Genomic DNA, 69239 nt, shown 5'->3' with positions numbered 1-69239 from the left:
GTACTTAAGTCACTGGATTTTTTAAATCTCTTCTAGCCTATAAAAAGTCTTAACAAGAGACCCTGACACATGACTGGTAAAAGTAAAACCAATTAAAAAAATAAAAAATACTTTTAGATCTTCTGACCCATGGCCTGCTTATGTTTTGTTACTGTGACAAACTCAGGACACATTTCATGAGTTGAGTAATTGTTCAACGTGTATCTGCACAATTTCAAAATAAAATTTACTTCAAAATTAAAACAGAGCATAATCAGACCAAGTCCAAAAATCAGAAATGTATGTAACATCCTGTAGCACAAAAACAATGATGAACAGGACAGAGAGATGCAGCCAACGGACGTCTGTGTGGAGAAATGTACGACCATAAACAGGCACATAAAATTCATTCATGAATCACACTGAAACAAGCAGGTGCTGTTTGACAGAACAACCTTGGGGCAGACGCACATGTTCAAGTTGCATAAGGTGTCAATGTGATTCAATGTTTTCTGCGCGCTTAAGTATTCCTAAGACGGTTCAACAAAGGTAACTTAATACATGTTTTCAAGAAACATCCTTTAATAAGATTACATCTCTTGAGCGCTCCTTCAAGTTTTAAGGAATTCCTTAAAGTCAGCTTATGCTGCACAAATGTCTTCAGCAATAAAAAAAAAAGACAACAACTTAAGGTACATCTACCTTTAAAGGCAACTTAGATACAGTCATGGTAGAGTTTTATTTCACTGAATAACACCATAAGTGTGTGCCAAGAATAGTGTTTTGTTCGCAAAAAAAATCCTAGGGATACTCTTGGCATACTTTACATAACCTCTGCAAAACTACTGTGAGATGTTTCTTCCAACAATCTAATTAAAATGCCTTCGTAATGAAATAATAGCACTGCAAGAGAAACCTTAAAGATAAAAAAAACTTTCTATGCAACTAGGCAGTTTTGAGCCTCTGCCTCATCTGTCTCCCCATCAGTCCGGTGATATGAGTAAGACTGTGCCTGTGTGAGTCTGTGCAAACTGTGAGTCTCGGCTGAATGAATAGAGTATGTATTATTGACCGTGTTTAGGCTTCAGGCCAATTTTGGACTGTGCGTGAGTCTAAGTAATTAGCAATGAGGTTATTAATATGAGCTACATTAACTAGCCAGCCAACTTTTTTTGTTTTACATCAGGCCTACGAAAAAAATCAGTTCTACTTGTTGAAAATAAATTGTCATCGCTCGTAGTTTTATACAAAATAGGGCTGGATCTGCTGTCTCCGTTAGTCTCAGTCTCTGTAACGGGTTGCCTCCGGTGATGTTCACCCATCAGATTTTCTTCCGGACGTTAAAAGCCACAGAGTTTCCGTAGAGCAGCCGGTCCCGCTCCCGTACCTCCTCCTGCAGCTTGGCCTCTGCCACCCGGAGCTGGCGGATGGTCGCCTTCATCTCCTTCATCTTCACCTCCATCAGCGCGATGATGTCCCGCTGCTCGTTCAGTTTCCGCAGCAGCTCGGCGGACGTGGTGCCGGTGGTCAGCGAGTACGAGTGGTCCAGCGGGCTGCTGGTCACACTCACGTACTGCACGGGCGGCTGGTGCAAGGTGGATGCGGTTTCGACAGACGAGTCGTCGGCGGTCAGCTCGTCGACGCTACCTATCGGCGCGGTGTAACAAGTCCCCTCTGACTGGGCGGGCAGCCGCGCCGTGCCCAGGTACTCTCCGTTTTGGCCTATCTGAACCACGGTGATGCTGTCGTCGCTAGCCTCGCCGCCGGCATTGCCCTCGGCTCCTTCCGCCGTGCTGCCCAGCACGCTGGTGATGACAATCCCGGAGGTCGCGGCGGCGGCGGGGGCAGGTACCGCGGCGGACACTTTCCTGCCTCTACCCCTCCGACTCCTGCGCTCGTTGACCCCCCGCAGGGGAAAGAGGGACGGGACTCGGATGCTGTAAGTCTTCCTCCCGCCGGCGAAATGCACGCTGCAGACTCTGTGTCCCGTGGTGGGCTGGAAGGTGCTGAAGCAGCCGCTGACCCCGGCCCGGGAGATGTTCCTCAGCCACAGCTCCCTCAGCGTGGTGTCTTTGGGAAATGTGTAGAAGCGCAGGTCCCGGTCCCGGTGGGAGTTGTTGTAGCAGCCAGGCACACAGCAGGTGAAGCCGGGCATGTTTGCTTCAACGCCGAGGCTAAACGCGCTGTCTTCCGGTGAAGTTTAGGTTAATTTATTGTTGTTTCTTTATTCTATACGTTGTTATAAAGCTCAGTGGCCTGCAAGCGGAACTACACGTCCCACAACGCTAACAACTTCCTGTTTATTTTTACCAAAAGTGAGCCGCTCTTCTTCGTGCGACGACTCAATCCACCCGATTGTATCCGGACTCGAAGCGCACGGAGCTCGTAGTCACGCTGAATCTGTGGCTGATATTTTATTTTCGGTGGTAAAAGTCTTGTTTTGTTCTTCGCGGTGTTAACAAGCCAACCGCTCTCCACGGAGAACTAAAAGTCCCATAATTCCTTGCGCTTCCTCGGTCCGTTAGTGGACTACCGCCCCCTGCAGGTCAGTCTGAGGTAACGCAGGTCTGTGCTCAGCTTTAAAAAGATAGATAGATAGATAGATAGATAGATAGATAGAAATACTTTATTGATTCCCGGGGGGAAATTCTGGTGCTCTAATCTGAAAGTCTAAAAGTGCCCTACTGTGTCCAAATCTGTAATAAAGTGTTGAAATAAAGGCACACAAAACAATGTCAGCGTTTAGAAAAACATTTACCTCATAGGTAATTTGAAGTGTTTAATAATGTAGAACAATGTAAAATAGTCATAAGTTTTCAGGGGAAATGATTTACAATTATATGTTGACATAAATGCAGATATTAATTTTACATACAAAATAAAACAATTAAACTATAACTAGACTATAACTCACTGACCCACAACTGAACCAAGTGCAGATTACAGTCAGATTCACTGATGCATTCTTAAACTAGGCATCATTTTATGCTGCTGAAAGAGTGCATGAAGTACAAATAGGAAGTCCTCTGAGCTTTAAAACTTATATTATTAAAGAATAAATCCCAAAATAAACAATTTAAGTTAAAAAAAAAAAAAAAAAGAGAGAGAAAAATCTGTATTTAGGCTAACTGAATTAAACAAGGTCCAAGGAACTGCCATGGAAAACATAATATATGCTTCATGCAACCCAGCACTATAAGTTTTGGGCTGTTTTTTGCCTCACTAGTCTTCTTAAAAGTAGGCTATAATTGGTATTCACGGAGGCCAGGGAATGGAAAGCAATAACTAAATCAATCAGTCAATCAATCAATGACTATTTGCCTATAATCAGGTCTTCCTGATCTTATGGCAAGAAGATTTATGAAACTGGGACCAGTTCTTAATGACGAGATCTGACAAGAAGTGATACATTAACAAATGTCATTAGTATTAGTATAAGTGTAAATAATAAATACGCTATCTATAATATAAATTCCAGAGCTTGCATTAGTCTTCTGTCATAAAATGACAGGAAACAACATGTTAGGGCAACAGTTTAGTCAGGTGCACCTGTCTAACCTCACCTCACCTCACATCACCTCACATCACATCACCTGCCGTTCAATGTATCTGTGATTCAGTAAATAACAAAGTAATTTACAGTGAATATTTAACAACCATAGAAACGCAATGGACGTGCTACAATTCCGTGCGTGTTTAGCAGTAGTACCACTAGCAGTAGTAGTAATAGTAGTAGTATTATGCTATGGTATAACTTGTACTGTATCATACAGTAAATTCAACAGGAGCCGCCCCGTTTAAATCTATTTTTCACTTCATGATATCAAAAAACCACCAAAAACTTGTGGAAATATCCTAAACTAAAAACAAAAACTGTAAATGAGGTTGCTTAGGATGTCTGTAGTGTAGATGCTAGCGCATTGAATCATGGGAAAACGCGCTGCTCCATCACATAATTCACTCATACTAGTTAGTTAGCTACATAAGCTCATCTAAATTATTCTTTGATTATTGACCTATTATCTGTAAAATAACATGTTTCACATGAATAAACGCGTTTTGACTTGTACGTTCGCAGGACGAAGCCGTATGTCCCTTCAGTTGGCCCTCTGCTCCGGTGACCCATCTCCAGCCTCCTGTAGGGTCTCTGGTCTGCCCGCAGTCCTGTCGCTGCTCCCGGAGTTACCATTAGCAACTGGGCAGCGCCCGGCTGAGTACAGCAACCACTGTCGGTGCTGTCCTGGAGAATACAGCAGGTATCTATTGTTATCTTTCACCGTGGGCTGTTTTATTATACCGAATTTAAAGACCGTTTGATAGATTAACTTTAGATATTAACTCTGTAAAGTACCAATGTTTATGGGGCGCTTTTTGAGTTCGTTTGGCAGCTGTCTGGCCGGCTAGCTAAACGTGCTAGCTAACGTTATCACTATCCTAGTCTAGCTAGCTTGGTGTCTCTGAACCTCAGCTATCTGGATCATATAACTCTGCCTTTGTAAGTTAAAGCAGTGGCCACTTTGTGCTGGTTTGTTGTACCTTCAAAATGATGGCTAATGCCCAATTGCTAATCTCGACAGCGACAATTTCGTGTGACATGGCTTTGTTATCTGACCAGCAGCAGCACAGCACAGCACGGCTGCGATACTTCCTAGTGGTGTCTGAGTGTGAGAGAGTGATGTCTTCACTGCTGTCAGCCTCGTAAATATGTACTTGTTTGAAACCTCAGTCCCGAGGTGATGCAATGCGGTAAAAGGGAGAGCTGATATGTTAAAGGTTACACTGGTACTGCAGGTGCACAGGCACACACACGCCTTTATCAGTCTGTTGCTGTACGGTCACGGCTGCAGGCAGATATGTGAGGCACAGTGTCAGCTCCTGCCAGCTCATCCCAAATTCCTCCTCTAAAATAAATAATACTGTGGGCAGGTGTTCCCACCACACAAGATAGCTGTAGCTCAACAGGAATCACTGAATCGACTGAAGTCCAGGTACACAGATTAGGAAATCCCCAAAGGTAAATGGAGAGTAGGGAGAGCCTCATGTGAACTGAGCTACACACTATTTCATTTTTAACTCACTGAGCAAGTAGCACACTCATTATTAAGGATATTCAATGTTAATAGGTAGATTGTTGCTAATCTCAGCTGTTGTGTGTGCAATTTTTGGTGCATAAATGCCACTAAATAAGTGTTTAACCTGCATAAGGTTAAACGCAGAGGCATACATTGCACTTGCTTTAGAAGGTAGAGATGACGTTGACTTCTTGTGGGTGTGGAACATCTGAGGAACGGCATGTTAACAATGTAGCAGGACACAATGTAAGTTGCTGTCCGACGGCTGATAAGAAAACTAGTTTAGACCTCCATGGGGCATGTTTGTCCTGTTTGCTGGCAGAGCTAGTTGATAATATACTGCAGATATTGTGTGGAAATGGCATGAAACATGTGTGATATTGGATTTTGTCACCTAGCTTCATTAGTCTGGTCTTTTATTTTTACAGGTACAGTAAGCTCTGTTTGATTTCCAAACAAGGGAGTCATAGGCTGTTGTGAGGCTGGACATGGTTAATACGTAAGTTCACAGTGAGAGGCACGGCCATGTTGCCAGGAGTCGGGGTCTTTGGCACGGGGAGCACAGCCCGGGTGCTGGTCCCGTTGTTGAAAGCTGAAGGCTTTGAGGTTCATGCACTCTGGGGGCAGAGTGAAGAGGAAGCATGCAGCTTGGCAAAGGAGCTTGGCATCCCGTTTCACACCAGCCGATCAGACGACGTCCTGCTGCACCAAGATGTCGACCTTGTTTGCGTCTATATTCCACCCTCAATGACGAGGCAGATTGCTGTCAAAGCACTGGGTAAGAGGTCAAAAAGACACATTCACTTTTCCACTTTTCCAGTTTCCACTTATATTGTGTTAACATCTGAGTCATGTAAACTACCAGTGTGACCTGACCTGACCAGGCGTGGCAGCTTGGCTCTGGAAGAGATGCAACATATTTGGCTGTAATGATATCTTCAGAAAGCATGTATATACTGAAAATGTCTTCTGTAATGTGTTTCTCAAGGTTTATTCTTGAGATACAGTTAATGGTGATCATACTCATGACCACAGGAGAAGTAGTCATTTTAGGGGGAAAAAACCTAAAACATCACTCACAGACCAAAACTTGAAATTGCACTCATTTCACATCTTTTAGCAACACACAGAAGCAAACATGATCAACACTAAGTTGTATCAGAGAACAGATGTGTAAAGTTAACTTACTGTATCTGATGGCATTCCTGAGTGTTGACCTCAGCTTCCTGTTTTAGTTGCAATTTCCTGCAACCCCACCAAAGGACTTATCCACAACACTACTTCCGAAGCGTACTGAAGGCTGCAGATCTCCATCTATATAAAAACTATGCACGTCCTCTGTGCTATCATATGTGGTTGCAGGAGAATGTTGACTTTTTGTTTATTCATACCAAACTCGAGGAACAGGGCAGTAATACCATCTAAGGAAATCAACTCCATATTGTCCCCGAGCACTGAGCCACTGAGTCCACACCACACCTACAAATCTTGTCTAACATAATCCATTGCTAATACAAATGCAGTCTAATACAGCAGCCCTTGCATTAAATGCCACATATGTTTTGTTGAAACTGATTTAGAGTAGCACTGAAACAATGCTTTGGTCATTACTGGAAGTTGCTAGTTGGTTAATGGTGCTGTTGAGTTGTATTGCCTAAGTCAGAGCTCAAACATTTCATTGTCATTAATATAAATGGAGATACCAGCTGAGTGTACATACAGGAAAACATGCATCATGTGTAAAAATGTTAATAAAGGCTTGGACCCCTCACCTGCAACATAACATTAGATTATTTCAAGGAAGGAAACATATTTTTAACCTTTTTTCATTGCTGTTGTTGCAACAACCAAAAATCATAAAGGGATTTTATGTTGCTCTGGGAGATTTTCAAGATTATATCTTTGAAATTTCACGCTCTAGTTTTGTTCTTGTCTTGACCTCAGCGATCAGTGAACGTAGTTTTATCTGAATAATAAAAACTCCTTCCTCTCTTTCTGCAGGTATTGGTAAGAATGTTGTGTGTGAGAAAGCTGCAACTGCTGTGGATTCATTCAAGATGGTGACTGCAGCCAGATACTACCCCCAGCTGCTCAGCATTATGGGTAACACACTGCGCTTCCTGCCAGCTTTTGTTGCAATGCGCCAGCTGCTGGTGGAGGGATACGTTGGCGAAATGCAGGTGTGTGACGTACGAGTCTATGGCCCCAGCCTCCTGGATCAGTCGTACGGCTGGACGTGTGAGGAGCTGATGGGAGGAGGTGGCCTGCACACCGTTGGCTCTGCTATCATTGACCTTTTAAGTTACCTAACCGGTGCACGAGCACACCGTGTACATGGCTTACTGCGGACCTTTGTGCAACAAAATGGTTTGATCCGAGGCATCCGCCGCGTCACCAGCGATGATTTTTGTTTCTTCCAGATGTTGATGGGTGGAATTGGCTCTAGCCATGGTGGTGTGTGTTGCACTGTGACCCTGAACTTCAACATGCCAGGGTCTTATGTGCACGAGGTTATGGTAGTTGGATCCACTGGGAGACTGGTTGCCAGGGGGGCAGATCTGTATGGTCAACGCAATGGGAGTACAGGTGAGGAGCTGTTGCTAGGCGACAGTGGATGGGTGGGACCAGAGGTGAAAGAGATGCCCCTGCCTCACCTGCGCGGGCTGAGCTCCATGGTAAAGGCACTGAGACAGTCTTTTCAGGCTCACGAGGAGCGCAGGTCATGGGCACGAGGACCGGTTGCCACAGCACCAACATTTGAGGATGGTCTGTACGTGCAGACGGTGGTCGAGGCGGTGAAGCGGTCCAGCTGTAGCGGAGAATGGGAGTGTGTTGAGATAATGAGTCAGGAGCCAGATCCAAATCACAACCTGTGTGAGGCTCTGCAGAGAAATAAGAACTAAATATATTTATACAACCCAGTGCAACTTCTACATGTGTCTGACAAAACTGGGCTCTGAATGTTTCCTTTTGATTCAGCTGCTGAGGCAGTTTACATCACCCATGACTACTTTTTGCATTTTCACATTTTGAGCAGAATATTTTGTTTAAGAAAGCATAACTGTGCCATGGAACGTTGTAACCTCACAGTTGTGATTTGTTTGTACACTAAATTTGTTAAACACAGCTCCATTATTCTGATTCTCAACAACAAATATTGGCAGTTTATTTAGTTAAAGTGTGTCAAAAACCTAGCTGTGCCTTGTTGACACGTTTATTACCTGTACCATGCTGAAAAGTAAACAGTATTTATTCTCACAGAAGCTTGAAGCAATGACAAATGTTCTGCTGAATAATTTTGATATACATCACATGCCAGTAAGGCATCACCCCAATGTCAAATATTGGTCAAGAGCAGAATTAGAGAAAGACAACCTTTCAGTGGATGATGGACCACTGCCATTATCCTCACTTTAAGCAGCCTGTCTGGATATATCTACTTTAAGAAAAATGCAAGATTACAGATAATCCCAGGTCAAATAGACTTACACCATATCCTCCTGATTGGACAAGGGCACAATTCTCCCTAAGGTGTGCCATAACAGTGACGAAAATTTCCTCTTTTGGCCATTTTTTTAGCAACTTTGAAGTCAGACCATCAGCGGTTGGCAGTCAGTGTCAGAGATCAGGATACACCAATAAATGGCTGACAAGGCATCAGCACCAAGTCGTTAAATTAGCACACAAACATTAACTTTCCCCTAACTACCCAGCTTTGGGTCACGGCCACTACAAGGTTTTTGTACTTTATCAGTCAGTAGATTATCACTTGTTGAACAGTCGGGTCCTGCATATGTTGTCTAACATTTGAATTTAGTAATCTGGCTCAGATTATAACCAGTTGTAATTGTTCTGTCCACCAGAGGAAACATTTAATATCTATTGTACATAACATGTAGATGGTGATGCATTTTGGTGTTAATTTATTCCCAATTTGAGTAGCACCTTAGTCTGAAAGTAAGTGTTTACCTCAGACACGAATGTGAATATCAAAGTTTGAGGATGATTTGACTAATAAAATACTTTCTCTGTTTGCACTCTAGTGAAGGCAGAATTCAAATGATGCTTAACTTTTTCAAACTAAGAATAATGGAGCTGTGCAGAGTTTTTTTTTTTTTAATTATTTTTGTAACTCGTAATAATAAGCAACATTAATACAATATCGAGTAGAAGAGATTGTAAAAGGAGCTTGTAGGTTGTTATGTTATGACATGCAATAGCATACATAAAATACCAGGGATTGAGTAAAATAAGCTATGTAGAAAAGAGTAATAGAAAGTCTAATTTGTAGCATTGCCCCTCAAAATGCCCAAATCTTAAAGTGATACTTCATCTTCAAACTTTCTCCTGAATATTAGTTGCACCCTGTGGCCTATACGTTTGCAGTTTCCTTCTTCACAGACAGCAGCTAGTGAGCTCGAATTCATGAATATCAGTCGTATTCTCCGTAGGTTCAGTCATAATCTCATCAAAATATTCTACCTTTGAATAAGTACACAGTTTCAAGGAGGGTGATGCTGCGCTTTGGGTGAATGCTGACTGTTTAGAGTAAATAGAACATATGGAAGGACGGAGGCATTAAACCTCAGACAGGGATTTAAAGCGACAGGGGTTTGATGTCCGTTTTCCACTGCGGCAATTTATCTTATACCAATAGTAATCCATTTAACCACTGAAACTGACTGTGAGAAAGGAAATGACCAACTTTTGACAGCCACCTATCAGGGTTTGTCCTCAGAAATCAGACACCTCTTCTCTTATTGTGAAACTGACAGTTTTAGATACAAGGCCTGAGGGTGTTTGACAACTAAATTAGTTTAAAATGTGTGTAAAAGCTTTGTTTACATGTGTTAACCATTGAAATAATTGTATGTGTTTTTAACAAAATTTTGTTGAATGCAATCGATGCATTTAAAGTTATTACAAATGTTTAAATGGAGAGAGTGGGGACACCAACCGCCTCTTTATCATTCACCCTGAAAGCTTACTGATCTTTTCATCGAGTAGAACCACTGGATTTGACATGCGAGAGTACAGAGGTGTGCCTCTCTAGCGTGCTCAGACCAAGAGAAGGAAGTGTTTACAGTTGTTGTAGTCACTCACTGCATTTCAGTACTGCTGAATATCCTAAATAATATTGGGCCTCGCCGCTCCTAATGCTGAGACAGGTGATGTTGAAGCAGTGTGCTGGTTTGATTTGATTGGTCTGATGCCTTCTTAGACCCGTGCACATAACGAACACATGACACGCTTACCTCACGCTATCCCAACAGTGCTTTACAAAAACAATACATCAAGTTTACATTGAGTGTCTTTAGAAAACACATCACATTTACCTGCAGCATGTCCCCTAACCCACCACTATTAAGATACATTCCAACCGAGTTTTCACCTTTGTCTTAACAGTTGTTTTTGTTTTGTTGTTTGCACTGAGAACTGATAAAAATGCCACATTTTTAATATGCAGTGTGATGCTTGTACCAGCCAGCTGAATGAATTTAACATTTGTCTGTATAAGGAAGACGTTTTGTATTTATTTATGTCTTGGTGTGGAGAAGGTTTCCCATCGTTTATTCTGTTCAGTGTTTGTGTTTTCATCCTGTGAATTTCTGTTTAAAGCTGTAATATTTATCTTGTTTAGATTTAGAGTTGTTTTAATTGATAATTCTGCTTTTTGAGCACAATGTGTTGCATTTAACTTGGGGAAACTGTGCTGTTCATCTGCCTGACAGATAGTTCCTTTAATAAATACAGTTGTATTCATCCAGTGTGTTTGGTCTGATTTCAGTTGCACTACGCTAATCTTTACCTATTGGAACTGGATCCGCAGTGGGCCAGTAGGGTATCTGAAGGACAGGGGTGATGTGATCACCGGAGCAGAGGTTGGATGAACTGGAGTTAATTTAGGACTTTGGATGATGAGCTATGAAGAATGCTGCTGCTGTAGTCAGATCTGGGTGTGATGAAGCTGTAGAGAGAGAGAGCACCTGCTGAATAACAGAAGTCAAACATTAAAAAGAATATGTGAACAGGTATTGAGGTAAGACATCCAGCCCTGCTTCCATCAAATGAACATTTGCTTTAAAATATCAGTCAGGTTTGTGTCATCATGGCTAGAGTTTCACCTTCTATTTGGAAATAGTTTAGATATTTCTCACTGTAAATTTTCTTTATAATCACACCGGACCAAGTAAATATCAAGGCAAACCATCATCTGGTTGAAGACTATTTAACTAAAGTGAAAAAAAATATATTATCTCAGCAACCATTATTGCCTAATATAAGTTGTGAAGTAAATTGATATTTATATAAACATTTTTCTCATTTAGTGGTTCTGCTATGTCCAAGATATCTCTTTTCTCCCCTCACAGGTGGTTTCAAAGTTTCCAGAGCGTCTGAAGTAGAAAAGTGTGTGTTTAGGAGAGAGTGGGAGCTGATTGAAGCTCTGAGGAGAGCGCAGAGGGAACTGCTGGAGAAGCTGCGTGCAGTGAATGCCAGGGAGGGAAAAGCAGCTGGAGGAAGCCAAAGACTTGGTTAGACAGAAAGAAGAGCTGCAGAGGGAGAAACAGAAAGGAAAGAGAAGTTGTTTACCAGAGGACAGCAGGCCAACACGGCAGCAGGACTCAGAGACTTTTATGGATGCTGTCATCACTGACTTCAGGTTTTCTGTAAATAAGTTTAATCTAGGAGGAACTTCTTTCTATCTTCAACCTGCTTTCACTCATGGCAGCAAATAACTGGTTTCTCTCATTTTCCAAGTCTGAACTACAGGATCATGCCAGCAGCACAAATTACCGTCAGGTGTCTTAGGTTTGGTAATGGCAGTAAAATGTATATGTGATATTTTGAAGAAAATAAAATTTCTACACTCTTTTTATATTAAATCGATACATCACTAGCATTTCAGTCCTTCAGGGCTCTAATTGGAGAGTTAATAATTTATAACAGAGTGGTTTTTATTTGGTCCTGTTTTCTTCTGGAGCTGCAAAATGCTTGTAAGTGCCCGAGGTAGCAGTGAGGTTGGATTTATCACAATAAAACCTTGTTGCATTTATTACAGGACAAACCTGAGTTAGGGCACTATTTTACACCACTAGGAGAAAGGAATGTTTGTTTTTTTGAACTGGGTGTATTGACTCCCTCACAGGGAGTAGAGCTGAGTTGAAGAAGGTAGGATGGATGGAGGGTCTAGGGGATGGATGAAGGATGATGGGTGAGGGTTGAGAGATCCTAAATTCAGAGGGGGGACAGAGAGAGAGAGAGAGTTTGGGTGGGAGGGATGTGAAAACTGAGGGGGAAGAAACACACACACACACACACACACTATATATATATATATATATATATATATATATATATATATATATAGTGTGTGTGTGTGTATATATATGTATATCATCTTTATATATGGACTAAATTTCCACTTCCACCTTCACTAAGTACAAAAACGTAACACGCATGCGCAGAGTGTGGGTTGTGATACCCAGAGGACGATTCCTCAGGTAGTGCCTATGTGGTGCCACAACAAGCCCCACCAACAACATATCGGCATGAGTGAGGTCATGTTGCAGACGGTAAACGGACAGGATTAAGTCGTACTTGGTGTTACGTTTATTTCATTTAAAGAGGAGGAGGCAGCGTGTCGTCTTCATGGCCCATCGTATCCTCTGAAGCGGCGCTGCCTGACAGGCTGAACCCAGGGAGGAGCTGTCCCTCTGTCTGGTGTCGGAAGATGGCTGACAGCGGAGCCGTGGCACTGAGGAGGTGCGACTCCAGCTCGGTGTCTTCTGTGAGTATGGAGACCATCTCCGGCCTGACGGAGCTGGAGGACCTGGAGAGAGTTTACCAGCAGCTCTGCGAGGAGGAGGTTCGTGTTAAAACACCGTTAATGGCGGCTCAGTTAGTCAGACTGACGGGTACCGCCTTCATCCACGTCAACTTCCGGTGTTGCTGGTTCAAAACAGCACTGAGAGAAAGACCTGCACTTTATTAAAATACGTCTAAATGAACCTAAAACAACTAAGCTAATGACTTGTCTTTACAGGTTAGACTAGAGCTAATGTTTACTGACTTTTAGACATGGCGGAAATAAACGACAATTCAGGGGCCATTTGATTAAAGTAAATAGTAATGGTGTGTCTATGGTGGGCTTTTATTCAAGCTTTGTACCACAACCAAAGTAACTAATGAAGTATTGTTCAGATATTCTGAAAAGGTGACTCGATAGAGTAAATGACATATGCATCAAGACCCCAAAACCCTGTGTGTGTGGTCCCATAATGACTGAAGGTGATTCAACTCTCCTAAACTATTTATATGCCACATTTTTTTAATATATGACGCTTTTCCCCTTCTTAACAAAATGACTATCTACATGCAAAGATAATCAATACATGTATTTGGTTTCTTTAATTTATGTATGCTTTGATATGAGGTGGGAATGTGAAAATGTATTGAGGTCGTAGCGTGTTCTACATAATGTGTTTTGTGTATAATTTATATACAGGACACATCATGTGCATGTGTTATACATGTAAGATGCTGAAATCAAAATGAAATGTTCTCTTCTCTAATACAGAAAGATGTGGAAGCTGAGCTGGACAGACTGGTGGGGCAGGAGGGGACCATTCACTCTAAGATGCAGGCACTGCAGAGGATGGGGTACAGCTTGTGAAAATTGGTTCAGTTGTAATTGTCATCATTTATTTGAGCTCCAACCAACACGGTGTGTGTTCTGTAAGCATGTCTCTCTGTGCTCTACAGGCCCAACCTGCAGTTGATCGGAGGAGACGCCAGTCAGCTGTCGGGCATGATCACATTTACCTGCAGCCTGGCTGAAAACGTCAGCCGCAAAGTCAGACAGCTAGACCTGGCAAAGGTAAACACACACACACACGTGTTACATCTAACAGGAGTGTAGACACAATGTCACAAACGGCCCTAAAAAGCACATGCTTTATAAACTCTTGTTGTCAGTTTGTGAAAGTTTGTAAATAAACCAATTTATATTTTCTATTTATTGAAAGATGTGCCGTCGCATAATGATCTATATCTGATTTTATTTTTGTAGACACGGCTGTATAACGTCATCCAGCGTGCTGACGACATCCTCGATCTGAAGTTCTGCACAGACGGCGTGCAGACAGCTCTACGCAACGAAGATTTTGAACAGGCTGCTGCCCACATCCATCGATACCTCTCTCTGGACCAGTCAGTTATTGAGCTGAGCAGGCAGGGGGAAGAAAGTACGAAACCTATTGTTCTCAGTCATGGTGCATGGCTCAGTATGCACTCTTACACTGCTGTGAAAAAGTACTCTTATTAGATCTTATTTTTGCACTGTACTTTTCTCACTGCGCTGTAAGCAGAAATATATATCAGCTGTAAGATAGATACAGTATATGTGGCTTTATAGGCTTGCACTGTAACATTGCCAATTCTTCCCGTCTGCGCAGGCAGCGCTGTGGATGCCAGTCTGATAATGCTGCAGGAGGCAGAGCAGAAACTGAAGGTCATCGTTGCGGAGAAGCTGGATCAAGCTGTGGCAGCAGTCGACCTCGCGCAAGTGGAGAGGTTCTTCAAAATCTTCCCTCTGTTGGGCCTCCACCAACAGGGCCTCGCCCGCTTTGGCCAGTATCTCTGCAGCCAGGTCTGTTTTGTTTTTCTAGGCCCTGTTTGTATCCTGAGCCATCTGAATAGATCTCATGAACTTAAATTAACTTTGGTGGAAAGATAAGCCATGGGTCAGTTAACATTTGGTATGTTTACTGTGCAGATAGGGATTTTAGACGTCTGTTACAGTGTGTCAGGATCTGGACCCAGATGATTTTCTTTTTAAATAACAGATTTAGAGATTTGTGCATCCGTGGTTACGGTACACACTTGCTGATTCTGATTACTCACTCTAATAGAACATTTGTGTTTGTTAATATTTGTTGTTTGTTGCTTTAAATTCTATGAAGCGAACGGTCTGATCGTGATGTTACACGCATTGTATATGGTATAAGAGTGTCAGCTAAATGCTTACATTAGAAAAACATTCACACTCTGTAAGTGTGTCAGGAGTTAACCTGTTGTTATATGATTGTCAGAAACAGCCATTGGCTGATTTTTCTGTCTTTCTCACACACGTCATATTCACTCAGCTTGCTTCCAAAGCTGAGGAGAACCTGGTCTTGGCTACAGGAGGAGATCTGGGCGAGAAGAGATCATTGTTGGTATTTGCAGACACTCTGACGCTGCTGCTGGAAGGTGAGAAAACAGCTGTGTGTGTGTGTGTGTGTGTGTGTGTGTGTACATTTTCCTTTCCTGTGTGCTTGGAGTGGACTCCACTATTGTGTTGGTTGCTGTGTTTGCAGGTATTGCTCGTGTAGTTGAGACTCATCAGCCTATAGTAGAGACGTATTACGGTCCAGGCCATCTGTATACACTCATCACTCACCTGCAGCAGGAATGTGACCAACAGGCCCAGAAAATAGTCGACAAGTTCATCCAGCAGAGAGGATACCAAAACAAGGTGCGCATGGCATCTGAAATGTATGACATGATGTTTTTGCTGCGTACCTGCAACCATTGTGAGCTCGTACCTCTCCTGTAGTTTCAGGTCGTCCAGAGCAGCATGATGAAGAGTGTGCCGGGCGAGAGGATAGAGCCCAGGTATTTGTTTTTGCCTTAGCAACATCCTGCTTCCCTCGATGTTTGTCTCTATGGTGTTGTTGTTTTTACCTCTGTCTTATCGTGAGCAGGGAGCTGGACCCTGTACTGACAGAGGTAACCCTGATGAACGCGAGGGCGGAGCTCTACCTTCGCTTTTTACGTCGCCGCATGCTGGCCGACTTTGAAGTGGGGGATGTTCAGAGCATCACGCAAGGTGGTTTTATATTAAGATTTGATGCGCACACAGAGGACTTTTGAGATGTGAACCATATTATCTAAAATATAAGTGAGTTTGTTTTTCCTATATTTTAACACCCAGAGCATCAGCAGAATGTGGAGAAACTCCTGAAACACTGTTTACTGAGCAGAACGATGCAGGAGCTGATCGGCTACTACATTCCTATGGAAGAGTACTACATGAGAGAGTCTGTTAACAAGGTAAATTACTACTATGATATTTGTATAGTGAAGCATTTGTATATTTGACAAAAGGGAAGCTCCTGAGGGGGCTGTGAAAAGTCTGATTGGGTCTGAAAGCTGCAAGAATTAAAAAAAAATCTGGGGGTGTGGAGTGCGACAGCCCTCTGTTGCCCGCTCTGCATGATGCCAGCAGCTGGAGGCTGTTAGCCGCCACTAGCATAACACACCCAAATCTGTGACCACATTGTCAGCAGTTAGAGTTGATTTGTGGGTAATGTAGGCAGCAGACTAAGACGAGGAGGAATGTGAAGAACAAAAAAATGCAATGCTATATTGGCAACGTACTCTCTTAACTCATTTAATAGTTTTTCTTAGAGCTCTCAAGCACATTCCTCCATCTTCATCTGTGAATAGAGTTTGCTCAGTTGTCATGGAGATAGTTAATTGGCATCACATGACTTAGGAATGGATACAATGAGATGCAACTGGAGGCTCCAGGAAAAGCAAGTAAGCAGGCATTGAGTGAAACTAACTTTGCCAAACTTCTCTTAACAGGCTCAATAATGAACTTTTACATTTAAAATGATTAGTTTAGTATTTGTAACAGAGATATAATATCTAACCTAAAGCAAGAACGTGCTGCAGGCTGCTTATTTGCATTTTGTTTATCCATGCTACATGCTATAATGTATGCAAACTTGACCTATTACATGCAGGGCTGTATGCATCACAATTTACACACTCTATCGCATACAGTACAGAATGGTTTCACTGTATACTTTGCTGTTGTCCCTCATGCCGTCACAGTGTCCATCAATCATCGATGATCTGTGCCTCTGTTAAGAGTCCATGCACCTTGGAGATTTTTGTCATCTATTAATTACAATCTTTGAATGCAAAATTGACCATAAAAAATTAATGTGACACTGCAGCATTAATAAGACACCATAAAAATACACATGCTCTTATGTTTTGGAGGCTTCATGCATGTATCGTTCTATGAACTACATTTACATGATGTGCAAGTAGATAGAAGATCGATTGGATAATGATAAATATGAACCTGAACAATTAAATAACCCTTGGTCCTTTTTTAAGGATGGTTTTGAATATAAATAGATAACATACTGTGAAATTGTTCTAATCCTCAGGCTGTTACTATGGATACATATGAAAAGGGTCAACTGACCTCCAGCATGGTGGACGACTGTTTCTACATCGTGAAGAAGTGCATCAGCAGAGCTTTATCCAGCTCCAGCATCGACTGCCTCTGTGCCATGATCAACCACGCCAACTCTGTGCTGGAGTCTGACTTCAGGTACGCGCTCTGTCGCTTTCCCCTTGACATATTCAATACTTTTCTTTCTTCCTTGTTTTTTAATACACTTTTTCACGCCTCGTGTATTTATGTGCCTCCCCCTGCCTCGTCTCTCTTCACCTCCCAGGGAGGTGTTGTACAATAAGCTGCGTCAGGGCTTCCCGGCTACGACGCTTCAGGACATCCAGCGTGGCGTCAGCAGCGCGGTCAGTCTGATGCAGAGCAGCTTACAGCAGGGCAAGTTCAACACACTGGGCATTGAGAGCGCCGAGCACGCCAAGGCTGCGTTTCTGGTAGGACGACTAGACAAATGCACACACACACATCCCCACCTGGCTCTCAGGCAGTATCTTAGACATCGTTAGCCAGACTACAATTAAACATTCAAGGTTTTTGTATAAGGCTTGTTTCAAAGAGCAGCAGTGATTTAAGTGAGGAATCGAATGCATGAATAACCTCATCTAATTTAAGAGAGGTAAGTAGTGCTTTAATTTTTAAAATGGCTCTTAGCTGGAGGGAGCACTACTTCAAAAACCTTTTAACTCATTTGTCAAAAGGTAAATTGGAATCAAGAAACAATTGAAGTCAAAATATTTAGTCTTTTACAGATTATATACTCAGAAACAATGACAGAATAGGAGTGAGTCATTCTGAACCGTATCGATTGGATGAATCCTTCATTCACACACGTTTTCTCTCTCACAGGTGACTCTGAATAATGTTGAAGTGTGTAGTGAGAATATCACAACTTTAAAGAGGAACCTTGAGGTATGTTTTCACATCTGTGCATGGCTTCCTCTGTGCATCTTGCCATTTATGCCATTTACCTCATTGCTCAGAAATGGAATTAATGTTTTTTGTTGTTTTTTTTCCCACAGAACGACTGCTCCAAGTTGTTCAGTCAGGGCGCCGGCTCTGGTGAGCAAGCAAAGATTGAAAGCTGTCTGTCCGACCTCGTCAACACATCCGCCAAGTTCAAGGATCTCTTACAGGTTGGATACACACATACATCGATCGGTGCCTGTCAGCCGAGAGTTGTATGTTTACTGTTTTTCAGCGTGTTTCAGCAAAGACCAGTGTCCACAGCAGAGGGAAACGATGTCAAATGTATTTATTTCATGGAAAGGTCACTAAGAAGTGCTGACTTTATTGAGTCCTTGTAATGTAATTTTGATGGAGAGTTCCCCAAATCACTGATGTCTAGACATTTTAAAGAGGAAGGATGAAAACCTCCTGCCACAATTTGAATTATATATCAAGGTCTTATAAATGTGTGTAAATTAGACCCACTCAGGTTTCGTGCACTGATGTGATTTTTATTTCACAGGAGGGCCTGACTGAGTTAAACACAACTGCCATAAAGCCTCAGGTCAAACCCTGGATCAGCAGCTTTCTGTCCATCTCACACAACATAGAAGAGGTACTGGTGTCAGAATAGCAAACCAAAATAAATCAAAGGTCATAAAACATGAGACATGTCACTGTAACTGCTGGTGTCGCTCGCAGGAGGAGTTTAATGATTATGAAGCCAATGATCCCTGGGTGCAGCAGCTCATCGTTAACTTGGAGCAGCTCATGGCAGAGTTCAAGGTGTGTTGTTACAGCAGCGTTTCAACAATGACTCCAAATACGCTTGTATTCTTTCTTTTTTTAAACTTCCCTCTGTCCCCTCATCAGACGGCTCTCTCTCCTGTTATCTATGACACGCTCACCAGCCTGATGACCAGCTTGATATCTATCGAAATGGAGAAGACTGTCCTCAAATGCTCATTCAGCAGGGTGAGGAGTCGGGCTCAGCCACAAGATGGCACCCAGCGCCCTGTGCATCACGTCACATCACATCACTGACACACACATGTGGTGAAAAGCCTCCAGCAATGATTTATTAATGAGCCCAGAAAGGCCTGCAGGAGAGGGTGCTACCTCTTGGCACGATAGCAGTGCCCTATTTAGAGCCGTGTGTTTACAGAAAACCTTTACATGTTGTACAAAGAATTTACTCGGCCCATATTCACTGTTTCCGGTCATTTTGTTGTAGCTTGGAGGGCTGCAGTTCGATAAAGAGCTTCGGTCTCTTGTGGCGTACCTCACCACTGTGACCACCTGGACCATCAGAGACAAGTTTGCTCGTCTCACACAAATGGCGACCATCCTGAACCTGGAGCGGGTAATTTTACATTTTACACACACATACGCATCAGAATACAAGCTCATTTTTTGTGTTTTCATCATAACATTTGTGGAATTCTATACCAGTGGTTGAACGTAAGTACATTTACTCAGGCACCATTTTGAGATACCTGAGTATTTTCATTTTATGCTACAGCTGTAATTACTTGTTACTTTAAATTAATTAAGATTTTATATACAAAACATATCATGATTTTTTTATAAAATATGGTACGTTATTATAAAATAACTACTGGCAAGATATAAAATAGTAAAATGAGGCATCCAGGTGGCTTCAGATGTGTATCATGAAATGGCAACATCCTATTTCAAGTCAGACGTTTGTTGCAAAACTGCCCTAAAAATAAATAAGTAATGCAAAAGCTGCTAATTAAACATTAATGCGTGAATAATAACTATCCAGTAATATAATATACAACGATATGAAACCCACAGGGGCAGAGTACTTTTACTTTTCATACTTCAGTGTATATTTTTCTAAAAACACCTCTGTTCCGAATACTCCGCCTATTTGTGCTGCAGGTAACTGAGATCTTGGATTACTGGGGCCCAAACTCGGGGCCGCTGACGTGGCGACTGACCCCAGCGGAGGTGCGTCAGGTGCTCGCGCTGCGCATCGACTTCAGAAGCGAAGATATCAAGAGGCTGCGACTGTAACTCTTGAGCCAGTAAAGTTGTTTATCAGTGATCGCTGCGCAGTACTCACCTTGTGATGCTTTTCACTAAAGAGCTCTGCAAAATCCAGGTTTTATCCATTTTTCTGTTAATGGACGTGGCAGGGCACGGGCAAATGGCTGGGGATTTCTTTTTGTCTGATACAAATACGCTCACTGCCCGTCCCACAGATTTCAGTCGCCTTTTCAGACTTCTGCTCCGCACCCGGCTGATGTCAGTCAGCAGAGATGAAGCTCAGCTTTTAGGGACGTGCTTTGTGGTTTTTCGTGCCAGAGACGGTGAACTATCTGATATGAATGATCTGTAACATATGATCTTAAATGTGTAATTAAAAAGTGTAATTGTGTCACACTGGGAGTTCCGACTTTTTAACCTGTGATTGACTCTGAGAAACGAGGACACACTGGGACTGAGGAGCGGAGCTCTGCGGCTGTCAGTGAAACAGAGCAGTAATGAACATCATACCCATTAAACTGACAGAAGCAGGTCAGACAGCTGATCCAGCCCAGTCATTCAATATATGAATAGCTCCTTGTCTGTGATGATGGAACACTTTTAACCTAATAAATTGAGAGCCGCTGTGTAAGGCCTCTGATCCCTGCCATCCGTCACATTTCACGAAGTGCTGCCCTATTGCCATGCAAGACCTGCTCCCAATCTTTTATACATATTTCTGACACTAAATACAAAGCTGTGTTCACCAGGCAATGAAGCATTAAAAGTGGTCCATTCTCATAATGTTCAGCCTAATTTCCTGGTCCAACCTTAATTCTCTGCACAGATTAAAACAGGTCAGTGTGTATTTAAACTTATGCTGAGAGGACGGCGCTGCGACGGTACAGTTTGCTATCAACCCTTTCACCTTCTTCGGTGTAATCAGACTCGGACCACAAACACAGGAATAGTTAGGAAAAGTGTGGCTTTAATGTAAACACAACATTCGATTGGCTCAGCACAAACATTCCACATGAGAGCAACCAATAAACTACCAAATAGGATGGGGTGCAGCACAAAAACATTCACAGTAAAAAAAAATCTGGTATAATCATAATATATATACAGTACGGTGCTTTTAAGGTGAAAATGGAAATAGGATATGGGGACTGATATGTGATAGATAAGAGTATACAGGGATGGGAAGATGAATTTCTGGGTGCACAGGTGAAAATGAAGAGCTGTACTTTTTCTCTGTGAAAAGAGAAATGTGACAGATGGGTGGGGTGGGGTGAGGGTGGGGGGTGGGGGGGATAATGGTTCCCTGTTTACTGATCAGGGGAGAAGAGGGTCTAGAAACCAACGACTCCCCATACAGAGGCTGCCTCAAATTAGATTGTTCTCCTCGTGCAGTCTTCTATTTCTACACAGATTCACATCGAAGGGTAAAGCACCACACAGAGAACAAGATGTCATTGGAGGGCTGCTTTCTACCCTCTGAACCGTAGACAGGTATCGGTGTACCCCAGTTTTTCATGTCAGGAAATAAATATGTGGCACGGGATTTCAGGAGGTAGGAGGAGGCATGTAGGGCATGAGGCTTAAATAAATAAATCATTCGATGATAATAAAATGTTATATCTGTTACTTAAATAATATCAGTTGATAGCATGAACATGAACTATGATTTCTGATCCTAATCCCCTATCTGTCGTCCTCAGATGGTTGGCACCGATATGACATTTTTTTTTTTTTTTTTTAGATATCATTGGCTGATTTCCTCACGCTACAGGAGGCCAATGGCAAAGGGCTGCCACTCTGAACAGAAGAATCCTCTCTTTCATTATGTTTTAAAGGAAAAGAGAAATCGGAGAGTGGAACAGACCTGCAGGCTACTCAGTCATGTGTGGGTCTGAAGGAGAGGGGAGCTTTGTCCCTTCTGAAAGTTAAAATAGCCTCCTTCCCAACCATGACCCTCAGCCACGAGTACAGCACCTCCCCAACAACATCATCATCTCCACCTTCATACACACAGCAGCTCTTCAAACGGAGCACAACAGGCTATATTCAGTACAGATATAAATGCCTCGAGACTTGCACATAAAATGTCACATAAAGAATGGGACGATATTCCACGCTGCGGTTAAAATGACATTGCACACTCCTCACGTTGCCTCTCTGGGCTGAGTTTTGCAAAACAAGGCTCCAGCTGAATATAACCATGGTGCTGCCACTCCTGACCATACCAGTTGTTGACACAGTCCATCAACAAAACATGAAACATTCAGCTCAAAAACACATTTTTATAAGACAAAACTGGGGTTGTATACTGAAATCAAAATAAGAGGAAGGGAACAAATCATGGCAATAATCCAGTGTGGTGTCTGACGGCAGCTCTTTGGGTCCATTTGGACGTGTAGAATTACATATTTATGTGTTTAAGTATCATCAAAATTATCATTATTAACACCTCATACTCTCCATGACAACCTCTGTGCGTGGCCAGGCCTCAGTATAAGCCACACCCTCTAAGGTTGTTTGCAATAATGATGTCAGTGACGGCATCAAACACTACCTGGATGTTTCCTGTGTCTGTGGCACAGGTCAGGTGACAGTAGATCTCCTTATTGGGAGAGCGGTTCTTACTTTCAAACTGAACCTGAATATATGCAGTAGCATCGTCGTAAGTATTAGCACCTGGAGACAAGAGGAGGAAACAGAGAGGGGGAAAAGCATGAGGGCATGAGGGACCAACGTTCGTCACTTTGCTCGTCAGGCGGCTCTGCTATGGAAGCCGGGGACTCACCTGTGTATTCTGGAAAACAGATCGTCAGCGGTGACTTCTTGATCTTCTCACCGAACAGATCCTTCTTGTTGAGGAAGAGAATGATGGAGGTGTCGATGAAGAACTTGTTGTTACAGATGGAGTCAAAGAGCATGAGAGACTCGTGCATGCGGTTCTGCCGGGAAATGAAATTTAAAAGTATGTAGGATTAAAACAAAATGCTGGAGTAAGAACAATGTATCACTTTTGACTGATTACTTCATGTGTAACTGATTAATACCAAAATAACAGTCTATGGGAATCAATTGTGATTTTATAGGTTTATCTTTCAAAGTTTCTTACTGAATGTTAATGAGGAAAAGAACAAATAAACATTCAAAGATGTAAAGTTTTTTTCTGTTAACCCAAAGCAAGCATATTTTTGGATTTTACAATTAATTAGACATTACAGTGAAAGAGGGATCCCTCCTCTGTTGCTCTTCACAGGACTTCTCCTGCTTTTGTATTTGTTAAAGGACATTTTTCTTTATAGAAATCAAGGGTCTAAGTATAGAGGGTGTAGCACAGATTGTGAAGCCCTCTGAGACAAATTGGGCTACATAAATAAGAAATTGCGCCCTATAAATATGATGGCCTTTTGTGGAGCGAGAAACATAGAAATTTTACAGTTCTTTGATCTATTTCTGTGGCTTTAAGATGTTTTTTATCATGTTGCCTCTAATAGATAATAAATGGAGGTAACAGAGAGGGAGAGAAAGTAGGGCAGAGGTGCAAAGTACGAGTGTCAATGCAACAACGGTCCGCGGTCAGATTTGGACTGATGATGTTGGAGTTAAACCACATATACATCACTGCGTCACCACTAGGAGTCCAGGACACCTCAATATTGGTCTTTAACACCCGTCAAGGCCCAACCCCATGAACTGTGCACCAGAGTGATTCAGACTGGATTAACTGAGTCACACTTACAGTTGTTTCATCTTCATGGAGCACTTGGTCGTATCCGCTCAGAGCAACGCAGAAGATGATGGCCGTCACATCCTCAAAGCAGTGGATCCACTTCTTCCTCTCTGACCTCTGACCTCCCACGTCAAACAGCCTGGAAAAGGTGGAAGGAGTCAGTTTGGACACAGAGCTATAATCCCTGAACCTAATCCCAGACAAAATGCAACAACAACAAAGTCTTCATGAGCTACGACGGTGCAGTGACTCAGTGTGCACTACCTGAAATGGAGGTTTTTGAAGGTGAAGTGGGTTTCGACGATACCAGTGGTCTTCACTCGGGTTCGCAGGATGTCCTGCTCTGTGGGCTGGTAATCTGCCGATCCGATTCGATCTAGACTGTCCAGGTAGCTGAAAACAAAGATCAATAAGGATGTGGTTTAGACGACTGCCTTTTTTGAAAATCTATTTGCAAATATGATCTCTTTTAGTCCTTTTCCTCCACTCACTATTGAGCAGAGTCGTTGAGTTGATATTCCCGGGCACGGTTGAAGCACTCCTGAGTCCCAGCATCAGACCATACACGCTTCATAGCAGTAAGAAGCTCTGCAGAGTACGGCTCTGTGTCCTCCATACGACTGACGACATCACAAACCAGCTTAGCATCCGCCTGGATGAATACATTTTATAAGATCAGGGAAAGAGGAACAAAATTATGTGTGTATATTTATTATTCATCACTTGTGTAACGGTATTGTGAGATTCGTTGTATAATATAAATCACAATACACAGTCAACTATTTCTAAGGAAGTCCTAGTTTGGCAAGCATGGAGTCCACGTGAGGGACTAGACGTTTTCACCCAAACAGATACTGTGATTTATATCGACATCCGATCATTCTTAAAGTCTTCTGTCCAAAGAACCATGTCCAGCTTTGGGCACTACTACATTTCAATCCCTAAATTTCAAGGATGTATGAATAAAATCCAGGTGAACATTTCAGCTGGAGGGTAAGTACAAGACTAACTTTTCTATCTTTGTCTCCAAACTCGATGCCCAGTGAGTCCATGGCTCGGAGGATGGCTGCCAAGCTCTGGATGGTGTTGCTGTAGACCACAGGCTTGTACTGCTTCACATCATCCCCAGAGAAGCCATCTTCATGAATAATCCTGCACGCGCATACAAGTATTAGTACAAAGACACAAACAGGGACTAACCAGAAAAAACGTCAGACATGAGGCCTGCCTTCTTGGCATCCGACACAAAACACATATATCTCAAAGTCATCCCTCTCTTCCCGTAACCATCTCTACCTTTAAATGCATCTTTAAGTGTGTCAGTGTGTAATGGGATGGGAATTGATCACATCCTCAGTCTGCGATCTGTAATTGGGCAGTAATGTGATATTTAGGTCATTTATAATTAATGATGTGCAATGGAGTGGAATCAGTCAGAGCACTAATCAATCACACCACACAGGACTCTACTGTTACATTTAGTGCGACACAGTTAAACTCCTTATAATCTGTACAGCATTAAATGATGCATCAGTGCACCTTCATCCTGACCTCATGTACACTGAATCTATAAAATACAGCTTCCTGAAGCTGGTCTGCAATCTACATTAAACTTCAGCAGCTTCTTTTTTACCTCCTTTGCGATCAGAGGCTGCTATTTGACAAGAAGAATAAATACGGGATGATTTCACGCGGCGAAAAGATGTTTTATTCCCTGAACCACAGACAGCAGAGGTCATTTAATTAATCAGGGATGCAACTATTATTTTAAAGGTTTTTTATCTAATTCTCCACAGTTTGGGCGATGTCTTCAAATGTCTCGTTTTGTCCAACCAACAGTTTAAAACCCGAACGTATTCAATTTACTCTCATGTGAGACAAAGGAAACCATAAAATCCAAACATTTGAGAAGCAGGAAATGGAAAATGTTTGGTGTTATTGATTATTTTTAAAAGACTAAAATGATTATTTGATCACGAGCCGATTGTTTTTCTGCCAATCAACTAATCAATTTAGCAACTTATCGTTTCAAATCTATCTCCGTGCTTTACCCGTTCTGATTAACATTTTCCTGAGGGATATCCTAAAAGAGGAGGCCTTTTTTTCTGAATGCAAAATAGATGTAATGAGGGATGACAAGTGAACAGGCCTCACAAGACAGGCAAGGTTAAGGCTGCAACTAACAATTAATATGCAGATGTTCCATTAAAAAAAATAGTAGTTGGTCACACTTTCCCAGGGTGGCATCTTCAAAATTGTCGTGATATTCATCTTAACTTCACAGAGGAAACCAGGGAGTCAGAAAAATATTCACATTAAAGTCAGAACTAGTGATTTTTTTGCCACCTTTGCTTGAAAAATGACAATTACGACGATTGACAGACAGATTGACAGCTAACGATGGGCAGATTATTACAATAGTTGCAGATTAATTTCTAATTTAATGTACCAATAATCGTTTCAGCTATAAATACAGTATGCGCGACTGATGGAAACTGGACCAGTTACAGCGTCTGAAGATGTAAAAGTGTAATAATAGACACCACGGATATTTCTGCAGCTCCAACTGACGATCATGGTTACTGTACATCACTGAAGTCAATCAATGAAGTTGCTCGTTACACGTCAGTCATCTCACTGTCAGGACGCCACCAGAGCCAGGCCTCAAACCGTATGAGGAAGCTCTCATCCATGACACTAACCTGCACAGCGTGTGATGAAGATGAGCGCACAAATCACAGCAGTGGATGCTAAACTTACCCTCCAGTATCTAAACTTTATGACCCAAACCCATCCATCTGCTGCCTGCTCAGGCTAAAACAGGGCCTGAGAGGTGTTTGTAAACACTCCCTGGCCCAGTGCATTGTGGTCAGGGCAGAGCAGTAAGTTATGGACAACCAGAGACCACAGGGAGGGTAATGAGGTGAGAGGAAGAGGAGGAAGCAGGCATGGAGGGAGGGAGGGAGGGAGGAAGGGAGGGAGGGTGCAGTCAGTGCACTGCAGGCCGAGCAGGATGGAGGCAGAGTGTGCTACCCACAAAAAAACTGGGAGGGAGATGTTTCACAAGACAAAATATACAATGGGCCGTGCCTGAAACATCTAGAAACTTAACTAAGAGGTTTAGAGAAAACAACAGTGATTTAAAACATCAAAGAGTGATTTAGCTTAGACAGGGGAAGGTTTAGATGCGGTTTTAGAAGCCATATTTCTGCGTAAATCCGCTTTATAGGCAAAGTACTCCCGGCGATATCGGGCACTTAAAGCCATTAAGATTAAAAGCAGAGGTATTCACTAATGGAGCTGTAGTGACCTCAATGTAATTCACACACACACACACACACACACACACACTCTCTCTCTCTCTCTCTTCTCTCTCTCTCTTTCATACACGCGCACGCTCTCGCTCTCTCTCTCTCTCACACACACACACACACGCACAGAGGAACAACACCCACATATTCCCAGTCGTACACTCCCTGTAGTCAAGTCAAACCCTCGTTAACTACATTTCAGCACCGGGGCAGTGAACAGCACCCTGGGACGCACCGGTGCGGCCTCCGCAGCCTCACTGTCGGTCTGCAGGAGGTGCTCGAGTCACCGGCGCTCCTCCGGGGCTACGGCCTCTCGAAACATGGCGGCTCAACCTGCCTTAGCACAGATAGGGGAGGCGCAATCTCGGGCCTTTTACTCAGCCAGAGCCGAGCAGGGTTATAATGAGCAAAGAACGGGGAAAAAAACACACACACACACACAACTTACTTCATCTGTTTGACGATGGTGCTTTTGCCGGACTCTCCGCCGCCTGTAAAGAACGGAGGGCAGAGTGAGAGCCGGCAGTGAAATCAGTACCACGGAGAGCACCTCCGCCCCATGCAGTCCCAACCACAAGCAACCCGAGCCGAGCCGTGCCGCGCCGAGGCGCAGCAGCCCCGCGGCCGGAGCGGCTCTTCTCTTACCGAGCAGAAGCAGTTTGACGTCCTTGGCGGCGACCATCCCGTCCTCTTTCAGGTTTTTCTCGATGGCCTTGCTCCGGTCCAGAGCAGCGCGCTCCTCGGCGCTCAGTGTACATCCCATGTTTCCAGGCGAATGAGCAGTCCCGTCGTGTCCCCGGTCCGCCCTGTCCCTCAGCCACTCTCAATCACTGCGCTGTCTCTCGCTAGAGCTCTCCTCCTGCGCGCTCAGGCTACAGCATTAGGCCCGGATTGAGGGCGAGACAGAGCCGGGATCCCGAATCGGTGTTTTCTCCGTGACTCTGTGTGTGTGTGAGCCTCTCGCGCTCCGTCTCCTCTCTCAGAGGGGATTGGGGGGTGGGGTCGTTGTGCTCGAGCCTGCGGGGTTGGGGTTGTTGTTAGGTGGGGAGGGGGGGGCGGCCTCTCTCTCTCTCTCTCTCTCTCTCTCTCTCTCTCGCTCTCTCTCTCTCTACAGGGCGGCGCTGCTGCTGCTGATGGTGGTGATGACAGCGAGCGCGAGCGGTTTCACCGTGTCTTCTTCACGAAGGGGCGCGAGGGGAGGAGCGGGGCCGGCAGCGCGAGACTCACCTAACGCGGACAATCTCGCTGACGTCAGAGGAGCCGAGCTTTAATCACGTCCTGTGAAAGATTATTCAAATGCAAGAGCTGTTTAAATGGCAAATGTTGCCCTCTTGTCTCTTGGTATTAGTAGAAATTGTGCTGCAGGTTAAAAATTAAAAGGCCCCCGGTAGGCTGGTGTGCTTTTGTTCTGCAGGGGATGTCGTTTTTAAAGCCAGCACAGGCCTCAAACACAGCCATGGTGGTGAGCGAGGAGCACAACATGAAATGTTTTCAAATTAGCCGACATGATGATATACTGTGCTTGTGGAAGAGAAGCTCTTCAACGGAGTAAAAACCAGAAGAGGGCATGAGTGGAAATATAAAATATGTGGCTAAAGTAATAGTATTAAAAAATATCACTTAAAGAAAAATACAGTATTAGCATTAAAATGTATTTAAAGCATCAAAAGTAAAAGCACTTATATAGTTCAACTAGATTAACCTAGTAATGCTTTGTATTTAATAAGCTCACCATAGATTCTGTGTGTAATTTAGGTTTGCAGACTAACTATTAACTATTGTTAAATGGTGAAATATGTTAGGAGGATATAGTAGAATAAAATGGAAATACTCATTTAAAGTAGGCCTACGTGTATCTTAAAATAGTACTTGAGTAGGCTGCAGTAAATGAGTAAATGTACTCAGTTACATGTCACCATTCCCACAACCATCCTACCACAACTTCAAAGCTTTTAAAATAAAAGTAGAAGCGTGTTATCAGCATAAATATAACAAAAGTAAAGTGGAGGAGAGGGGGAAAGCTGCAGATGATGGAAAAGCCCAAGAGATGTACCAAAAAAAATGTGTTTAACTAGAGTATTTGAGTAGCTGTACTTACTGACTCTCCATTTCAAGAGATCATATAAGCAAATGTGTGATAAAAGACAGCCAGGAAAAACAGATGAGACAGAGAAAACACCTAAAAAATGATCTAGCAACTCTAAAATTATACAGGAAATATCAACAAATGTCATATTTTTAAAAAAGGAATCTTATCTCCCTTCATTATAGTCTAAATGTTGTTTCTAAGCCACCGTTCACTACACTGCCTCGTACAAACACAATCGCCTGCCTATAAACAGTGACATTTTGAGATATTTAGCCTGTAATAATATCAAAATCAGGATGCAATTTTTGTGTATGCGTAGAATATAAAATAATCTTTATGTCATAAATCCCCAATATTCCAAGAAATGTTACTGGGGACATAATCTCCTGAGTGGTCTATCTGGTCCTGGTTACAGCCGATGTGAAGTGAAATGTGTGTGTTTATCATAACTTATAAACCTGTGTATGTTGGGGGTTGTGGCCATACCATATAGCAGTAATAAGTGTTTGTGTGTGTGATAAAAGCTTCTAATCCACACATCACATCTGGATGGATGGTCAAGTGGAGTAATGGGGGGGGTGGGGGGGGCTTTTACAGTGGATCCTGAATGAAACCAGTAGAGGAGCTCAACCTGAAGAGACTCCATCCATCAGTGAATTTCCTCTGTGACGGTCAAACTGAGATAAAACTGGCACACATATCTGAGCTGTAATCACAACCTCTCTGCCCTGAAGCTCCCACAACGTGACACATGCAGGCACATACACGGAGTTGGCGACGCGGCGTTGATCAGCACAGTTTAATCATATGAGCATATGCACGTGTGTGCGAGTGACAGGGAGTGATGGACGGGAGGGAGGGAGGATTAACTCTAAATTATACCTGAGGGAATTTTGACAAAATTATGTTTTCAGTTTTAATTACACTAATGCATCAAACACAAACATGAAGACTTCTTTTTTTTTTTTTTTTACAACCATTTAATTTGTGTGAACCCATTTTGTAGAAAAAAAATCAATAACCTTCAGTTGTGCACTCATTAGCAACAAGACCCAACAGGTTCCATCTGTAAATGGACTTATAAAGCAGAAATAAGAGGTACATGACGAAAACAGTGCATTAAACTCAAGACAGCATCTTTTTTTTAACAGTGATGACAGATCATTCTTTCTAAATGAAAACAACAACCAATAATACTAATAATTGAAAAGCAAATCAAGGTTAATCAATTAGCATGTGTTCACACAACCTGTCTGAAACATGCACACACACACACACACACACACACACATTCACACATACACTCAGGAATGATTTTGCTCGTGAGGCTGACGGACGTCAATCAAGAACAAACATACTGTATATAAAAGCAGGCAGGACAAAGTCAACCGCTCCTCAAGTAGGGAGGACAGAGTCCCCCTCAGTTTTCACAACTCGTACACGCAGAGCAAAAGCACACAGAGTTACTCTCGTGGCTGTATGTCCAGAATATTTTCAGCCAGGCTGGTGAGTTTGCAGTCCTCCAGTGCTTTGACCAGTCGGCTCAGCTTGGCCGCTCTCCCCTCCGCCTGGATGAAGCGGCTGAGCAGCTGATAGGCTTGCTCATAAAGCCCTTCTCTCTCATACTCGTAGGCCAGGTTGTCAATGGCGGGACCCTTCAGAGCCCGGCAGCTCTTCCCCAGGGCCCTCCCTACGTGCTTCCACTGACGGCCCACTCCGTTAGAAAAGCTCTGAACATCTGCCGCTGTCAGCATTCGGTCCTCTGACGGGCCAAAGGATAAAGGATGAAGGATAAAAACATTAATGTAAAGTGTACAAAACTATGACAACATAATCTTTGGTATATAAATATAAATTCACATGTGTAAATAGTAAACATTTCCCAGAATAACTCACAAACTTGCTGTGCACCAAAACCATACAAGCAGTCAACTGGACTTTTTAAATATAAATTACCTCTTTGAAGCATTAAAACAGCAGTAATTGATTTTTTAGGAACAGTAATACAAGCTGTAAACACATTTTTATGTTGTAATGGAGAACATATTAGCAAACAAGGAGCAACATTAACATTCCTTAGGAGTTGTGTTCATATCAACCTCTCGAATTCAAGTCCAATTTGGTCCCCAGCAACTCCTGAGGGAAATATCTTGCTCCTTAGCAGCTAAATGCTCCACAGTGTTCACTAGCTAGTTGCTAATTATGTCTGTTTACCGCTAAGTTTCTGTGGGGGTTTGTTATTACAGTCAATGGGTGTGTATGAACGCTGGACAATCGGATGTTGTGGTGTTTTTAAATGAAGACAGAAGTGTCTGCTCTTTGCTGAGTAAAAATCTACTTCTGCTTCCCCACTTTCCCTTCCACTCGTTCCATCGAAAGCACCAACATCACAAATCCCAGCAGAAAAAATTAATGGGAGCTTCAGTATTTCACTTCAGATGTTGAGAAGCAGTGCAACATAAAAGTGCATTACATACATTTGAAATTGCATAAACTGAATGAGTTCATTTACAGAAATCACTATGTAATTAAATAATTTGTTAGTTAGATAAAAGATTTTTTTTTTTTTATTTCAAATCTGGTTAACCACGCATCAGTTTTCATAATCCAGATTCAACATGAAAGCAGGAAACACTCAGGGAACAGAAGTCCCTCATGCCAAGGTGTAGTAGTATGGACGAGGAAGCTGAATCTAAATTTACATTAACTGAAATCAAATCCTGAATTAATCAGAAAATCTAATTAACTTTCGAAACATCGTAGTGCCTCAATCAGTTAATGTTAAATTTAACAGTTCAGTATGAGATTGACAAATTTAAATCAATGCAATCCAAATGCATTATCTGCTGGCGCTAATCTCTTCCCATAGACTGACCACCAATTTATAAAAGGCTGGATTAAAGAGTCAGCTGACACACAGCACTGCATTCATACGCTGTCAGAAAATCTAACACGAGACCATCAATCCAGTTTGATGTTGTGCAAAAGATAAAATGATTTTTGCAGCTTCACGCATATTTAAAAAAGTTGCTTTCGAGTGCAGACCGAGAAATCTGAGGTGCTGAGGCATCCAACCAGACCATTGAAGACACCTACATGAAAGAGTGCTCAAACAATGGAATAAATGCAGACTGAATCACACTCTCATGCATTATATGAATAAACTAAAATGAATGGCTGCCTGTCAAACATACCAAAGCATTGAAAGTGAATCTAAGAAAAAGGTACCGAGCACCTCAAAATGAAGAGAAAAACACTTTATCTGATACGAATGGTTTTTAATCTTTATCTGATATAAATGTATTTTATTTTAAATTGAATTACATGATGGCCTCTTCTGGTCAAAGGCCAGGGATTCATTCTGTGAGGGGCATCCTACACATGACTCAAGAGTAGAAATTCTCGTCTTGACTCACCAAAGACTCTGTTCTGAAACTTGAAGCAGTTGCCGGGGACAGGACACTCTTCCTGTGTGGTCGACTGTGGGGCAGCACCGAGGGCCTGAACGTGCAGCTGCTGCTCCAGATCATCAATCTCCTCATCGCGCAGGCGCTCCGGCTGACAAGGACAAGACAAGGATCGCTTAAAGTGAATAAAATGAATGAGAACGTCAAGGTGAGAGCAACAACCCTTACTTTGTTTGTATGGTTTCACTGCTCTTCTCTCCTCTGTTGTTTTCTACCTGAGCTCTTTATTCATCTGGTCTGTCAAGAGATCATTACACTCGCTGACTGTGTGTCTTATTTATATAGTAAATGTATTCAGTATGTACTACATACTGCTATGTTTTTGTTAGTATACAATAAAGTAAACAATCTATCAGCGACTTTAGAATGCCAATGCTCGAAGGTCTTTCTGAGGCTTTCTCACCACTATCTGCAATCTATTTTATTTTTTTTGCAGCCATGAGCTGTAGTGTGTGGCCTCCAGGTTTTCAAACTCATTTCAAACAAAATATTCAATTGTGCAACTTGAGTGAGAGAGAAGAGCAAATATTCAGCCAAATGGGAATGAGTAATGTAGCAATAATAGTATTTCTTTTATTATACAATTGTGGTACTGGTATTACTGTATTACTGTTGCTGTTGAATGTTTTTGTCACAATGGGTGTATCTGTGACAGTCTGGTCAAATACACTAAACTCAAACTGACAGCAGCGCTCATAGCAGGTCAGACTTAACCTTTAGAAACAGGTAACAAACTTGTATTCATGCACTTTACATTTGTGTCTCGAGACCTTAATTTAGCTGCAGTGAGAGTGTCAACTCGCCTGGTTCAAGAACTCTGAATTCACACATCCTGTGCAAAATGCCTACCTCGTTACCCACCGCATCATTCCTACCACCTAACATGCTGCCTGCACTCCTACTGAATGGAGATTCAAATAGGTCTGGGGTTGCGCTCAGTGACGGCTGTTCTCACCAGATGGAGAAACAACTGACCAATCAAAGCTTAATAGACGTGATAAAAAATAAACAGCAACAAACGTGGATGAGTTGGACTCAGCTGTGCAGGTTGTTGCAAGTCACCTTACAAATATGAAAACTCTTAAATTGACATATTTTGTTGACCAATGTGACAAAGGGAACTGCAGCTTCCATGTCATTTAAAACGATGTAGGTGACAAAACAAAACAGAGTTCCATTAAGAAATTAGCTAATACAAACACAATATCAGGCTGAACGAACAACATGAAACAAAATGGAAAACACTGGAGTTCCACCCCTTGTCGCCAAAGAACAGACAAATAGAAACATCTAGTGTACCTGTGAAAGGTGGATGTGCTGTAGGCAAAGTTGCAGTTTGTCCAGGTTGAGATCCAGGATGTGTGTGCTGGCCTTGAGCTGGGTTTCCACAGTGAACTCTTGGGGGAGAGCAAGAAGCCGACAGGCATGTTGGGAGAGGGACTGACGCACCGCTCCGGAGCCATAGCTCTCGAGGAACTGCTGGCATACTGCCACATCCACAAACTTCACCTCCACGCCCAGAAAGGGATCAGCGTCATGGACCTTAAGTATCTCATAACCACCCAGACCTCCTGCAGAATCTGGCCGTGGAAAATACTGATTAACAGATGTGACATCCAGGAAAATACATATTTGTCATGATCATTTTATAAATCTTCCTTCGAAATAGGTCCTGACTAGAGGGCTCACCTATAAGTGTCAGCTTGATGACTTTGAAAACGATGAACTTTCCCTGTTTGTCTTTGTAGAGAGAGAGCAGGTTCACACCAGGATACAGCGACTGCAGAAACATGACCGCACATCCAGTCCACGGCCCACGATCCACAGTCTTGTCTGCCATTCTTGAACCCAATTTGAGATAATTTGAAACAGTCCATAGTTTCAACAGTAAGCAGACAACATGAATGGATCTTCTGTCTGCATATGTGTTTACTGCATGGAGGATTATGTAAACCTGATGAAAAAGGGCCCTTAATTTCAAACGTTAAAAGTTAAGACCCTCAGGACAGAAAGTTATCAAATGACCCCCTGTAACAGTGTGACGGTCAAAAAATCCTCTAGACTGTCAGATTTCACTGATGTTTTTGCGTTCTCATAAAAAAACGAGAGTATCCTCCATGTTTTCCATAGATGTCAGGGTGCCAGGTTCCTCCCCTCCATTCAAATGTCAGATCACCCTCTCACCAAAACACTGATTACTGTAGATCATCCTTTGCAGTGTGTATACGAATTTGACTGTGTTTGTAGCAGCCAGCGAACCACTGAGACGACTGTCATTGATGACGTATATTTGTAACATCTGTATGACTGCTGCAGTCTCTTCTCCTTGGTAAAGTGGGATGAATTATTAGAACTGACTTTAATATAAGTGTTTATTGCAAATTATAGGACTTTTTGAGTGGAGCTATCATAATATAATTATTGTTATTATATGCAACCATTTCAGATGATATTATAAGACCTATATGAAAACTAAAACCAATAAATGATTAGAAATGTAGCAATTCACACTATCCATCATTACATTCAGTTGTCAATATATTACAGCAGTGACAACTTTTTTTCAGTAAAACAAAAGCAGGTAGTAAATTATATCATGACATTTAACTGCAGTTGATCTTTGAGCGGTTTAATATTGCAGACAGAAGGACCCGTGTATAGAGGTTTCTATGGAGCAAACAATGTGTTTAAGTTATTTCCAACCAAAGGTAACATTCAGCTTCTTCAGTGTGAGGCTTTGCTGTTTTCTATGACTGTAAATTGAATATCTTGATTAACAAAACCATCTATTTCAGTACCATCTATTTTTCTGAAGTTGAGAAGTGATTTGAAGTGAATTGTTCGATATATCCATGGTTTTATGCGTATTCTCTTTCATCTGAGGCAGATGACGAGCGAAGTAAATCATATAACTCCTCTAAATATATCTGCCTGGACTAGTGACAGCCAAAAATATGTTTTGTCCTGGAGTTAAAACCACTTCTGTCGCCTGGTCCCTGGTTGTTGTGGCCTCACTCCACTTTTTACCCCAACCTCCTCTTGAAACTCTCATTACATAAAAACATGTTTAATCTCAGTGCTCCCCCTCCCCCAGCCCAGCCCCTAACTCCTGTACTCTGAATGAACCACTGAAGCCTGCTAGCTCACTCTTGGGTGTTGTCTCCATGCACAGGATGCAGAGCGCTCTGAATCGAAAGAGCATCCTCTGAGCTGGATTAGATGCATGTCCTCATATATCACTAATACACAGTATGCTTGGCTGCAGGGTCTGCAGGAATCTCCACAACTCTGCCTGTATGTAATTATATGTGATCCTATCTACCGCTACTCTGGAAGTACACTGTGAGATTTGCTCTCCAGCTGTATGAGGATTAAGTGATCATCAGGAGCTTAAAATATATCATTTAGCTTTTGCTGCCAAAAGGCACCCTCTAGTATTCCCTGGACAGCTCATCTGACATTTAGGTGAAATAAATATTTGATTCACAGAGTGATGAGCTTCCAAAAATAAGTAATTTTACCTCTTTTTGTGATGATGCTCGTTTCTGTTTGTATTGTGATCCTTAGTGCTTTATAGCTCCAGATATAAAGTAAACAGATCTGTGAACGATGGCTTGAAATAAACACAATATGAGTATTAGATTGTAGGGCTAGTGTCAGTTGATATATAGATAATTTTTTGATGAATCATTTAGGCTATAAAATGTTAGAAAAGTGTGAAAAATGCCCATCGTACATAGCTTGTTTTTCCATCCACCAGTCCAAAACTCAAGAATGATCAATTTACAACGATATACAACAGAGAAATGAAAAGAAAAATAGCATTTTCTATTGATCAACTAATCGCTTAATCAACTATTAGATAAATACTGACTTAGAATAGACTTTCAGCACTAATAAATCCAATTCAGAGGGAAGTGGATACACAGTTTTCACGGTAAAATAAAATCAAAAAGTGCTATTCATACGAAGTCACACTTCTTGCGTTTACAGTACACCTCTGAAATAACAGGTTGAACTTGTCATTTGTGAATTTACACACTTCAAACCTCGCACGCCAGGACAGGTGTTTCCAGTTTCCAGTCATACTGAGTGATTAGATCTCTGCTCATGCCGTGCTCATTATTTATCTCAGAATTACAGAACACAAAGTGTCGGAAAACCAAACATGGATGGCTCGCAGCAGGAGTCCATTATTTAAGGTCAATAAACTCTAGATTTAATGACTATAGTGCTGCGAATGCACTGTATTTGTAACCTTCACAAAACTAACTCAAACAAACAAATCTTATAAAGTGAAAGTTTGCAAGTCATGAACAAGGGAATCACATTAAAGTTGGATGAAGCTATTCCAAGAAATACAGGGCGTTGACGTGTGATACTGTGATCTGTGCAGTCCGTCTGGTACGTGCCCACAGACCTGAGAGGAGGTCGATAATCAGGCAGAACAGGTGAAAACACCTGTGCTGGTGGACTATGGGTGTGTGTAAAGGCTGCTACATTTGTATTAACCACAAATTGACAGACAAGGTAAGTCAATAACAACATGTATTCTTGTATAGATTACTGCAGCGTGCCAAAATAAAGCCAAAATGTAGGTGGTTCCAGCTTGTGAGGGCCAGGCGACAAAATCCACAGTCTTTGCTAAAATGTTGAAAGTTCTGCTGAAGTTAATATATGAGGCTGTGACAAGTCATCTCAGTATTTTCAAGTGGTTTTAATTTGTATGTCTTAGAGCTGCGGGGAGAAAGAGAGGGATTTTCCTCTGTGACAGTGACTTTAGCTGAACTCTGTATGAGCCTCTGCACAGCCAGTGTAGACAACAACAGTGACTCCATAATGCTTTTCACGCCTAAGTATGTCTTTGAGACGGACTTAAATACTGGGCAATATATAACATACGCTATGTATAATTACAGCCGACTTGCACTATAATTATACGAGATTTTAAGGAGATGTAACTAGAAGTTTAACATCTTCATTTAAAGAGGGGAAGCAGACGTACAGGTAGGGTGGGGGGGGTCCTCGGTCATAACACGTGAAGTTAGCTGGTTACCTGCCACAGGTGTAATTCCTTTATCAAATATTTTACAGCAGATTTTACAGCTGGACTAGAGCTGCGTTTTACTAGTCACACATTTCAAAACGTTACATTAAAAAGACAATAATACAAAAGGAGTTTGGTGGGTTATTGTTGGAGTACAGTTCGTGTTGGTGAAGCTCACGTACAGTAGACAAAACTGGCGTAAAACGAAGTGCTTTAGTGTTGACCGGAGAGCTAAACGACACAGCAGCGGGCAGACACGGTTTGTAACACATCATTATTCTGACTCGCTGTAAAGAAATCCTTAGTTAAAGTCGGAACAAACTTACCTTGAAAAACTTTGTTATATTGTTCGGTGACGCTTCCTCTAGAAGGATCACACCCACTGACACCGTCATACTTTCCTGGACTCCGATTGGCTGAGCGGAAAGCAAAGAGCGCTCTGATTGGTGAAAATCAACATGCCGCCTGGGGAGAAAATCATGACAGGAAGGAAGTGGTTTTTTTTCGTCGTTTATATTTTATGTCGGAATTCATATATAGGTCAAAACGCTTCAGTTACATACCCTTTTTAAAATTAACATTTCACTGTTGTGAGTCCATGCGACTGAGGGGTGATGATGCATTACATGCAACTGATGCCTCGTACAGCTGATGAGTTAAAATATTGAATGGGACATCAAGGAAGTGGCTGAGGGTGGGAAAGTGGTCAAGTGATCAAACTAGTACACTCTTAATTTATGGCAACACAGCGCTGTCAGCTTTAACCACTGCATCGATCTGCTCCATTCTCCTGTTTTAGACCCACAGGATCTGTGTCTCTATAGTATATTTCCTCTTTCTGCTGCTTTGTAAACTGTTTTATTCATGTTAATAGATGTAAACAAGCTGCAGAAAAAAAACATGAAATGGAAATCAGGGCAGTACATATGTACATAGACTGTATGTGCAGTTTATGTACAGATGTCAATTTTAAGATGTCACCTTGAGTACTGAGGAGCTGTGGTGGATATTTTTCACTATTTTGTCAATAACAACCATTAGTTGCAATTAGTTTGTGGGGGTGTTTTGTACATGTTTTCCAAGATACTGTCCCTTAACTCTAAAGAAACTAAGGGTTAGCCTTCTGAATAATGTAGATTGTAGATTAGAACAGTCAAAATGTGCTTCAAACAAAATAATGTCTGTATATTTGTGAATCCGTTTGATTGCCATTGGTTTGACCACTGGCACAAATCAAAAGGCATTCCCTCATACAATAAGATTTTCATACAGTCCATAGTAAAAAAAAAAAAAAAGTTCCTTTACATAATTTGATTTTTCTTCTGGGATGATGTTAATAGCAGATGAATTACATCAAGAATGAGCCTTCTAGACACGGAACTGTGAGGACTGCTTTGACTCTTTTTGTTTCAATAAAATTGCCTCTGATCTTCTCACACACTTATGGCTATAACGACAATGAAATTGGCAATTGTTCAATTCACAGTTAAGAAACTGGAAGACCTCAGACATTTAGGGCACTGATAATTAGCCAGTGGTTTTGAACAATACCAATTAGAGCTTTAACAGGAAAAGCTAAAAGTTCAGGAAATGTTAAGTTTTCCAAAAGTAACTGGTCCAATAATCAAAAGGTTGATGGGTCAATCACCAGCTCTTTCTCTTTTCTCTTGTCAAGTGTCGGCATCTGTGAATGTGCACACAACTAACCTATATCAAGTGTCTTTGTACACAACAGGAAGATTACAAGACAGGACGTCAAGATCACAAGATAGATATTTATTCATAGTACACAAAAGAGAAGTCATAAAATGCTCTGCAGGTAGAATCAGAGGAGCTTTTGTGGTTGACATGTTTAACAAACTTGAGGGTTTCTTTGTCTCTGTAGACGAGGGCGAGGGAATTGTCCTCTGGGTACACTGTCAGGAGCTGTGATAAGCAGGAAACCAAAGCAATGATGAGAATCACTCAAATATTGTATAATTACATTTTATACTGAGATCAACACCCACCTCCTCATCCTCTTCATTAGCAACATAACACGTGAAGCCTCCAAACTCTGACTGCCAGTCTAAGAAAGACAAAGTTTAGTAACCATTTCATTACCCTTTGTGTGTGTGTGTGTGTGTGTGTGTGTGTGTGTGTGTGTGTGGACTCACTCTCACAACCAAAAGGCAAAACAAGGTCCAGAGCGTATTCTGCCCGCACTGCCTCTCCATCATGCAGCAGAGTGTAGCCTCCATGAGACCACCGCCGCAGTTCACCGTGACACACAGGTGTGCTCAGCTCTAAAGAACAAACAAGGGTCAGAACACAGACACACCGCTGTGAAGACTCACGGCCGAAGGAACCAACACACACACACCTTTCTCTCTGCTTGTATTTGCTGGTGCTGTTTCGGTGGAAGACCCTGTGGCTTCCACATCTTGTACGCCTTCTTTCTCCTCATCTTTATCCTCATCATCGTCATCAGCAGGACACAGGTAGTGCAATCGAAGGCCGGTAAAGTTGGACAGGAGCAGGAAGAAAGACTCTGAACAAAGCAGCTCCCGACATGCGCTCACACACTGAGGCAGGGCATCCAGAGAAGCCACCTCATAGCATCTAAATGCAGGCGAATTCAGAAAAAGTAATCAGAGATGTGCTCTTCGACACAGGACAGATTTTAACAAGTCAGAAGATCTGTGAAACACGTCGCACCTCTTATTGGGCGGACATCTCTTCGTCCACTGAACCTCAGTGAGTCGCAGCGCTTCACTCACCTCCTTGAACTTCTCCTCCTGTAGGACGGACATATGATCAGCCAACAGCAACGAGTGGACATGTGTATGGCATGAAAAGCAGGCAAGAAGTTACCTTGAGAAAATCTTTGAGCTGAATCTCAGAGCTGTCCTCAAACTCCTCCTGAATCTGCTCTTGATAGGATATGTCCAGGTACACTGGATTGATCCACTCCAGCAGCAGTGTTTCCTGTCATGAAGCCAACAAACACGTGTCAGCACGGGGGGTTTTCTAGGAGGCTAATTCGACGTAGCCTGTCTGTCTTTGCGAGAGCAGGATCGACAACCTGAAACCCCCGATCACAGAGAGGGACCACAACCGTGATTATCAACTTTCTTTTGTTAACCTGTGCACATTCCTATAAAAGGGGACATTTAACAAATCATTTTTTAGATTTTCTGCAACACCAACTGAATGCATATAGGTTCCCATGACAACGCAATGCACAGTTTGTTCTCCTGTAACCGCATGGCTTCTTTCAGTGGCATTATTAACGTATGACGCATGATTTAGTGTATCCAAAACTCAGCAGGTTAGGTGTTACCATAGTGATCTAGCCATTTAAAAAGAGACCCCCCTTTGTGACATTGAAAACTCAGGGTTTAGGATCAACATTCATCGCTAAACAGTTAATCTAATTTTGTAGTACAACCCTCTTGAACGCAGGCTCTTCGTTAATGGAATGGTTTGACATTTGATCAAGTTAGAGTTAGAGTCAGAAGACGATGCAGAAAGTTACTGATCCCAGCCCAGGTAATTGTCTAGCACAAAACCCATTGTAAAACAGTTCTTTTCTTCCGGTTTTGGTATGAATTAAATAAGATAATGTGTTAATTAGTGCGATTTGGAGATGTATGTAGGTGGATTTTGTTGTCAATACGCTAAGCTAAGCTATCTGGCTGTAGCTTCATGTTCAGCTGATATAACAGAAGCATCAACCTTCTCAAACATCACATCTTTGTGCACTTTTGACCAAACTCACGTCTCTCGGTAAGTGTGGGCTCCGTGGGATTGGGGGCTCTGTGTGTCGAGGAGGACGTTCAAGAGACGGCCCGTGAAACCAGCCACTCAGAGACAGGCGACACTTGTCCTGTGTCAAAACCTCGGACACCTGGACAAACACAACGTATGTTATCGATCTGCAACGACAGGTGCACCAGCGACGAGAAGGCGAGAGCGGTTATTCTTACTTGGTGAAAGGAGACTGGAGAGACTTCAAAGAGGACGAGCGTGTTCAACGAGGGCACGAGCGACTTCACTACGCTCTGTGGTTGGAAGTTACCTGACAACAAAGACAACGATTATACAGGACTTCTGGTGTCCAACAGCACAGAAACACACACACACGCACACAAGGTGAGAAGCTCACTGTCTGTTGTGTACAGATCGAGGGTTCCTCCGTCACTGCTCCGCCAGGGGGGCACAAGATACAGGATGAAAGCCACACGCCTTCCCTCCAATTCATCATCATGACACAGAAGAACATCTAGCAAGAAGAGTTACATAATATTTTTTTAAAAAAAAGAAACTTACAGGAGATTAGTCACAAAAAATGTGATCAAAGGAGCCTAAAAATATCTCAATCCTGCAAGAGTTTAATACAAAGCTCACCTGTGTATTCATATCTGGCACAAGAAATATCCACTGTGGGCTCCAATTCAACCCCCAGCACTTCCCCAAGCCAGGAACGGAAACTCCCGAACAGTGCTGCCCTGAAAATACACACGCGAAAAAAGAAATGTAACATGCATTTGTACTGTGGTTTTTGTGCATTCCTGCATTGAGTGGACAACAGCAATAAGGCTGAAGCTTGTACTGAATGAGAACTTTTGTAAGCCTCAGCACACAGAGAAGTAGTTTGACTGCTCAAATCCACCATGACATTTTGTTGTGACATAAATAATAGATGATCACAACAGGAGGTCGTTATTGTGCATCTAATTATGGTATTTATTCTCCAGGGCTTCATTTCTTCAGTAGGTGTTGCAGCATATAATCACAACTAAGCATGTAGAAGAAATTAGATGCAGTCTCCCATTCTGTAAACACAGTCTGTCATAATTGTAATGAGAAAATAAAGCACAGTCTGTCTAAATAAAGAAAAGGTTTGTATATTATTTTGCTATCTGGGTAATGTAAGAGTCTTAAAGCTGTTGTCTTGGATTCAGACTTGACTCGCAGCTCATATCCGTCTTGATTTATTACATTAAGATCTTAATTTTTCTTGGACTTGGCTTTAACAGTGAACCTCTGGGCAAGTTTGTCAGCTCTTATTGCTCCATAATTCTATAAAAAAAAAAAAACAGCACACTGTTTCTAGACGTTTTTATGAAAGCCCCAACATTTTAAAAGCTGTGAGAACTCGTAATGTGCTAGCCTTGCAGAGTTCAGCAGACCGAATAAGACACTTATTTGTCTTTCCGCTTATCAAGGGTCGCCTTGTGCTCACAGGCGATTAACTGCAGCTGAATCTACTTTCCATTAGGTTTACTGTACAGTCCTACCGTGCCAAATGTTAATGCTACCTTTCAGAATCAACAGCCCTAAATGAGGAAAATGTGCTAATACTACACTAATACTAATACATTATGATCATTGAAGGCAGATGTGATCTCTGGCTCCACCTGGTGGAGCTGAAAAACAATTAAAAAATGCCTCACCACCACTTCGCCAACTGTCCATGCTGTCGACATAAAACTACTTATTTCAACCTAATTAATGATGTAGACCCTGATGGAAAATAGAGAATCTGTCTGTCTCTCTTTATTGAATATCTTTGGTACATGTTCTCTATAGTTTCTTAAAAGCAAAAGGTTTTAGAGGCTAAAGGTATGTTAAGACCTGATGTGTAGCACATGATATAAAGGAGTGGATTTACAACGCTTAGATCAGCCGAGTGAAGAACAGTCATCCTTATCAATTTGATCTGTTCTCTCAGGATGAGAAATCAGCTTAAAGTAAGGCAAACGATTTAGTAGTTTAAAAGTGACGCATCAAAAAGGGCAGCAAAATCTGAATTACTAACTAAACCTCGCCAGGCTTTAAAGACAGGCAGGTGATTCTGACAGGTGGGAAATATTTTTTCTGTCAGGTAGGAATTATCTCTCAGGTAAAGCTGTGGATCAGATGGTGGAACTGTAGAGAATAATTAGTCAGTAATAAGTCAGCAGCTAACAGTGATTATCATCCACACTTCACCTTTCTCTACATCCTGTTTTAGTCAGTAAAACAAGAATACAAGCTTTTTATTTTTTTACCTCAGTCCTGCGATGTGTGGCTCCGTCCGCTTCCTCAAGTCATCTGACTGTGTGGGAACAACACGTGAAAATAATAAGACACAACACAAACCCTGTGGGGTGAATCAGTGCGGAGATCAGTCTAACAGTTTACCTGTTTAAACTTGTACAGATCGTTTGATTTCTCGTGGAAGTTGAGCCCCAGCAGCTCTCTCTGCAGGTTCTCTACGAAGCTCTCGCTGCTGAGGAAGTTCCTGATGATGCAGTGAGGGAAAGGGTGGCAGTCCAACTCCAGATCCCCTGCATGTGAATAACAAATGATCACGAGATGTAGACAAATATCTCTGCTAGGCTCTGCTAACCAGACCCAACACCTCTCAGAGCCTCAAAACCTACACTTTACTGGACTGTTAAGAAACAAAAGTGATGCATTATATGGACCTGGTTAACAGGGGAGACACACCCATGTTACTTCCTGTACATACATATTTCATTTAAGCATGTTAAATGAGATCAAAGCTGTATCCTCAATTCAGATCAGCATATTAGAAGGACAAGGTAAGAGCATCAGGACAGTCTAAACCAGAAAAATGAGGAAATTCATTTGTCTACCATCAGTTTGCCATACTGTTTATAAAGGTGTAGCCCCTTAATGTAATTGTATAGAATGCTGCAACACTTAAATTGTTACAGAAGAATCACTAAATCATTGTATCAATACAGTAAAGTAAAATCACACACAGTAAAAGAGAATTTTATCCATATCATCCACCCCTCAGTGTACCAAGATGGCAGCAAAGAGTGTCCATGCAGAAGTAAAGTTCCAGATATCTGTGGTGGTTTAAGGTGTTAGAAGGACAGTGAGTTAGTGTCTTGATGGCCAAGCTGGATGAAGTTGTCAGAAGGCTAAAACACCTAAACACAACATAACCTGGTGAGTTAATGAACAGATGATATGATTTTAGCAGATATGCACCACTTCTGTAAAAGGTCACCAGTTCCTAAAGTTGTCCTGGTTAGATTTCAGTGGATTAGACAGTGACTGACCCTGGCTGTAGTGACTCCTCTGGCTCCATGCCTCCTTCACTGCCCCCCTCACCTGCTCGTCTGCAACGAGCGAACAAAGTCCAGCTGCTTCCTCACAGCTCTTCTTCTGTCTCTTCTTCTCTGCCTTTACACTCTCGCCTTGTCGGCGTTTGGAGGCCATGGAGCAAACTACCGCAGCTTGTGGACAGCGTGGACAACATTCACCGTAACGTGTGTGTGTGTGTGTGTGTGTGTGTGTTTGTAAGATGTCCCGTGCGTCGCATGTAAATGACGTTACGGAAGTGGGACATTTTTTGCCCTGATTTTAGACTGTCAGGCATCGCTGGAAAACCGACATGGACCCTTTTTATTAAATACAAAGCTAAATACAAGCTTTAGAAACTGGTTAGATTTGTAAATCTCTCTCATCCTGCATTAAGCGTAGTGTATTATCAATTCTATGTTGCGTTTAAGGACGTGTATCCATTCACTCAACACAAACCATGTGAGTGCAGTAGAAACACTGCAGGGTCATTTTGTCCTGTACGTGTGTGAATAAACCATCAATCAATCAATGCTTAGTATTTGATTGCAGCACCTTAACCTCCACATAACTCAGTGACCGATGAAGCTTATTGAGGTGGCACCCTGCTGCCTACCAGGTAAACTTCAGGGCAAAGTAACTTGTAGTTTTGGAGTGTATTGTTCCTTGTAGATTTATTTTTTTAACTTAACTACTTTTTATAGTGACTGTTGAACACTTTAATTTAATAAAGCATTCATTTCAGTCAAGTGAAAGGTAGACCTGAGTCAAAAATAATCTCCCAGAGTGCTTTGAATCTACTTTGAAACTTAATAAGTATCAGTCAGCCACTCACTTGCTCTTTAAAACTTTATAAAAACATACTCAAAGGACTGCTTTATTAAAAAGAAAAAAAAAGCACAGCATTGTTACAGGTTAAAACAACAGGAAACTCAATGATGTCGTTTGTTTAATCCAACATTGGCCTCCTCCGAGAGGATGTAAAATCAGATTCTTATCACACTGGATACAGAGTTGTATACTACAAAAAAACTAGCAGTTTCTCAAGATTTAAAAAACAAAACAAAAAAATAAACAAAAAAAGACACATGACGTTTTCATTTTCTTCAGTATAAACACCCCGTGAACTGTCAATACACCTGACAACCTTTTCTTTTGTAATAGAGAAGTATTTTTTCACCACATGGTCTCATCTTCACTCAGACGGGGCTGCACTCACAGAGACAGCCAGACCTTCTGTTCACTCAAGTTAGTTGTAAATGAAGTTGAACCTAGAAAAAGAAATGATGATGATTTATCTTAAGACACAAAAGACAACAACTTTCACAATAATGGCATTGCATTTATTCTAGTCCGATCTTAAACTGTCGCCTTCGATCTTTAACAATCAATAACACATTAATGTAATATTTGATTCCAGCCCTTCAGTTTTAATTCCATGTCCTTAATTTACACAATGACTAAACACAGTGAACAATACCTGCTCAATAGCTGTGGTAGACTGGAAATGATTGGTCCATATCCAGGAGCGTTGTCATATAGTTCAAACAACGGAGCTGCCACCAGTTTATAGTTCTTGGGGACAGCAAACAGCGCTGCAGAAACATGTCGAAACAGTTTTCAAACCAGGAAGCAATGACACAGAAAGAACTTTTAGCATAATTCTCCTTTCATCTATAACTTTGTCTACCATTAGTTGTGTTACACTGTGATATACTTACCTTTTTCCTGCAGCTGCACCAGGAAGAGCTTCTTATGCTCCTTAGGTTTGGTGATGTGAGCTGGAATATAGGGATACTGCAGGGCAAACAACTTTAGATCAGTTCACATTAACATTGGCTGATATAAACTACATCTGTGTGTTCATGATCGATCATCTACAGAGACTTAGGCTGAGATACGGAGAGCATTTTCATGTGTTCAAAATGGCAACCACCTGCAGTATTCTTTCAGTAATTGGTGTGTTGCAGTGATTGCTGCCCAGTTTGTTCTACTGGTAAAAACGATCACATTGACAAGCAGTGAGTCATTTCATTCAGTTACACGAAACCTGTTTTTGAACATCCAGTTCTTTATGGAAAACGCTTCCCGAACACCTGAGCTCTGCTAAAACTGTGAGTGCATTTAAATCAGGCCTCAAAACATTACTGTTTACTGTGGCTTTCCAATAATAGAGCTACATAACTTTCTTTTAATTTGTCACTATTTATCCACATGCTTTTATCATCTTTAACATGCAATTTAATGTTTCTGTGACTTGTTTTTAATTGTGTTTTTTGTCCCTCTAAAGCACTTGTAAATTGCCTTGTGTCTGGAAGGTGCCATATAAATCAATTTGACTTGCCTTTCCATTCATCTTTGAGAATTTGATATTTACCTCACATTAGTGAAATTATCAGGTTAGTGATGTGAAATTCTCAAATCTTACACAAGTCTCTAAATCATTACAATTAATTAAAAGGCAACTCATTTTGAACAGTATAGCCTAAAGAAAGAAATACCAGAGCTTCTGATGTATTTCAGTCACTTGCAAAGGTCGTGACAGCAAGATGCTGACCAGAGGCTGGTAAAAAATATTTAAATAGTGGTCTGTCAATGCTACACTGCTTTCAATCCAAATGTTCTTTCACTTAATTAAATGCTCAAAACTTTTTATGTTGTCTGTGTGCGCCAACCTGTGGAGGTTCAAAGTTGGGGCGCCACCAGTTGCCAATACAGTCGTCAATCACCCAGTCTTGCTTCACGCCATCCTGCCGTCCAAGGATCTGACATCCAAAACAAAGGTTTATACACGTGAGCTCCACAATCACCACAGCGACAAAAAGGCTAACAAGAAGACTTATCTATGCTGTGATGTGGCTACCTCGGTCATCAAGCGCTTCAGACCCTCCACCTCATCTTCTCCAGGACTAAGCTCTCCACCAGGCCTGCAGGGGAGAAGTAAACTGTCAGCTCAGTAAAAACGAACAAAGGCAGGAACACATGGGCGTTGCAGCCATTTTATCACTTTTTGAAATTATTAGCTTAGGACCCCCACTTTTACCATGTGGGAGATCAGTGCATTGTCCATCCACACATTACCAAATCCGTGCTGCTTGCTTATTAAGAGAATATTCACATCAGTTAAATTTGCACATTTTCACAGCTACTAGGCATCCAGGCAGCACGTGGGTCGACCCACAGGTCGGACACGGACGGGTTTGCTTGCTGGAAAATATCACTGGTTCAGATGTGGACTGTTGGACATAAGAACGGTCAGAGTCGCCCTCCACCCCCAATGGGGCCTGTGTCAAAACGCTATTATGATATCATCCAGCTAACACACAATACTCAAATCGATGCCAATTATGAATTCATGACTACTGTTTTTCATGGAAGGTGGTATTTAGTTGTTATATTGATGCCTTTGGTCATGAAATGTTTCTCTGAGTATTTATTTGGAGTGTTTCTGGGTAGCAGTGCTATGTGTGTAAAAATGTATATAAGAATCTCTAAATATGTGATCTGGTGCCAATTACTTCCTCTGCATGAAGCTACTAAATGTATTCATATTTTTCTTGTGCCATTATAGCCACACAAACGGATCAAACCATCTATTAGAAGGCACCATAACACAGGAAATAGCATCTACTCTACAAAAAAGTTTATAAAAAGACCCCCAGACCCTGCCACATTGTCTGAACATGATTTACTCACAGTTTGAAGAAAGTGGTGCCCAGCTGCAGAAGTAACACATGAGGCAGCCTGTGTTCGTGGACGATGAGAACACCCTCCACTGTCCTCCGCATTCCCATTTTATCAAATTCTTCCCGCATCCGCTGGAAGCGGGCGGCCACCGAGCTGTCCTTCTCATACAGAGGCTCCTTGGTGCCGAACGTGTAGTTGGTAAGAGGATATCTGAAGTAAGAATACACACATGAGAAGTCATTAAGCAGTGAGCACAACGTTACAAAAAGTAAAGCTGTGATATACAGCATAATGATGATGAAATTTTGACCAAAGGCTAAAATGGACACTTGTTTTCATTCTTGATTAAACCGTTCATTGCTTTTTTTGGATGAACTGTTGTCCAATCCACCACAAGTTGATGTCTTCAAATTGCTTCTTTTGTCAGACCATCAGTACAAAAACTAGATAATACATTGTAATGATAGAAGCCTGAACAAAATGAACAAATCATCACATTTGGCTGAAAAAAATTATTGTTTGGCGGTCTGAACGAGCAACTGATTATCAAAATAGCTGCAGGTTAATTTAATTTATTTTTTCAGCTCTTTACATGAGACTAGATTTAATCCAGGATTTTAACATGATAAACTAGTAAATCCATTTTTAAATGCTGCATTCGAATTTTGAGCAGCATCAATTAATATGTCGATTAATTTCTCAATTAATTATTAACAACATAAAATGTAAATAATAAAAAATGAGTACCACAATTTCCCAAAGCCAAAGCTGACAAATTGAAATAGCTCATTTTGTGTTTAATATGACAGATGACAAAGAAAACCTGCATACATTCAGATTTAAGAAGACAAAACCAATGAATATTTAACATATTTACTAAAAAAGTTATTTAAAATGATCAATCTATTATCAAAGTAGTTAATTTTCTACCCATTTGGGTATATGATACACTTTTTCTTTTACATTTTTACTCCATAATATTAAAATAACTCAACTGCAGCCATAATTACAATCAAATTAGACAATTTTCTGCATTTATGTGTCTGTATAGTGACATAACTAATTACACGCGTGGGCATAATATTAACAGCCTACAATGATATTTTTACCTCACATTTCCCACCGCTACTTTAGACTAAAACACTGTGGCCACACCGCTGATGCCTGGTGTGAAACACACTGTTTTACTTGGTGTGTTCGCTGCTTCACCACACCGGTCTGACTGCTCTGTGGGTCGTCGGTGTGCGTTAACTAAGCGGCACATTTTGACACGGACAGCAGCTGAATGTGCATTATTCCCACACAAAACAAAAACTCACAGGTTGATGGTCCTCTCCAGAGTGAGCGGCTTAGCAGGCCCGGTAATGTATTTGTTCCCAAACTGAACCGCACCACCGCGCGGCCATCCGGCGGCCGAGCGACTGGGAGGCACGACCGACATCTCTACCGGGAGCACGACGAGGCTGGGTCCTCCTGCAAAGGTAGCTCAGGTGGTGGCTGGTTTGTAGCTCGCTGGATTATCTAAATAGCAAAAGAAATTCTGAGGACTCCTTTGGACAGTCCACAACAGTTTCTCTGCCGTTGTTTCCCTCGTTCCTCCACTTCCGTGTGAAGCGCTGTTTTCTGGGAAGTGTCCCCGCCAGCGGCCCCTGCTGGTCTGGATGATGAAGCGTCTGGTCCTGAAACTGCAAACACGTCCATAGAGCAAAGATGCTCTATATACTCTGTTTCTATTACCATTTCTAGCCCGTCTTTGTTAATAGTATCTGTCTCTAATAAGGAACCGAAGCACCTTCATAGTAAACCCTTTTAACTTTACAGTGCGCTGCAGAGAGCCGCTGGGTCCAAGCTCTGGACTATCATCAATCATAGAGGATGATTTTAAAATGCAGCATTAAGAGAGGAAAAGTTAACATTAATTTTATTTGTGTGTGAGTCACACAGCTGCTCTAAGTGTTGACACTCCTCTTTTTCATGTGGCCTCTTGTTGGATTATCAGGGGGTCTGTCAGCATCAACAGGCCTGAATATCTAATTTATCTTTAAAAATCAGTATTCATTCATGATAAGCTGTATACCCATGCATGCGAGATCAAGAGGTGGTGAATTCTTGTAAATTCCAGTTTTCAACAGACATTTTGCTTATAAATCAAATAGAAAAACATTTTGAGGATGAGGAGACTCTCTTTTACTCCCCAGCCCCTTCACTACATCCTGTACTGCAGGCTTTGGCCAGTTTTTTCTCTCTTTAAGACACGATTAGACACTGGAGATATGCAGTAAGTGTGTGTTTGAGTTGTTGACACATGCAACTAAATACATTCTAATTGCAAATCAGATAGTAAAAAGCATTTGGTGCATTTGGTCTTGGATTATACTGCAGTGCTGTAACATACGACAAAATAACTGTGGTGTTTTGTATCATAGCATAGAAATACTATTTCATATCCATGCAATACTTCTGAATATTTTCTGATTATTTAAAATCTAAAATGGTATTTCTATGCTATGATACAGTTGTATGGTACAAATGATCCTGTGTGTATTAGATAATGTGTGTGTACGTTAACATATGTATTATAATTTTAGACACGGAAAGCTCCAAACAAAGAATTTCAGCATTCGAGTCTCTGCTCATTGTTGAACAGAAACAATTATATAAAACCACCTGTGATAACAGCTGAGCTATCTCCATGGCAACTCCCAGCGATGAAAAGCTAGCAAGAGTGCCTTGAGTTAAGATTTTTTCATCAAAAAACATACATTTGTCAGAAATAATGTAGTCACACATAAAAAGAAGAGGGGATGACTCAGTCAATTCAATAGTCCATTTAATAGTCATAACTATGTCTCTTATCCATCTATTGTAAACATGGTGTATTTTACCACAGTAGTTGTCTTATGGTACATAATCATACGTGCAATGCAAAAATTCAAACATAATTTAAAAAAGGACAAAGACACTGCTGGATTTGTTGATTACATCACACTAAGGGGATCTCAGTTCTTTGGTCCAGTGGCCCACCCTTTGTGGTGTGCTGCTGTAATGTGGTGGTGGTCCCTGTAGGAAGTGCCATGGATCGTCCCCCCCTGCCCCCTTTTTACCCTTTACTGTGGCCTCTCCTGCCCCTGTCACAGTAGTTGGTCCCGTGTTTAGCAATTTCTTCATTTCTGAATTACTTCTCACCCGCTCCCTTGGTTTCTTCTTCTTTTTGACCATCTTTTGCTCCTTCATTGCCACACAGCTCACCCTCTGATGGTTCGGCCGTTCCCACTTTAACTGTGTCTTCTTCAATTTTCACACTTTCTTCCTGCGCTTCTTTCCTCACCACTTCGCTCTTGACCACAGCTGGCTTCTCGTTTTCATTCTTCTCACCCTCGGCGAGTTTCTTGCTCTCGTCCGACTCACCTTGCTTGCTCTTTTGAACCACGTCAAGCTCCTCATCCGCTGTTGAGAGAGGAAACCAACCAAATCAATTTGCAGACATCTACATACGTGTTACAGAAGAGAAGTACTTTAAATACTCATAGGACTTACCCATGCCTTTCTCTGCAGAGTCTACACTGGATCTTTCTCCAGGAGATGTCTGTAAACCTTTATCTTGGCCTGGACTATCATCAGAGGGTGCTGGACTGGTCAACAGGTGAGAAGTAGCACTTGAGTTATCAGTAGTGGTGGGGCCAGAGATAGTTGGTGGGTGGGTGCTGCTGACGTTGTTAGTGTAAGGTGGGTTTGAGTCAGTAAGCAGTGGGGAGCTAATTGCAGCTGCCTTTGCTGAACTGGTGCTGGAAGTGGTGTCTGCACGGTTTAAGCTGGTGGTGGTGGTAGTGGTGTCTGTAGGGTTTGTTTCGCTGGAGGAAGTGGAGGGGGCGGAGATATCAGCGGGGCTCGGGATGGCTGGCTGACTAATAGAGTTCATGCAGTCAGTGGATGTTGGGCTTGTAGTAATGGCGGTGGAGGAGGTGGAGCTGGTGGAAGGAAAGGTAGAGGAAGTGGTGATGGGGGCGTCAGGTGAAACTGGAGCTGTAATGGTACCACTTGAGTTTGGAGGTGGAGACGTTTTAGTGACTGGTGACACTAAAGTTGCGGAGCTAGCGGAGGTGACGGAAGTGAGATCAACACTAGCTTCAGTAACTGAACTGGTGGTAGCAGACGAGCCTGATGGCATATCTAATTTGCTGGTGGAGGGTGAAGAAGCCGTGGTGACGACAGGAACATCTGCATCACCACCAGCATCAGAGGCAGCATCAACTGAGAGAATACCATTTGGCTCTGGGATGGTGGATTTAGCTGACAGATTAGTTGATGCTGTGGAAACCAGGCTTCCATTGCTGGGAGCAGAAACCATTTCCGTGGTGTTCATGGACGGTGTAGTCATTGTTGTTGAGTTGGAAGTGACAGACAGGTTTAGAGTAATGGACTCAGAGGAAGTGGAAGTAACTGAGACAGTGGCAGGGGGCTCTGTGGGTGCAGTGGTGCTTGTAAGTGTTGCCAGAACCATAGTGGTGGGTAGTTCAGTGGTAGTAGCATTAGCTTCAGGGATAGATTGTTTGCTGTCGAGCTCTGTAACATTCGTGGGTGTTGTAGCTGCTGCAGCAGGGTTAACGGAGTCAGTGCATATATCTGTATCAGAGGGCGGTACAGTACTTGAAGGGGAAATTATAGAATTGGTTGAGTCAGGGACTGAGTTTGAGATTGCCGGTGCAGTGTGTGTGGTGGCAGCAGTGGGGGCTGGAGCAGCAGGGGTAGATGGAGCTGCAGCTGGACTCTGTTTAGTGGGCGTGTTTGTCTCCCCTTCCTGTATTTGGGCTAGCTCGTTCTCAGGTGTGTTGCGGCCAGATGTTGTGGGAGGTGGACCTGGCTTGATAACTGGCTTTGGAAGCAAAGCGGGTTTCCCAGCTGACTCGTGTGCTGACACACTTGGACGAATTTGATGCCTTGTATCTAAGGGAAAAAAGCGAATGTGCAAATTGTTCAGCTGATCATACACAAAATCAGAGAGCGAATGTGTTTGAGAGTGCTTGTGTTTGTGTTTTACCTGACGACGCAGACATCGTCCGAGGTTTTGTGAAAGTAGGTGGTGGCTCAGGTTTACTGTCAATGATTGTTCCTGAAGCACAAAGATCATTTACATCTTATCCCACCAGAGGAATCAATCCACTATTATGTCACTATAATGAATGGAGGCCAGTTTTATCAGCCTAAAAAGGTATTAAATCCTTTTACTGGAGAACTGATCCGTGCCAGAAAGTCTCTCCTTTTCATACAAATATCTCAACTTCAAAGATTAATTTTGCTTCATTAACACTCAGCTGGAGCAGAGGATAGTTTAATCATATCAAATAGATAAAAGGACTTACCTTCAGATTCTGCTTTTTTCATCTCTCCCTCCTGATTCTACAAGAATAAAACAGGTATTTAAACACTTCTGAAGACTCCCTACAACGTACACGTCTAAATTCAGACGTACACATCCACACACCTGTGTCTCTCCTGGCTGAGTTTTGGAAACTCCAATGCGTTGGAGCATGAGATGGAGTTTCTGTTCAAAGCTGTGTTGGCCTTCGAATTGCTTCTGAAATCAGCAACAGTAGAATGATGAGACCTTTTAAAAACGTATATACTGATCTAGATGTATATGGGGCTTCAACTGTAATAAGCACTCACCTTTGTAGTGTTTCTGGCATTAGTACTCCCTGCTGCTGATCCAGACAGCAAAATAAGAGACTGGGACTTCCCCTCTCTGAGAGCTCGGCGGGGAGGTACCGCTTCACCCCTCAGCGGTGGGGCACCAGAAACAAGTGTCTCCTGAACAGCTGGCTCTCCAGTAACAGCGCTGGGGTGCTCTTTTGCTTTCTCCTTTTCATTTTCCTTGTCATGTTCCTTCACGCGGTCCTTATCTTTTTCTTTCTCGGCTCTGGCGACCTCCCTGAGCGGGCGGATGAGATCAGCGATGGAGGCCTTTTTGGGACGCCCCTCGTGGCTTGTTTCTGATTTCAGACCTCGCCTCTTTTTGAGTGTAAAGAAATCCCCGAGCTTCCTCCTGAGTGTTTTCGTCGGGGGTGGACAGGGGACAGAGCTGGCAGGGGCCACTTCGTGCACTGTGATAGATTCCTCATCTTGGGTTTTCCTATATAAGGGATCATATATCAAATCAATGCTGTGTGCATTCAGCTCTAAGGTATAGGTTTGTTAAAGGAGTATTGTTAGTGTCTAACTGAATATGAGGGATCTATAAAGAGGCTAATGTGGCAGCTGGTGATACTCACAGTGTATCAGTAGGAAGTACTCTCTTAGTAAAGAACTCTTCAACTCCTTCATCCACCCTCCCCATGAGCTCAATGACTTCATTGTCACTCTCAATTATCGTCTCCTGATTACCACACACATACACAGAAAACACAGACATTTTACACCAAAGATCAAACTAACAGAGGATGAAGAGCAACTTGCATTATATGGAACTTTACATTACATAACCCTCACCTCTGAAAAACCCACACACTCCGGCACTAGTGTTTCTTCTGCCTCTATAGGTGTACTTTGGTTTGAATCTCTCATCCAGTCATGCTACAAACCAGCCTCCAGGGAGTCAGTTGCTCAGTAACGTACAATGGGGGGGCGTCACTAGATTTTACATGCAGAATCAAAGCAGGATAACTCATTTTGTCATTGTTGGTAATGTGATATCGAAATTGCAGCTAGACAGTGTCGCATCATCCTGATCATATTAACATCTGTGCCCACAAGTAGCAATAAAAGCCAGGAGGTTGACTGCAGAACACAATTTTAGCAGAAGTCATCGTTACATGATATCCAGTCGGGGGAATTGCATGAATTTTGTCTCCCTGGCCGCTGGCTCCAAAGGAGTGACTATATGTCTCCAGCCTAATAGCTCAGTGACAACATGATCAGCTCAGTGGAAAATGGAGATGATCACACACACTCTGCATCTTGACACATTCCTATGAAAAAATAAAAACGCCACGAGCTTTTTTTCCCAGTGAGAGCACGAGCAGACTGACAAATACCAAGAGTGGGTTCTTTAAACAGCCGGTAACCAGTACAATGGGACTGCTTTACTCAAGCAGGGACCAGGCATCTTTTACAGCACTCCTCCTCTGTCCTTCCCTTCCCCCTGCCTCTCCCCTCTGTACCCTATTACATCTCTCCTCTCTCCCTCCCTTCCATTTTCTCTCTTCACACACACCACCTTTCCCTCACACTCCATTTTTCCAAAACCTCTCTGATCCTCCTTCACAGTACCTGTGGTCTGCTGGGACGGTAGTTCAGTTTTTGTCGGTGAGGTCTCGGTCTGCTCTGGGTGTAGTGCCTGAGCGCTGGTCCGCCCAATGGCAGCTCCATTGGGGAGACACGGCACGCTGTTGCCGTGGCTCTGTTGCTGAGGCACCGTTGCTAAGAGCACAAGCACCAGCAGTATGTAATGCCTCCACTGAGGTGGGAGGGGCCAGGCTGGCTAGACTGACAGATTTGACAACAGAACCTCGCCTTTCTCTGTCCCCTCCCCTCCAAGAGGAAAACCATGAGAAAAAGATGGTGATAAAATAAGAAGAGCCAGAGAGAGAGAGAGAGGAATAAAGTGGCCACACTCACATTTCTTTCATCCATGCATCCTAGCCTATGACATGTACATTTATGAGAATATACTGCAATGGAAATAGCTGAAATGAACAAAATGTTCTATTGGTTATGTAACAAATTAATAATTTATTTTATATGCGGAAAAGATGCTCTGAAATTCTGTAAAGCTGACTTGGCGAATTCTTTCATCACTCAAAAAAATGTACATTAACACACACTGGTATTCTTGTAAATGTCAGAGCGAGAAGTGTCATCAATGCTAGAGGACACTGTTTTAAATAGTCCTGGGAGGATTGTTAGAGACCTTGATAATGAGCTGTAAGATTTGCTCAGAAACCATCAAATAAAACGCAGGCACACACCCACGAACACCATTTTCTATGTTTCTTAATTACACTATTAATCCCCCGGAGGACATGTGCAGCAGGTATCATGGGAATTAGGTTGCCTAGTGTAAATATTTGACATTCACACCAGGCAACTCACTTAGTTGTTTGAACACTTTTACTTACAGTATACACGGTGTATTGTTTACACTGGCTTTATTGGCAGATTGGAGAATGCTTTATTTCATTCAACATTGATTTATGACTGTAAGTTTGATTGACTGGCTAAATCTGCACAATTTCTCTGTCGGGGTGATATCTTTTTCTCTCTGTGTATGAAAATATTACATATTTCAGGGATAAGTTGCTAGGACTGTTTCCTTTTGGGCGGTTAACCCTCAAACCAACATAACAAACCATAAATAACTTGTTTTCCACTTATGAGTCCACGTCAGGTTTTCCACATGGCATAATATGACATCAGCTGTTTCTGTGCTTGGGTGCAGATGTAATAGACCCACAGTGGGTTATTGTAACCTAGAAGCAAAAAAGGACCACTTTTTTCAAGCTGGATCACACCGGTCACAGTTTTTGAAGATTGCAAATGTCTCATTCATGTTAACTATATCTTGCCTACGTTTGTAACTATGCCCTTGTATCCCTATGAATTTCATTTTCCTTGTAGACGAATAAACTGCCAGAGGACTTAATAAAATGTTAAGACCAGATGAGATCACACTTTCAGCTAATGAGACGCTTCACCGGGGAAACTCACTCTGTTTGGATATCATCAGAGGGACTAGGGGGTGATTTGTAATACAAGTGCACAACCAAATCGAGCCACTGATGTTCTCATCCATGGTCAGCACTGTTAAACTCCAAGGCCACCAGCCGCTGAGTTTAAGCTTTGGCCTTACATATTATATATTCCTAATTAAACAGCAAATCTGGGGCCAAATCTCTCACAAAGACAATACGAGGAGTGAGGGATTCCTTGTAAAGGGGCCCAACAGCTAATTTTTTCTCCCAGCAGTTTAATCTAACCATAGTAAATCAGTATTTTGACCACTGACCGTCTTTATTTGAACAAATTATTTGTGACAGCCCAGAACCATTTAATTTGGGTGAGGATTTGGATGCAAAAATGTAATCTTCCATCTACAACGTGCCACAGTTATAGATGAAAATCCTTGAGGGTGATGTTAAATCACGACTTTCTGTGTGCAGAGAGAGGCCCGCCCTACACCTACTACATTCACACTGCCCTCTGGTGACTGATCTTATGAATTGCTTTAATTCATAAAATGTAACTTGTGACCTCGAGTTAACGCTGGCTAGCAGCTGTTTGAGATCTACAAGTCACACGTAAAAGTCATCAGCACAAACTGATCAATGACGTATCAGCCGTATCGATCATCGTCGTCGTGTTTGTGAACGCCACGCCCACGCCTGAATTCAAATCTGGCGCCCATCACCCACAGCCACGGCTCAACCACTCCCCTTCACGCCCCTGGGCGCTGGGTCTGCGCAGGCGCCTTGGCTCTTAAGGGCCGCCATTTTGTGTAAGGCCCACTCTTCCAAAGCGGGAGAAAATTATTAGTGCGGCGCTCAGCACGCACGGACGGTCACAGCGGGACTGAGGGGAGCGAGCACAGACTCAGAGCCTCCAAGGGAGTATAACAGGGCAGAAGAAGCAGCCGAGGGTAAGTGAAGCTGTTACCTTGCCCCCAAACACGGAAACGTTTTTGTAGGAGCCGTCGCCGGCCTCTAGGTGTCACGGTAGGGCTTACCGGCCAGGCGGCTGGCGGGGGGTGTTTGTCTCCCTCTATCGTTATACAAAATGCACTAAATCCGTCTATAAACTCTAACTCGCTGTTTCAGTTGAGTGTTTAGTCCTTTTCGGCTAATATTTCGGGGTATTTGCACAGGGATGGCTGCAAACATGAGTACTTCTGTTTTAAGTTTGTTCAGGCCTGACGTCCATCTTATCGTGCCCTTTGTTTCCTGTTTTCAGACGCACTCGCGCCTCGCGAGTTAACTAATCAACTAAGACGAGTTGATGATTAAGCAACGTTGCTTATATTGTTTTAACAATATACCGTGTTTAGACTGATACCGTGAACTGCTAACGAGAGGCCGAGTTAAACGCTCCTAAAATAGCACCAATGGGCGAACGAATGACTGAATCATTGATTGATTGATCGACTGATTGTGATCTCTAGAAATGGCAAACGGAGGCACCCGTCGATGTCTAATCCACACAGGAAGGTTTAAACTAACACTTTTCAAAAGTTTAGCCCTCTGTTGGGTAATGCACGATAAACTCGCACGGTCTGCTTCCACACATCCCACCGCTCACCTCAGCTCCAGGCACTACTTTATGTGACTCATACTCCTCTCCACCATGACTCTGTCAGATGTGCAGCGAGATGTATTTATGTAAAGCTCCGACAAGAAGCCAGGCTCCACCAGGCATCCTTCAGTACATTCAGATTGGTATTTTATGAGAGATCCTGTAGATTAATGCCCGCCGTGGTGGTGAAACAACCTCTCTATGAAGTGTACGACATGCAAGAACTTGTAGTGTGATCAGTGGCCCATTAATGGTTTATCACGTTTATGAAATATCCACTGCTGGTACTACAACAATAATGTTAGAGGTAGAAAGGAAATGAAGTAGTTGGAAAGACCAAACTACAAAACGTCCTGTTTACTGAAGATAATCCACTCACAGTGGACAGTAATCTTAGTTTAATCGGTTAGCTCTATTGATTGTCTTGGGCATTGGTGTGTTTTGAACAAAAACGACGTCATTTCCCCTTCAAGTACAACTGCATCTTGGTATTTGAATTTCCAGTAAATAAACAAGTTGTAAGATCAGTAATTGGTTTCCAATATCAACGTCTTAATATTCAGGGTCCCAGGGTTTGAGTTCTCGCCTGTGGGTGAATAACAAGAAAACATGCATGGCCAGATGTCGGTCCATTGCAGAGCGAACATGTTTGCAGCAGTGCTAAAGGCTACAACTTGGTGCCAATTTAGAGGCAGTGGTTCACATGAAGCCACGTTTGGTCACAATCTGAAACATTTCCTGGAGTTGATTTGGAAATTTGTGTGTGCAGCCAAGTTGGTTTTATTTTTAAAACTTAATAATTGCCCCACACAAGTGTGTCTCACTTCTTGATAACTGGAATTTTTATTACAGGTGTTGCCCATAACCATGGAGGGCGAAGTTGTTACCATGGAGACCACACAGGCCGCTGACCTGGCTCAGGACGGAAAAGTCCTGCCAGAAGGTGGAGAGGCCTTGATACAAGGAGCAGTCATGGCACCACAGGGGGAAGTGGCTGGTAACATGGAGATGATGGTGATGGACGCTCTCGATCCAACTCTGCTACAAATGAAGACGGAGGTGTTGGAGGGCGGCGGCACGGTGACCGTTACTGGTGGAGATGAGGGTCAGATCATCACACTCCAGGTTTGTATTGAACACATGTTAAGATAATCTTGGATTATCAGTAATTGGCCTTGCTGTGAAATGTTTTTGTCATCTGGACTAGATGAAGAGGTTCTTTCTTTTATGTAGGTGGTGAATATGGAGGAGCAGGCAGGAGCTGCATTAGGTCTTGGTCAGCTTCAGCTGGTGCAGGTACCTGTCACAACCACAACTGTAGAGGGGCTCCAGGCCACCTATGTTGATGCAACAACAGCTAACAAGGATGCAGAGCCGGTTATCTGTCACACTCTTCCCTTGCCCGAGGGCTTCCAGGTGAGTCACGGCTCTAAACTGCTGCATGAGAAGAGCACACTTTTTTTTTTTTATGTCGTCAACTGCACATACACACTGAACTCTTTGTTGAAAACAGTCTGGTCACAATAAGATGGATTTATAATTTTTGTATTTTCTTTTTAGGTGGTAAAAGTGGGTGCCAATGGGGAAGTCGAGACTATAGAGCAAGAGGAGCTCCAGGCAGCCCACGAGGAGCTTCAAGGAGTGAGAGGGGAGGAGGATGAGGAAGAGGCAGCAGAAGTAGAACCCCCTGCGTCTCAGCAAGATGACCCAGACTGGTCCAAGGACCCAGACTACCAGCCCATCACCGCTGCCCGCAAAGGAAAGAAGGTAAAGAAGAGCCGCTTGCGTTACGGGGAGGGCAACCGTGACATGGATGTTTCTGTGTACGACTTTGAAGAAGAGCAGCAGGAGGGGCTGCTGTCAGAGGTGAACGCTGAGAAGGTTGTGGGCAACATGAAGCCCCCAAAGCCCACCAAGATCAAGAAAAAAGGTTAGATTTTAACATCATAAACATGATCATTAGAAAGATACATTTTAGATTGTGGTTTGACTATGTGGGGTTTACAATCCTAAAGTGTAGATTTGTGATTACCCTCCAGGTGTAAAGAAGACTTTCCAGTGTGAGCTGTGTAGCTACACCTGTCCAAGGCGCTCAAACCTGGACCGACACATGAAGAGCCACACGGATGAGAGACCACATAAATGTCACTTGTGTGGACGGGCCTTTCGAACAGTCACGCTGCTGAGAAACCATCTCAATACACACACAGGTAATGTCTAAACCAATGTTTTTGCATAGTTTGTTATAACTCAGAAAACTGGTAAGTTAAGACTTTAAACTTTTCCACTCTTGGAACGTGCTAGCTCCAGAATTTACTTGAATCTCATTATTCCTCCTATTACATTGGCCCCGTACTGTCAAGTGTTTGCTGGCTTTTCAGCCATGTGTCAATTGTTCTTGTCACGTTGTTTTACTTCTACAATAATTTCATTAAACCCTGGTGGTGTTTTTTTTCCATTCTGTCTTCCTTCTATGTCTTTAGGCACTCGCCCACATAAATGCACAGATTGTGACATGGCATTTGTGACCAGTGGTGAGTTGGTGCGTCATCGTCGCTACAAACACACGCACGAGAAGCCCTTCAAGTGCTCCATGTGCGATTACTGCAGCGTGGAGGCAAGTAACCGCGTTTTTGTCATGTCTGTGTTCTTCATATACAGTCCCCAAGATAATGTTTGGGCCAGAAACACAATTTGTGTAATTCCAGCTGTCAACCAAAACATTCATGTCATACTTGTATAATGAATTTAGGCTCAAACTGAAGCCTGTAAGCTGTAATTTGAGGGAAGGCTTTAGGAACCACAGCGCTTTCCATGTGTAGCCCCCTCTTTTTTTTTTTTTTTAAAGGGGTCAAACGTAATTGGACCATTGACCATATAACTGGTGTGGGATATTCCTTCATTATTTATTTTTCACTTAATCGAGTAAAATATTTAGAGGTGATTCCAAGTGTGGCATTTGCATTCAGAGGCTTTTGCTGTGAACCACAACATGCGGTGAAAGCTTCTCTCTGGACAAGTTAAACAGGCCATTCTTAGGGTGCAAATACAAAGGGTTCATCACAATGTATAGGCCATTGATATAAATTAAAAGCATAGAAATGCCAGAATAGACATCTAAAAAATCTAGCCCAGGAAGGTCCAGGAACATCATTCTTTAGACAAATGAAACTAACCCGTACGAGAAGGATGGGAAGAAAAATGATGAGAGGACTTGGAATGGTCTAGAACAGCCACAGAAATCACCTGACCTGAATCCAACAGAGCATACATTTCACTTGCTGAAAGCAAAATGGAAGTCAAAAAGCCCTAGAAACAAGCATGAACTGAAGATGGCTGCAGTAGAGGCCTGGCAGGCCATCAACAGGAAACATGTCTGGAAACTACAGATGTCACGCAGCCACTGACTGCAAAAATAGCTTCAAATGACTTAATATGACCACTTCATTTAATATTATGTGAATTTGTCCAATAACTTCTGATCTCATGAAATCTGCGGTCTGTGTATAAAAATGGTTCAACCAGTATCGCTGAAATCGCTAAATTTAATACCCTTTAACTAAAACTGAAAGTCTGCACTGAAAGCATCAGTTTTGGTGGAGTCCAGTACTAAAATAACATTATGGTGCACTGTATACATTTTTCACACACATGCCCATGTTTAGGATAAGCTTTTATAAGAGTTTCTGTCCCCTTTTTCCCCCTAGGTGAGTAAGCTGAAAAGGCACATCCGCTCTCATACAGGAGAGCGACCCTTCCAATGCAGTCTGTGCAGCTACGCCAGCAGAGACACTTACAAGCTGAAGAGACACATGAGGACACACTCGGGTAACATGCTGCGAACCATCTACTGACCAAAAGCTGTTTTATCCCTAGTTTGATACTACATACACTTACTACATTCTCTCCTCTTTGTTGTAGGCGAGAAGCCGTACGAGTGCTACATCTGCCACGCCCGTTTCACACAGAGCGGCACAATGAAGATGCATATTCTACAGAAACACACTGAGAACGTGGCTAAGTTCCACTGTCCACACTGTGATACTGTCATCGCACGCAAGAGTGACCTTGGTTAGTTATGTGTTGCCATTTTTACTCTTAATGAGCAGTAGTTGAAGGGTTCAGATGTAGCAATAAGTGCTGGATGTCCAGTCTGCTAGTCCCAGTCACTGACTGTAATCCTGCGCAGAGAAATCAGAAGAATCTGTTTATTTGAGAGAGCGACTTAATGTTTCTTTTTTTCATAATTTTTTTTGTTTCCGTTTCAGGTGTTCATTTAAGGAAGCAGCACTCATTTCTTGAGAAGGGAAAGAAATGCCGTTACTGTGATGCTGTGTTTCATGAGCGATACGCTCTCATCCAGCACCAGAAGACTCACAAGAATGAGAAACGTTTCAAGTGTGAACAGTGCGACTACTGCTGCAGACAGGTGTGTCAAATGAAATATGAAGCACTTGTGCAGTGTTTTTGTTTTTCCTGCTAAATGACTATTTTTCTTTTGACTTATTGCCTCTTAGGAACGCCACATGGTAATGCACAAACGCACACACACAGGGGAGAAGCCGTTTGCCTGCAGCCAGTGTGAGAAAACTTTCCGGCAGAAGCAGCTCCTGGACATGCACTTCAAGCGCTACCATGATCCCAACTTTGTCCCCACCGCCTTCGTCTGCAGCAAGTGTAGCAAGACATTCACCCGCAGGGTAGGACTGAGCCCTGAATTTAAGTTGATTATTTTTTTTCCTTTTTACAGCATGTCACTGATTTGTGAGGGTTATGTGTATGCTTCACAGAACACCATGCTGCGTCACAGTGATAACTGCACAGGTGAAGCCTCTGAAGAAAATGGAACTGCACCCAAAAAGGGTCGCCGGGGCAGGAAGAGGAAGATGCAGGCCAGGAAGGATGATGATGAAGACGAAACAGGTATCGTATACATACGCTTCTGATAAGTCGGTGTGCATGTAATGAGTGTCTTGATTGCAAATGCCAATTAATTTGAGTAGCAGCCCCAAATCTTTGTTTTAAAATGGGTGGAAGGAGCTCATTTAGCATCGCTGTAAAAAGCTGTCATGGAATGTTCAGCAGGATGTTCATCACAGTCCTCATGACAGAACAGCTTTTAGTTGGGTAAAATTGGGAAAATAAGTTACAGGATCATGCACATTCATAACGACAATTAGCACATGTAACCCAACATGGAGTAAATTGAGCAGTTTTTAATTGGCAAAAGATGTCACTTCCATCTGTGGGGTTTATGGGTTTTTTTTTTCTCCATTAATTTTTCATATGAAACTATCTTGCATGCTTTCAACGCTCGGTATTTGAACATATTATGTAATATACTGTGTATTATAAGTGTTATCTACAGTAAACTGTATGTATCATTCCACTGAGTAAGATCGTAAGCAAAGTGGCCAATTTAAAATTTTATTCAATATGTGCTTGCTGTCTTGACTAATTTTAAATGTAGAGCCTGAATTGGACGACATAGAAGAAGAAGAGGAGGATGAGGAGGAGGAGGGGGAAGAGGAAGAAGAGTTAAGTGAGATTGAGGTGGAGCAGGCCCCACCAGTCGTCCCCATCCCAGCCCCCGTGGAGCCACCAGTCAAGAGGAAACGTGGACGGCCCCCAAAGAGCAAGCCAGACAGTAAGTGCCAGACAGTGTTTCCAAGCCTTGATAGCTGTCAAGTCACCAGTGTTTCCTTATTTAAATCGTATTCTGAACTTATAGTACCAGAATCTGACGTGAAGCTCTCTTAACAGCGGCTGCTATCATCCGTGTGGAGGACGAGGCCACCGGAGAGGTGGATGACATCATTGTGAAGAGGGAGGTTGGAGCCGAACACGACGACCAGGAGGACACCGTAGAGCAGGTGGTGGTCGGTGGAGGGAAGGCAACCATCCAGATGGAGGATTTGTCCCAGGAAGAGGAGGCAGCACAGGAAGTGTCTGAGGCCCCAGCTAACGGAGACCTGACGCCTGAGATGATCCTGAGCATGATGGACCGGTGATGGCTGTGCGGGGCAAACCTGTGAACACACACATCACATCTTCATTTACATTCTTGGAATTAAAACAAGAAACGAACATCACTGTTGTAATTTAAGATTTGCTTTTTAATCATGTATTGATAAAGACTTGGATGAGTGAAAAGATTTTTAACATTTTGCCTACCAAAAAAAAAAAGCATTTTCAGTACGTTGTAGTTTGGGGTGGCTGTAATTGACAGCAGTATCTTTTGGCCTCTGGTGTTTAGTAGCTGTGTTATATGGTAGAAAACAGCAGGGTACCTTATCTATGTAAGAATCTCTTTTCTGGCTATATTTCTGCAAAATAGTCCACTAAATATGTTTAACTTGATAGAACCTAAATCTAGACTGTGCATGTAATTTTACAAGGGATCTGGGTAAACTTTTTTTTTTTCTTTTCTCCCCATCTCCTTTTTTTTTTTTTTTTTTTTTAAAAGCCCTTTTTATGTTTTACTTGTTAGACAACTGTGTGCCATTGGGTTAAAGTTTTGAATAGATAGTGCATCCATAATGTGAACCTTGCTTTATTTTTGGGCCCCAATTCAAATCATTGTCACTGTGAAGAGCTCGGTGTCCCTCTCAGTGTTAGAGCAGCAGAAGATGTCATGAACACAAAATGCAGAAACAAAGAGGCAACATTCAGGAAGATGATGCAGCCATTAATCACAGCCACTTCAAGATGAGAAAAAGAAAATATTTTGAATATTTGCTTTCCGTTTCTTTTTCTGTGGTTAGTAAATCCCTTTTTTAAGCCTATTCTATTTTTTAAAAGCTTAATAGACTGCTTACTTATGCTCCTTTCTTGCTACTGTAACACCCGTAGATGATGCGTATGTACTAAACATTGTCACTTATAAGTGCAAGGAAAGAACGTTGTTTTGCTCCCTCATGTAGCCATTCCACTTTGGTTTGATGTTTTCCTTTTGTACCATTGGCAATGCAATACTACGTAGCAGCTTGAGTGACATTTTTAATAACTGTGTGGCAGACGAGACCAGATGTATGACTGTACAACCAATTTAGAAAAGGAAAAAAAAAGTAGACAATTAAGACTGATGTTTTAGATTTCTGCAGCTGTAATAATAATCTGAATCATGGATCTTTAAAATGAGCCGGGTTTGGCTGACGAGTTAATGGTCAAAAAATATGTCTTGAATCATTGTTTGATCTAAATTAGCAGATAAACAACTGAGTGCTAACACAGAAATGTCCATGTATTTTGCTTGCAAATATATTTTATTAAATGGAGGACTTGATATTATGAGCTTCATTCATTTGTTTCCCTAAAAGAACATATTGTACTTGAACTGACAGAAGTGGGCTTGTGCACTATACTGATGGATGTCCTGACTTCTCTTAAATTGTGTCCTATTTTGGTTACCTTTTTATTTTTAGCCAATTTTTTTTCTTTGAGTATGAAATGGGAGTCGAGGCTGGTCACGCTAAGCATCTCTCTGACCAAACTACAGGCTGTGATGACTTGTCCACTGTACAGTCAGCCAAACTTAGTACAGCCCTCACTTTTCTACAAACACCACCTCCCTCCTCAGATGCACTTTTGCATTTCCAAAAGGTTACCTGGTTTGGTTTTGATAAATGTTGCACATGAAGTGAAATGGGGTTCTTTCACTTTATAGGATCATTACTCAGTTTCCTCAGGAAAATGCTCTATTACTCTATTTACTAATCTGCATTTGGCTGATGCCAACAGACAGTATCATGCTCATGGTGTCTGAGGTATGTAATAGTAGTTAACCCTAGTTAACTAAAGCTAGTCATTATTAAAACTGGTTAGTTAGCAGTGACGCTAAATGACCAAGACATGGACAGTTAGACGGGATTCAACACTTCATCGGTCTGTAATGTCTACTGACCTTACTTGGTGACAGTTTAAGATAACTGGGTTAGCCCTAGTTAAGAGGCATTTAACTTCTCTCCCTTCGATCTATCGACCAGTTAACGTTACCATCACTTTAAATGATCGTATAAGTGCTATCAAATACACAGTTTAGCCTCAACCAGCTGTGGGTCGTTATTTAACTGGTTAATCTGGAAGATAAATATCGGCGCTCGGCTTTTCCAGCTGCTGCGTCCTGTTTAGTGTGAAATCTGGAGGAGAAAGCGCCACATGCTGCCTTCACGGCCGCCTCCTCCCCGGCTTCTCAAATTTGGAGAAACGGGCCGCGACGCTGCTTCGCCTGAGAGATTTAACTGCTAAAGCTGAACCTACACGTTTTACTGGGCCACCCATGGGTGTCTACTATTGTTGTAGGAGACGTGGGTACTTTTTCCTCCTTCCGCTCCCTCGGAAACATGATGAACAGTTTTTTTCCCCGTTGGATTCACCGCCAGCGAAGCACAAGCAGCGGCCGACAAAACAGTGACAGACTGAGGGACATCCCTGTTGCCACAGCAACAACCCGAAACATGGCTTCCGGTTGGAGGAGTGACATTTCAAAATAAGTTTACACGAAAGTGTAATGATCCAAACTGTGCCACCTCAAATAAAATCTGAAACATTGCAGGCTTAAGCATGTAAGGTAGCTTGGTCATAGGTTTCTGATGCCCCACTAGCCTGATGAGTCTAGGATCTAGTAGTGCACAATGTCACATCAGCTCATTACAGAAAATGTACAGTCCCTGACAAAAGTCTTGTCGCTTACCGAAGTTGTTGGAACAACAAATAATAACTTGACTTGTAGTTGATCAATTGGAATCTGAAATGGTTTATATGAAAGGCAAAGGCCTCTGGATTATGTGTATTGTATCAAAATAAGGTTTTGTATCATTCATTGAGTTTTATCATTTAATTAGAACAGAAAGGTCAGATTTGGCTTGGACAGAAGTCTTGTCGCATACAAAAAAAAATGTACGGTAGAAATGATATTTTATTTTGAATACACAAACATGCTACAATAACATCACAGCATAAAGCTATGGTCCCTTGGGAAAAAGAATTAATATCGTGTATGGCCCCCATGAGCTTGGAGGACTGCATCCATACGCCTCAAATAATTTATTGATGAAGTCATCTGGAATGGCAAAGAAAGCAGTCTTGCTGGACTCCCAGAGTTCATCAAGATTCTTTGGTTTCATCTTCCAAGCCTCCTCCTTCATCTTACCCCAGACATGCTCAATAATATTCATGTCTGGTGACTGGGCTGGCCAATCCTGGAGCACCTTGACCTTCTTGCCATCCACTCTGCAGATCTCTCGCACACCCCCATACTGGATGTAACCCCAAACTATGACTTTTCCTCCACCAAACTTGACTGTTTTCTGGGTGAATCTTGGGTCCACGCGGGTTCCAACGGGTCTTCTGCAGTATTTGCTGCGTTTGGGATGCAGTTCAATGGATGATTCATCAGAAAAATCTACCTTCTGCCACTTTTCCTCTGTCTATCCTTTCACCAAGCTGTGGGCCTTTGCAAATGCAACACGATTTTTTAGTTGCCTTCTGTTTAATGCTGGCTTCTGAGCACTAATTTGGCCAAGGAGACCACTGTGTGAGAGAATTCAACAAACTGTTCTTCGAGATACAGGGGTTTCTGGTGATCACTTCTCATGCAGCTCTGCTGCAGTTGAAAAAGGGCTGGCACTGGACTGTCGAAGCAACAAACGGTCCTCTCGAACAGTTGTCTTACGGGGTCTGCCTGACCTGGGCTTGTCATGAACTTCACCAGTTTCTTTTCTTATCCTCTCCACTTGTCGTTTGGATACACTGAAGATATCTGCCACCTCAGCAGCAGACTTGGTCTTCAGGTTCTTGATGATCAGCACTTTGATCTGTGGTTGAATCTTTGGCATGTTGTGAGAGGTCAGGTTGCACTTCAGATGAAGGTCTGGTGTGCTGGGGTTCTTTTTATACACACCTGGGAATGTGTTAATTACAATATTTGTCACAGGTGAAGCTCTAATCTGTGATTGTTTGAATCATTTAAAGGCATGACAAGACTTCTGTCCAAGCCAAATCTGACCTTTCTGTTCTAATTAAATGATAAAACTCAATGAATGATACAAAACCTTATTTTGATACAATACACATAATCCAGAGGCCTTTGCCTTTCATATGAGCCATTTCAGATTCCAATTGATCAACTACAAGTCAAGTTATTATTTGTTGTTCCAACAACTTCGGTAAGCGACAAGACTTTTGTCAGGGACTGTATGTATATATAACACAGCTTGGTGATGCATTTGCTCCATCAGAGATTTGGTGGATTTCTTTTCTCAAGTCAGCACTGACACACTGTAGC

The 69239-nt window shown here is 42.3% G+C and overlaps 8 protein-coding genes across 8 annotated transcripts in view; 3 read left to right on the top strand and 5 right to left on the bottom strand.

The window, feature by feature from the left end:
• thap11 (THAP domain containing 11) overlaps nt 1-2461 on the bottom strand; it is a 2807-nt gene extending 346 nt beyond the window's left edge. The window contains exon 1 of the mRNA XM_070829296.1: nt 1-2461. This exon is cut by the window's left edge and continues 346 nt beyond it. Within this exon, the coding sequence (XP_070685397.1) occupies nt 1301-2134 (834 nt within the window). The 5' untranslated portion in view covers nt 2135-2461 and the 3' untranslated portion in view covers nt 1-1300.
• Nucleotides 2462-4107: 1646 nt separating this feature from the next.
• gfod2 (glucose-fructose oxidoreductase domain containing 2) lies at nt 4108-8301 on the top strand. Its single transcript, XM_070832397.1, has 3 exons — nt 4108-4235; nt 5480-5829; nt 7053-8301. Exons 2-3 carry the CDS (start codon nt 5577-5579, stop codon nt 7952-7954), a joined length of 1155 nt encoding a protein of 384 aa, XP_070688498.1. The 5' UTR covers nt 4108-4235; nt 5480-5576; the 3' UTR covers nt 7955-8301.
• Nucleotides 8302-12760: 4459 nt separating this feature from the next.
• cog4 (component of oligomeric golgi complex 4) lies at nt 12761-20891 on the top strand. Its single transcript, XM_070833940.1, has 19 exons — nt 12761-12918; nt 13630-13712; nt 13815-13929; nt 14122-14296; nt 14507-14700; nt 15197-15302; nt 15410-15567; nt 15649-15707; nt 15797-15921; nt 16027-16145; nt 17279-17445; nt 17573-17738; nt 18151-18213; nt 18324-18437; nt 18773-18865; nt 18952-19035; nt 19123-19224; nt 19484-19612; nt 20158-20891. The coding sequence occupies exons 1-19, from the start codon at nt 12784-12786 to the stop codon at nt 20290-20292; spliced, it is 2322 nt and encodes a 773-aa protein (XP_070690041.1). The 5' UTR covers nt 12761-12783; the 3' UTR covers nt 20293-20891.
• Nucleotides 20892-22225: 1334 nt separating this feature from the next.
• gnao1b (guanine nucleotide binding protein (G protein), alpha activating activity polypeptide O, b) lies at nt 22226-28063 on the bottom strand. The gene is made up of 8 exons (XM_070833952.1): nt 27946-28063; nt 27749-27791; nt 25000-25141; nt 24481-24641; nt 24254-24382; nt 23999-24128; nt 23051-23204; nt 22226-22941 (listed from the first exon to the last, which is right to left on the bottom strand). The coding sequence occupies exons 1-8, from the start codon at nt 28061-28063 to the stop codon at nt 22754-22756; spliced, it is 1065 nt and encodes a 354-aa protein (XP_070690053.1). The 3' UTR covers nt 22226-22753.
• Nucleotides 28064-30213: 2150 nt separating this feature from the next.
• On the bottom strand, nt 30214-38278 carry tradd (tnfrsf1a-associated via death domain). Its single transcript, XM_070833964.1, has 5 exons — nt 38230-38278; nt 34546-34697; nt 34156-34436; nt 32806-32947; nt 30214-31151 (listed from the first exon to the last, which is right to left on the bottom strand). The coding sequence occupies exons 2-5, from the start codon at nt 34694-34696 to the stop codon at nt 30853-30855; spliced, it is 873 nt and encodes a 290-aa protein (XP_070690065.1). The 5' UTR covers nt 34697; nt 38230-38278; the 3' UTR covers nt 30214-30852.
• Nucleotides 38279-39679: 1401 nt separating this feature from the next.
• On the bottom strand, nt 39680-45175 carry ogfod1 (2-oxoglutarate and iron-dependent oxygenase domain containing 1). The gene is made up of 13 exons (XM_070830415.1): nt 44965-45175; nt 44072-44217; nt 43939-43985; nt 42293-42393; nt 42051-42167; nt 41872-41963; nt 41664-41792; nt 40757-40870; nt 40601-40680; nt 40266-40504; nt 40060-40188; nt 39913-39971; nt 39680-39829 (listed from the first exon to the last, which is right to left on the bottom strand). The coding sequence occupies exons 1-13, from the start codon at nt 45122-45124 to the stop codon at nt 39680-39682; spliced, it is 1563 nt and encodes a 520-aa protein (XP_070686516.1). The 5' UTR covers nt 45125-45175.
• Nucleotides 45176-45847: 672 nt separating this feature from the next.
• nudt21 (nudix hydrolase 21) lies at nt 45848-50286 on the bottom strand. Its single transcript, XM_070828707.1, has 7 exons — nt 49993-50286; nt 48683-48883; nt 47850-47913; nt 47662-47751; nt 46708-46783; nt 46467-46581; nt 45848-46257 (listed from the first exon to the last, which is right to left on the bottom strand). Exons 1-7 carry the CDS (start codon nt 50112-50114, stop codon nt 46236-46238), a joined length of 690 nt encoding a protein of 229 aa, XP_070684808.1. The 5' UTR covers nt 50115-50286; the 3' UTR covers nt 45848-46235.
• Nucleotides 50287-58162: 7876 nt separating this feature from the next.
• On the top strand, nt 58163-66239 carry LOC139199638 (transcriptional repressor CTCF-like). The gene is made up of 13 exons (XM_070828720.1): nt 58163-58304; nt 59807-60079; nt 60188-60370; nt 60515-60884; nt 60994-61164; nt 61438-61571; nt 62662-62782; nt 62876-63025; nt 63223-63383; nt 63472-63654; nt 63745-63877; nt 64425-64601; nt 64718-66239. The coding sequence occupies exons 2-13, from the start codon at nt 59822-59824 to the stop codon at nt 64963-64965; spliced, it is 2289 nt and encodes a 762-aa protein (XP_070684821.1). The 5' UTR covers nt 58163-58304; nt 59807-59821; the 3' UTR covers nt 64966-66239.
• Nucleotides 66240-69239: the final 3000 nt, after the last annotated feature.

Source organism: Pempheris klunzingeri, chromosome 1 (genome assembly GCF_042242105.1).
Source record: "Pempheris klunzingeri isolate RE-2024b chromosome 1, fPemKlu1.hap1, whole genome shotgun sequence".
Classification (NCBI taxonomy): domain Eukaryota; kingdom Metazoa; phylum Chordata; class Actinopteri; order Acropomatiformes; family Pempheridae; genus Pempheris; species Pempheris klunzingeri.
The sequence above is the reverse complement of the archived record's forward strand: the minus strand, read 5'-3'. Positions and strand labels throughout refer to the sequence as shown.

Bases quoted from the DNA above. Each gene is read 5' to 3' on its own strand.
- gfod2 (XM_070832397.1), top strand. From the start codon at position 5,577: ATGTTGCCAGGAGTCGGGGTCTTTGGCACGGGGAGCACAGCCCGGGTG. The intron at 5,830-7,052 runs GTAAGAGGTCAA...CTCTTTCTGCAG, and splicing joins GATTGCTGTCAAAGCACTGG to GTATTGGTAAGAATGTTGTG.
- cog4 (XM_070833940.1), top strand. From the start codon at position 12,784: ATGGCTGACAGCGGAGCCGTGGCACTGAGGAGGTGCGACTCCAGCTCG. The intron at 14,701-15,196 runs GTCTGTTTTGTT...ATATTCACTCAG, and splicing joins GCCAGTATCTCTGCAGCCAG to CTTGCTTCCAAAGCTGAGGA. The intron at 18,866-18,951 runs GTACTGGTGTCA...TGTCGCTCGCAG, and splicing joins TCTCACACAACATAGAAGAG to GAGGAGTTTAATGATTATGA.
- gnao1b (XM_070833952.1), bottom strand. From the start codon at position 28,063: ATGGGATGTACACTGAGCGCCGAGGAGCGCGCTGCTCTGGACCGGAGC. The intron at 24,642-24,999 runs GTTAGTCTTGTA...GTATTCATCCAG, and splicing joins TTGGAGACAAAGATAGAAAA to GCGGATGCTAAGCTGGTTTG. The intron at 22,942-23,050 runs GTGAGTCCCCGG...TCTTGTCTCCAG, and splicing joins CTGTTTTCCAGAATACACAG to GTGCTAATACTTACGACGAT.
- tradd (XM_070833964.1), bottom strand. From the start codon at position 34,696: ATGGCAGACAAGACTGTGGATCGTGGGCCGTGGACTGGATGTGCGGTC. The intron at 34,437-34,545 runs GTGAGCCCTCTA...TTCCACGGCCAG, and splicing joins CATCAAGCTGACACTTATAG to ATTCTGCAGGAGGTCTGGGT. The intron at 32,948-34,155 runs GTACACTAGATG...TGTCCTTGTCAG, and splicing joins AGCACATCCACCTTTCACAG to CCGGAGCGCCTGCGCGATGA.
- ogfod1 (XM_070830415.1), bottom strand. From the start codon at position 45,124: ATGGCCTCCAAACGCCGACAAGGCGAGAGTGTAAAGGCAGAGAAGAAG. The intron at 43,986-44,071 runs GTAAACTGTTAG...GTTCCCACACAG, and splicing joins ATCTGTACAAGTTTAAACAG to TCAGATGACTTGAGGAAGCG. The intron at 39,972-40,059 runs GTGAGTCCACAC...TGTCTTTCTTAG, and splicing joins TTTGCCTTTTGGTTGTGAGA to ACTGGCAGTCAGAGTTTGGA.
- nudt21 (XM_070828707.1), bottom strand. From the start codon at position 50,114: ATGTCGGTCGTGCCTCCCAGTCGCTCGGCCGCCGGATGGCCGCGCGGT. The intron at 47,752-47,849 runs GTAGCCACATCA...TTTGGATGTCAG, and splicing joins TGAAGCGCTTGATGACCGAG to ATCCTTGGACGGCAGGATGG. The intron at 46,582-46,707 runs GTAAGTATATCA...ATGTTTCTGCAG, and splicing joins GGTGCAGCTGCAGGAAAAAG to CGCTGTTTGCTGTCCCCAAG.
- LOC139199638 (XM_070828720.1), top strand. From the start codon at position 59,822: ATGGAGGGCGAAGTTGTTACCATGGAGACCACACAGGCCGCTGACCTG. The intron at 63,384-63,471 runs GTGTGTCAAATG...ATTGCCTCTTAG, and splicing joins GCGACTACTGCTGCAGACAG to GAACGCCACATGGTAATGCA. The intron at 63,878-64,424 runs GTATCGTATACA...TTTTAAATGTAG, and splicing joins TGATGATGAAGACGAAACAG to AGCCTGAATTGGACGACATA.